Genomic DNA, 72089 nt, shown 5'->3' with positions numbered 1-72089 from the left:
ATCTTGAAGAAATAAGAAAAATAGGATATTCTATTACACACAAAGAGGGCATGGGAAGGGGAAGGGATGAATACTATTATAAGAAGGAGAGGAAGAGAGCATTAAGAGGTAATATTTAAACCTTACTCTCAGAGTAATTAACCCTGAGAGGGAAGAGTATCATATCCATTGGTATATAAAACTCTATCTAACCCTACTGAGAAAGTCAGAAGGGATAAACCAAGGGGAGCAGGGGAGTGGGGAGGTCAAAAAAGGGAGGGGAGAAGAAGGGGGAGGGAATTCATTAGGCCATAAAAATAAAAAGAGGGGAATAATAAGGGAGGGGGTAAAAAGGGAAGTAAATCAAGGGAGGGAACAAGGGTTACTGGCTTAAAGCAAACCACTGGTTTAAAAGGAAATAGTGTAAGAAGAAGGGATAGAACTAGGGGAGGATACCCTCTGAATGTGAATAGGATGAACTCACCCATTAAACAGAAGCAAATAGCAGAGTGGATTAGAAACCAAAATCCTACCATATGTTGTCTGCAAGAAACACATATGAGGCGGGTGGACATACACAAATTTAAGGTAAAGGGCTTGAGCAAAATCTTTTGGGCTTCAAATGCAAAAAAGAAGGCAGGAGTGGTGATCATAATTTCTGACAAAGCCAAAGTAAAAATAGGTATGATTAAAAGAGACAGGGAAGGTAATGACATCCTGAAAAAAGGCAGTATAGACAATGAGGAAATAACAGTACTCAATATGTATGCACCAAATGGTATAGCATCCAAATTCCTAAAGGAGAAACTGGCAGAGCTCAAGAAGGAAATAGATAGTAAAACATACTAGTGGGAGATCTAAATATTCCTCTTTCAGATCTAGATAAATCAAACTGAAAAATAAATAAGAAAGAGGTAAGAGAGGTGAATGAAGTCCTAGAAAAATTAGATTTAATAGATATGTGGAGGAAAATAAATAGGGACAAAAAGGAATACACCTTCTTTTCAGCTGCACATGGTATATTCAAAGATTGACCATGTAATAGGGCATAGAAACATTGCAAACAAATGCAAAAGAGCAGAAATAATAAATGTAACCTTCTCAGATCATAATGCAATATAAATAATAATTAGTAAGGGTACCTGGACAGGCAAATCAAAAACTAATTGGAAATTAAATAATATGATTTTCCAAAACCAGCTAGTCAAAGAAGAAATCATAGAAACAATCAACAATTTCATTGAAGAGAATGACAATGATGAGACATCCTACCAAACTCTGTGGGATGCAGCCAAGGCAGTACTCAGGGGGAAATTTATATCCTTGAGTGCATACATTAACAAATTAGGGAGGGCAGAGATTAATGAATTGGGCATGCAACTTAAAAAATTAGAAAGCAAGCAAATTAAAAATCCCCAGATGAAAACTAAATTAGAAATACTAAAAATCAAGGGAGAAATTAATAAAATCGAAAGTAAAAGAACTATTGAATTAATAAATAAGACTAGAAGCTGGTATTTTGAAAAAACAGATAAAATAGACAAAGTACTGGTCAATCTAATTAAAAAAAAAAGGAAGAAAATCAAATTAATAGTATCAAAGATGAAAAAGGAGACCTCACCTCTAATGAAGAGGAAGTTAAGGCAATCATTAAAAACTATTTTGCCCAATCATGTAGCAATAAATTTAACAATCTAGGTGATATGGATGAATATTTGCAAAAATATAAATTGCCTAGATTAACGGCAGAAGAAATAGAATACTTAAATAATCCCATATCAGAAAAAGAAATTGAACAGACCATTAAAGAACTCCCTAAGAAAAAATCGCCAGGGCCTGATGGATTCACAAGTGAATTCTATCAAACATTCAAAGAACAATTAATCCCAATACTATACAAATTATTTGATATAATAAGCAAATAAGGAATCTTACCAAACTCCTTTTATGACACAAATATGGTACTGATTCCAAAGCCAGGTAGATCAAAAACAGAGAAAGAAAATTACAGACCAATCTCCTTAATGAACATAGATGCAAAAATCTTAAATAGAATACTAGCAAAAAGACTCCAGCGAGTGATAAAAAGGGTTATTCATCATAATCAGGTGGGATTTATACCAGGAATGCAAGGATGGTTCAACATTAGGAAAACCATCCACATAATTGACCATATCAACAAGCCAACCAACAAAAACCACATGATAATCTCAATAGATGCTGAAAAAGCCTTTGACAAAATACAACACCCATTCCTACTGAAAACACTAGAAAGTATAGGAATAGAAGGTTCTTTCCTAAAAATAATAAACAGTATATATCTTAAACCATCAACAAGCATCATATGCAATGGGGATAAATTAGAAGCCTTTCCAATAAGATCAGGTGTGAAACAAGTATGCCCATTATCACCTCTTTTATTTAACATTGTACTAGAGACACTAGCAGTAGCAATTAGAGAAGAAAAAGAAATTGAAGGTATCAAAATAGGCAAGGAGGAGACTAAGCTATTACTCTTTGCAGACGATATGATGGCATACTTAAAAAATCCCAGAGAATCATCTAAAAAGCTAGTAGAAATAATCAACAACTTTAGCAAAGTTGCAGGATACAAAATAAATGCACATAAATCATCAGCATTTCTATATATTTCCAACACATCACAGCAGCAAGAGGTAGAAAGAGAAACACCATTCAAAATCACCCTAGACAATATAAAATACTTAGGAATCTATCTACCAAAACAAATACAGGAATTATATGAACATAACTACAAAACACTTTCCAAACAAATAAAACTAGATCTAAACAATTGGAAAAACATTGATTGCTCATGGGTAGGACAAACTAACATAATAAAAATGACTATTCTACCCAAATTAATTTACATATTTAGCGCCATACCTATCAAACTACCAAAAAACTTTTTCATTGAATTAGAAAAAACTATAACAAAGTTTATTTGGAAGAACAAAAGATCAAGAATATCAAGGGAAATAATGAAAAAAAAGAAACGTGAAGGAAGGTGGCTTAGCAGTACCAGATATTAAACTATACTATAAAGCAGCAGGCATCAAAAAAAAATAAGGTACTGGCTAAGAGACAGAAGGGAGGATCAGTGGAATAGACTTGGGGTAAGTGATGTCAGCAAGACCCAAAGAGTCCAACTTTTGGGACAAAAATCCACTATTTGACAAAAACTGTTGGGAAATTTGGAAAACAATATGGGAGAGATTAGGTTTAGATCAACATCTCACACCCTACACCAAGATAAATTCAGAATGGGTGAAAGACTTGAATATAAAGAAGGAAACTATAAGTAAATTAGGTGAACACAGAATAGTATACTTGTCAGATCTCTGGGAAAGGAAAGATTTTAAAACCAAGCAAGAGTTAGAGAAAATTACAAAATGTAAAATAAATAAGTTTGATTATATTAAATTAAAAAGTTTTTGTACAAGAGAAAACAATGCAACCAAAATCAGAAGGGAAACAACAAACTGGGAAAAAATCTTTATAACAAAAAATTCTGACAGAGGTCTAATTACTCAAATATACAAGGAGCTAAATCAATTGCATAAAAAATCAAGCCATTACCCAATTAATAAAAGGGCAAGGGACATGAATAGGCAATCTTCAGATAAAGAAATCAAAAGTATCAATAAGCACATGAGAAAGTATTCTAAATTTCTAATAATTAGAGAAATGCAAATCAAAACAACTCTGAGGTATCACCTCACGCCTAGCAGATTGGCTAAAATGATAGCAGGGGAAAGTAATGAATGTTAGAGGGGATGTGGCAAAATTGGGACGTTAATGCATTGCTGGTGGAGTTGTGAACTGATCCAACCATTCTGGAGGGCAATTTGGAACTATGCCCAAAGAGCAATAATAGAATGCCTGCCCTTTGATCCAGCCATACCATTGCTGAGATTGTACCCCAAAGAGATCATAGATAAACAGACTTGCAGAAAAATATTTATAGCAGAGCTCTTTGTGGTGGCAAAAAACTGGAAAGCAAGGGTATGCCCTTCAATTGGGGAATGGCTGAACAAATTGTGGTATATGTTGGTGATGGAATACTATTGTGCTCAAAGGAATAATAAACTGGAAGAATTCCATGTGAACTGGAAAGACCTCTAGGAATTGATGCAGAGTGAAAGGAGCAGAGCCAGAAGAACATTATACACAGATATATTATGGTAAAATCGAATGTAATGGACATCTGTACTAGCAGCAATGCAATGACCCAAGACAATTCGGAGGTATTTATGGAAAGGAACACTATCCACATTCAGAGGAAGAACTGCAGGAGTAGAAAGGCAGAAGAAAAACAACTGCGTGGACACTTGGGTTGATGGGAACATGATTGGGGATGTAGACCTGAAAAGACCACACCCATGTAACTATCAATAATGTGTAAATAAGTCTTGACTCACCACACCAGTGGAAATGCGAATTAGCTATGGCAGGGGGAGGGGGTTTGTAGGGGGATGGGGGTCATGAAAGGGGGTGAAGGGTAAAGTGAAAACATGACTTATGTAACCAGGGAAATTTTTTCTAAAAATAAAAAATTATTTAAAAAAAAAAAAGGAAATAAGAAAACCAAATTGACAGTATCAAAGATGAAAAGGGAGACCTCACCTCTAATGAAGGGGAAATTAAGGCAATCATTAAAAACTATTTCACCCTGGGGCAGCTGGGTAGCTCAGTGGAGTGAGAGCCAGGCCTAGAGACAGGAGGTCCTAGGTTCAAATCCAGCCTCAGATACTTCCCAGCTGTGTGACCCTCAGCAAGTCACTTGACCCCCATTGCCTACCCTTACCAATCTTCCATCAAGGAACTAATACACAGAAGTCAAGGGTTTAAAAAAAAAACTATTTCACCCAATTATATGGCAATAAATATAGCAATCTAAGAGATATGGATGAATATTTACAAAAATATAAATTGCTTAGATTAACAGCAGAAGAAATAGAATACCTAAATAATCCCATATCAGAAAAAGAAATTGAACAAGCCATCAAAGAACTCCCTAAGAAAAAATCGCCAGGGCCTGATGGATTCACAAGTGAATTCTATCAGACATTCAAAGAACAACTAATCCCAATACTACACAAATTATTTGATATAATAAGCAAAGAAGGAATCCTACCAAATTCCTTTTATGACACAAATATGGTACTGATTCCAAAGCCAGGGAGACCAAAAACAGAGAAAGAAAACTACAGACCAATCTCCCTAATGAACATAGATGCAAAAACCTTAAATAGAATACTTAGCAAAGAGACTCCAGCAAGGAATCAAGAGGATCATCCACCATGATCAGGTGGGATTTATACCAGGAATGCAAGGATGGTTCAACATTAGGAAAACCATCCACATTATTGAACATATCAACAGTCTAACAAACAAAAATCACATGATTATCTCAATAGATGCTGATAAAGCCTTTGACAAAATACAGCACCCATTCCTATTGAAAATACTGAAAAGTACAGGAATAGAAGGACATTTCCTAAAAACAATAAACAGTATATACCTAAAACCATCAACAAGCATCATATGCAATGGGGATAAATTAGAAGCCTTTCCAATAAGATCAGGAGTGAAACAAGGATGCCCATTATCTCCACTATTATTTAACATTGTACTAGAAACACTAGCAGTAGCAATTAGAGAAGAAAAAGAAATTGAGGGTATTAAAATAGGCAATGAGGAGACTAAGCTATCACTCTTTGCAGATATGATGGTCTACTTAAAAAATCCTATAGAATCAACTAAGAAGCTTGTAGAAATAATCAACAACTATAGCAAAGTTGCAGGATGCAAAATAAATGCACATAAATCATCAGCATTTCTATATATTTCCAACACATCACAGCAGCAAGAGGTAGAAAGAGAAACACCATTCAAAATCACCCTAGACAATATAAAATACTTGGGAATCTATCTACCAAAACAAACACAGGAATTATACAAAAACAACTACAAAACACTTTCCAAACAATTAAAACTAAATCTAAACAATTGGAAAAACATTGATTGCTCATGGGTAGGACAAACTAACATAATAAAAATGACCATTCTACCCAAATTAATTTACATATTTAGCGCCATACCTATCAAACTACCAAAAAACTTTTTCATTGAATTAGGAAAAACTATAACAAAGTTCATTTGGAATAACAAAAGATCAAGAATATCAAGGGAAATAATGAAAAAAATGTGAAGGAAGGGGGCCTAGCAGTACCAGATATTAAACTATACTATAAAGTAGTAGTCATCAAAACAATATGGTACTGGCTAAGAGACAGAAGGGAGGATCAGTGGAATAGACTTGGGGTAAGTGACGTCAGCAAGAAGTATATGATAAACCCAAAGAGCCCAATTTTTGGGACAAAAATCCACTATTTGACAAAAACTGTTGGGAAATTTGGAAAACAATATGGGAGAGATTAGGTTTAGATCAACATCTCACACCCTACACCAAGATAAATTCAGAATGGGTGAATGACTTGAATATAAAGAGGGAAACTATAAATAAGTTAAGTGAACACAGAATAGTAGTATACTTGTCAGATCTCTGGGAAAGGAAAGATTTTAAAACCAAGCAAGAGTTAGAGAAAATTACAAAATGTAAAATAAATTATTTTGATTATATAAAACTAAAAAGCTTTTGTACAAACCAAAACAATGTAGCCAAGATCAGAAGGGAAACAACAAATTGGGAAAAAATCTTTATAACAAAAAACTCTGACAAGGGTCTAATTACTCAAATATACAAGGAGTTAAATCAATTGTATAAAAAATCAAGCCATTCCCCAATTGATAAGTGGGCAAGAGAAATGAATAGGCAATTTTCAGATCAAGAAATCAAAACTATCAATAAGCACAAGAGAAAGTGTTCTAAATCTCTAATAATTAGAGAAATGCAAATCAAAACAACTCTGAGGCATCACCTCACACCTAACAGAATGGCTAAAATGAAAGAAGGGGAGAGTAATGAATGCTGGAGAGGATGTGGCCAAATTGGAATATTAATGCATTGCTGGTGGAGTTGTGAACTGATCCAACCATTCTGGAGGGCAATTTGGAACTATGCCCAAAGAGCAATAAAAGAATGCCTGCCCTTTGATCCAGCCATACCATTGTTGGGATTGTACCCCAAAGAGATCATAGATAAACAGACTTGTATAAAAATATTTATAGATGCACTCTTTGTGGTGGCAAAAAACTGGAAAATGAGGGTATGCCCTTCAATTGGGGAATGGCTGAACAAATTGTGGTATATGCTGGTGATGGAATACTATTGTGCTCAAAGGAATAATAAACTGGAGGAATTCCATGTGAACTGGAAAGACCTCCAGGAATTGATGCAGAGTGAAAGGAGCAGAGCCAGAAGAATATTGTACACAGAGACTGATATACTATGGTAAAATCGAATGTAATGGACTTCTGTACTAGCAGCAATGCAATGACCCAGGACAATTCTGAGGGACTTATGGTAAAGATGCTACCCACATTCAGAGGAAGAACTGCAGGAGAGGAAACACAGAAGAAAATCAACTGCTTGAATACATGGGTTGATGAGGACATGACTGGGGATCGAAAGTACCACACCAATGCAACTATCAACAATTTGGAAATAGGTCTTGATTAATGAATGACACATGTTAAAACCAGTGGAAATGCATATCAGCCAGGGGAGGGGGGGAGGTCGGGGGGTGAAGGGGAAAGTAAGAGCATAAATCATGTAACCATGTTAACTTTTCTAAAATATAAATATTAATAAATGTTTACAAAAAATAAGATAGAAGATTTCCAAGCATTCCTGAGGAATAAGCCAGACTTAAACAAAAAAATTGAAGTCCAAATACAAGACACAAGAGAAACCCAAAAAGGTAAATAAGAAAGAAAGTTCCAGGAAAAATCACAGTGCATCATATTTCCAGCTCAAGTCAGCACAGGGAGATAGCCTAAAACATATGGGCCCTGGGAAGACAATCCAACCAAAGAATCCCAGAATAAAGCCCTCCAGCATCCAGACTAGGCTTAGACCCTCAGCTATGGATCAGGTAAGGAAAAGATACAAAAAGTTGAACCTATTACTATATTGCTGACCCAAAAAGGGAGTATTGAGTTTTCTAGTACAAATTGGGGCCGGGCCCTACTACTTACAGCTCTTCACCAAAGAAGGGAGTGCAATGTGATGTTCTAATCCAGGAAGAGGACCAGAAATTCAATTTACAGACTAGGGGAGAACCCTGAAACTAAGTAGGGTAAGGAGCTTAGATCAAGGTGATTCTGCAGTTCTGTCATTCTGAAACTGCCAAGCCTTCCAGCTAGGTGACAGGAGTTGGGGTCAACAGTGTTTTCTGGAGCTCCAATAAGAGCCATGTCTATAGTTATGAGGACAGTTGGGTGGTAGAGTAGATAGAATGCTAAACCTAGAATTGGGAAAACTCACCTTCCTGAGTTCAAATCTGGCCTCAGACACTTCCTAGCTGTGTGACCCTGGGCAAGTTCCTTAACCTTATTTCCCTCATCTGTAAAATGAGCTGGAGAAGAAAATGGTAAACCACTCCAATATCTTCTCCAAAAAAAGCCCAAATGGGATCATGAAGAGTTGGACATGGCTGAGCAACAATATAGCTCTAGGATCCAGAGCCTACACAGCTCAAACTTTGAAAGGTTGGATCATATGGCTGAGAGAACACTGAGAGTTTGTAGTCCCTGTATTCAGCCATCCTCAAGATCCTTGAAGAACATAGCACTCAAAACCCAGAGAAAGCAGTGTCAGAACTCCAGATAATAGAGATCAGGACCAAACAAGACCTCAACATTACCCCTGAAAGTGCATAGAACCCGACCCTAACACAAAGTCCCAGTTTAGGAATTAAAGATGGAAGAATGAATAAGCAAAAAGGCACTATAAAGAAATATTATGAAGCTAGAAATGCCCTAGTCACAAACCAAGAAGAAAGGGATAACATAAAAATAACCACAAGCAAAACCTCAAACAAAAACATAGCTTGGCTAAAAAAGTCAACCAGGATTCCTGTAGAAAATGAAACATGAGATTAAATGAGAGCTATGAAGGAAATAATTGCAAAATAAATGAAAGCTTAAAATGAAGACTTAAGAAGAGTCATAATATAGACTCCCTGAACATTGGAATGAATAGAAATGAATGACTTCTCAAGGCAAGAAATATTAAAACAAACTGAAAGAAGGAGATGATGATGACAATGATATAAGGTGGCTCATATTATTATATTACAGCAACTAAAGTACAAAACAGAAGAGGAAAAAAAATTGGAATCATTGGAATATCTGAAAGGCATGACCAAAAAAAAGAGCCTAGATACCGTATTTGAAGAAACCACAAGACTGCCCAGACCTATAAGAGCCACAGGAAAAAGTAAGGATAGAAAGAATCCACCAGGGATCTCCTCAATTCTTGGAAGGGGAAAGTGAGAAATCTAGAACTTGTTATTAAAGGAATTAGTTGGAAGCATTTTAAAATGGAAGTGCTGAGCCCTAAGAACCACCAGGGTTCATCAAGAAAAGGTTATAATCAATTCATCTCATTATCTTCTTTGAAAAGATTAGTCCCCATCCCTAGTTCTGTGCTGTTTAACATTTTTATCATGACTTAGATAAAGATATAAATGCATATTTACCAAATTTTCTTATAAAATGAAAGATTTTTTTTAAAACCCTTACCTTCCGTCTTGGAGTCAATACAGTGTATTGGCTCCAAGGCAGAAGAGTGGTAAGGGTAGGCAATGGGGGTCAAGTGACTTGCCCAGGGTCACACAGCTGGGAAGTGGCTGAGGCCAGATTTGAACGTAGGACCTCCTGTCTCTAGGCCTGTTTCTCAATCCACTGAGCTACCCAGCTGCCCCCTAAAATGAAAGATTTTTAACACCTTAGATGACAGGATCCAAAAAGATCTTGACAGGCTAGAACTATGGGTAGAATCTATTAAGATGAAATTTAATAGAGAAAAGCATAAAGTCCTAAACTGGGGTTCAAAAAGTCAACTTAAAAATATAAGATGGGGGGCAGCTTGGTAGCTCAGTGGATTGAGAGCCAGGCCTAGAGACAAGGGGTCCTAGGTTCAAATCTGGCCTCAGATACTTCCTAGCTGTGTGACCCTGGGAAAGTCACTTAACCCCCATTGCCCACCCTTACTGCTCTTCTGCCTTGGAACCAATACATAGTATTGATTATATATATATATATATGATGGGGAGAGGAAGCACAGCTAGACTTGAATTCATATGGGGGGGAAAAATCTAGGTTTCAGTAAATGGTAAATACAATTGAAGTCTATGCGATAGGTCAAAAAAGCTAACACAATCTTAAGCTGAATTGTGTCCAGAACAAGGGAGGTGATCATCATACTATGGCTAATCAGAATAAATCTGGAATATTATATTCAGTTATGGGCACCACATTTTAGAAAAGGTGTTGACAAGCACATTGAGAAAAAAGCAACCAAGTCAATGAGAAGACTGAAAACCAAACCACTAGGTAAGGTTTGGTTGAAGACACTAGAGAATGTTTAGCTTGGAGAAGACTCAGGAGAAACTTGTCATCTTCAAGTATTTGAAGGCTAGTTAAATGAAAGATGGAGTAGATATGTTCTAGTTGGTCCCAAAGGGAAGAGCCAGGAATTACATTTAGGAGGGATATAAGAGAGAAGACTTTGAAGTGCCACAGGAAATAGACAGACCCTTGGGCCCTCCTGGATTCTTGGTATCTTGGCCTGCCCACAACTGTCTGTCCCTTGTCCTTGTCCTTGGGCCTTGAAGGCCCTGTACCCTGACCTTGTCTGTGTATCCCACAGTCTTACAGACCTGGCAGCAAATGTGAAGGTGGTCTTGATGGTGTCTCTGTCATGGTGTTGGAAGAAGAGCCAATCTGGACCCTATATCTCTGGCAGCAGAAATCCAAGCATCTTCAAGGATCCCCAGCTTTTACAACCCCAAATTTCTGAGATTCAGAGGAACCCATAGAGATGTGGACACAAACCTCTTCAAATCAGAAGACTAGTTCCCTAGTTTTCTCCCTGCAGGACCAGAATGAACAATGAATCCAGAAGAAGTTTCCATGATTTAATCTGTTTCATATCCCTCCACTCTCTGGCAGACAATTCTGCCTCAGAAATTCTGGAGTCATTTGACTACCACTAGTTTTATCAGCTAAGACCTATAAAAGATCCCCTGCCCTTTTCTCTGGCTTCTTTTTGGGACAAGAAGAAGGTGGAAAAGAAAGTCAAGGCCTCATGATTACTACTAGACCTAGAAGAAGCTTTCTTAACTCAATCTGGTTAAGATAAGTCCTTGTTTTCCTTTGAGAAATATCAAAAAAGGAAAATCATAGTTAATCAAGCATTAAAGTCCCTACCTCAATAATGAGAGATGTAAAAAAGACTATGGTCAAACTACTAATGAAGCTTTTTTTTAAAAAAGAGGTATATAGTCACTTGTAAGGAAGGAAAAATGATACCCCAACTAGCCTTGAAAATATAATCCTTTATACATCCCTATCCCAAGCAAAAATAAATCTAGTCCAATGGGGGAAAAAGAGATTAATACAAGAAAAATCTTCCTAACAATAAAAGCTGTCCAAAAATGGAATGGGACCTCAATTAGAGATCTTCAAGTGGAGACTATATTATTTAATTCTCACAGGAGCTGTAGCAGGGATTCTTTCAGCTACCTGGGGGATTAAAGGATCTTATATGTCCCTTCCAATTCTGAAATCCTTTGATTCTTTTTTTTAAGTTTATTTATTTATTAATTTAGACTATTTTTTCCATGGTTACATGAATCATGTTCTTTCCCTCCCCTCTTCTCATCCCCCCCTCCTGTAGCCAATGAGCCATTCCACTGGGTTTTACATGTGTCAAGACCTATTTCCATATTATTGATATTTGCACTAGGGTGTTCATTTAGAGTCTACATTTCCAATCATATCCCCATTGAACCATGTGATCAAGCAATTGTTTTTCTTCTGTGTTTCTACTGCCACAGTTCTTTCTCTGGACGTGGATAGTGTTCTTTCTCATAAGTCCCTCAGAAGTGTCTGGATCATTGCATTGCTGCTAGTAGAGAAGTCCATTACATTTGAATGTGCCACAGTGTATCAGTCTCTGTGTATAAGGTTCTCCTGGTTCTACTCCTTCACTCTGCATCAATTCCTGGAGGTCTTTCTAGTTCACATGGAATTCCTCCAGTTCATTACTTTTTTGAGCACAATAGTATTCCATCACCAAGAGATACCACAATTTGTTCAGCCATTCCCCAATCAAAGGGCATCCCCTCATTTTCCAATTTTTTGTCTCCACAAAGAGTGCATCTATAAATATTTTTATACAAGTCTTTTTCCTTATATATTTATATATTTAAGTCATTCACCCATTCTGAATTTATCTTAGTGTAGGGTGTGAGATGTTGATCTAAATCTAATCTCTCCCATAACGTTTTCCAATTTCCCCAGCAGTTTTTGTGAAATTTTGGGTTTTTTTCCCCAAAGCTGGGATCTTTGGGTTTATCCTATACTATCTAGCTAGGGTCATTTACCCCAAGTCTATTCCACTGATCTTCCCTTCTGTCTCTTCACTAGTACCATATTGTTTTGATGACCACTGCTTTATAGTTCAATTAAAGATCTGGTACTGCTAGGCCACCTTCCTTCACATTTTTTTTCATTATTTCCCTTGATATTCTTGATCTTTTGTTATTCCAAATGAACTTTGTTATGTTTTCTAATTCAGTAAAAAAGATTCTTGGTAGTTTGATAAGTATGGCACTGAATAATTAAATTAATTTGGGTAGAATTGTCATTTTTATTATGTTAGCTTGTCCTACCCATGAGCAATTAATGTTTTTCCAATTATTTAGATCTAGTTTTAATTGTGTGGAAAGAGTTTTGTACTCGTGTTCATATAATTCCTGGGTTTGTCTTGGCAAATAGATTCCTAAATATTTCATATTGTCTAGGGTGATTTTAAATGGAATCTCTCTTTCTAACTCTTGCTGCTGTGATGTGTTGGAAATATATAGAAATGCTGATGATTTATACGGATTTATTTTGTATCCTGCAACTTTGATAAAGTTGTTGATTATTTCCATTAGCTTTTTAGTTGATTCTCTAGGATTCTTTAAGTAGACTATTATATCATCTGCAAAGAGTAATAGTTTCGTCTCCTCATTGCCTATTTTAATACCTTCAATTTCTTTTTCTTCTCTAATTGCTACTACTAGTATTTCTAGTACAATGTTAAATAATAGAGGTGATAATGAGCACCCTTGTTTCACTCCTGATCTTATTGGGAAGGCTTCTTATTTGTCCCCATTGCAGATAATGCTTGCTGACGGTTTTAAATATATACTGTTTGTTATTTTTAGGAAAGGTTCTTCTATTCCTATATTTTCTAGTGTTTTCAATAGGAATGAGTGTTGTATTTTGTCAAAGGCTTTTTCTGCATCTATTGAGATAATCGTGTGATTTCTGTTGGTTTGGTTGTTGATATGGTCAATTATGTGGATGGTTTTCCTAATATTAAGCCATACTTGCATTCCTGGTATAAATCTCACCTGATCATAGTGAATAATCCTCATGATCACTTGCTGGAGGCTTTTTGCTATTATTCTATTTAAGATTTTTGCTTCTATGTTCAGTAAGGAGATTAGTCTATAGTTTTCTTTCTTTGTTTTTGGTCTGCCTGGCTTTGGAATCAGTACTATAGTTGTGTCATAAAAGGAATTTGATAGAACTCCTTTGCTTATTTTGTCAAATAGTTTGTACACTATTGGGATTAGCTGTTCTTTAAATGTTTGATAGAATTCACTTGTGAATCCATCTGGCCCTGGGAATTTTTTCTTAGGGAGCCCTATGGCTTGTTCAATTTCTATTTCTGATATGGGATTATTTAAGTATTCTATTTCTTCTTCTGTTAAGTGAGGCAATTGATATTTTCATAAATATTCATCCATATCACCTAGATTGACATATTGGTTGCCATATAACTGGGCAAAATAGCTCTTAATAATTACCTTAATTTCCTCTTCATTAGAGGTGAGGTTGTCCTTTTTCATCTTTGATACTGTTAATTTGATTTTCTTCTTTCTTTTTCTTATTAGATTAACCAGCACTTTATCTATTTTATTTGTTTTTTCAAAGTACCAGCTCCTAGTCTTATTTAGTAATTCAATATTTCTTTCACTTTTGATTTTATTAATTTCTCCTTTAATTTTTAGGATTTCCAATTTGGTTTTTATCTGGGGATTTTTAATTTCTTTTTCTAGTTTTTTAATTTGCATGCCCAATTCATTGACCTCTTCCCTTTCTGATTTGTTGATATATGCATTCAGGGATATAAATTTTCCTCTGAGAATTGCTTTGGCTGCATCCCATAGATTTTGATATGATATCTCCTCATTGTTATTCTCTTCAATGAAATTATTGTTTCTATGATTTGTTCTTTAACCAACCAATTTTGGAGAATCATATTTGATTTCCAAATAATTTTTATTTGCCTCTCTATGTACCCTCTTACTAATTATATTTTTATTGCATTATGATCTGAAAAAGTTGCATTTATTATTTCTGCTTTTTTGCATTTGTTTGCAAAGTTTTTATGCCCTAGTACATGGTCAGTCTTTGTGAATATACCATGTACTACTGAAAAGAAAGTGTATTCCTTTTTCTCCCTATTTATTTTAATCCTTTGATTCTTAGTCATCGTCCATTAGACATGTTTGAACTGGTCAAACTTAACCTGGTAGTATTGAAGAGAATGAGAATCCCTGACCACCTTACTCTCTTTAAATAAGACTCCAATTATCACAATCAATCAGTACATAGACAAAGAAAGTGATTAATCTGGGACGATGATTGGTTAGTGATTAATATAAATTATAGTAAGATTAATAGAATTCTAGTAATTATATTTTATAAGGGAAAAGTTTAAACTCATGCAGTTAATCTATCTACTCCCTCTTTTTATTGTAACTCTCCATAAGCTAGCATTTTGCAATAGGGTGTGATTCATCAAGTAAGTGGAAAGTTTATCAATCATATATATGGCAAGTCTAGATGATAAATGGTGGGGCCTTGGAGATGTGCTGACCTACTGAGCAAAGGTCAATGCCACATAGGGAACACCAGGAGAAGCATTGGTGTCTTATGACAAAAAATAACTCAAGAAGCTAGCACCCAATCATTGCTAGAAAAATGTAAATCCAACCCATTATCCATGAGCAGAAGGCTTGACCATATTTGGCATACAGAGATACCCTGGGCAGAAAGATGCCTTGTGGAGATATCTCTGGTGTTCGACTCTCTTATGATTGGTAATTGACCTTTGGGGTGGGATCCTGAGTGATGTTAAATAAAGGTATAAAAAAGGGAGAAAACTCTCATTCAACTGTCTTATGTGGGAGGAAACCTAAGGATACAGTTTTGCTGAGAGACATTGGTCTCAATAACAATAAACCTATTATTGACTTGGAGGTTTGGCTCTTTGTTTTCTTTCAGATTGGCTGAAAAAAATATTTGCCACAGAATAATAACATAAAATGTTACTTTCACTTCACTTGTTCTGAACACTTTTTCTGCTGATTTAACCTAAGATTGTTAATAATTTTTCAACTGCCATGTCACAGTGTTGACTCTTTACCAAGCAACAAGTTTACCAAGTCCTCCAGATCTTTTTCAAATTGTTCCCTCATCCAATTCTTGTGCAGTTGATTTTCGAAATTCAAACTTTATCCCAACTAAACTTCATTTTATTGTAACTGGCACATCATTTTAGTCTGTTGAGGTCTTTTCCAAATTTCTACTCTCCAATATATTTGCTATCCCTCTCAGTTTCCCCTAATTGTGAAAAATAAAATTTTATATGCCTGCCATCTACACTTTCATTATCATTAAAAGGCTGAATACAACAGGGTCATTAAGTCAGAGGAACACCTCAGAAGAATTCTTCCTCCTAATTAGCATTAATCACTATAATTTTTGACTAGTTATTCAACCAATTTTGAACCCACCTTACTATACTTACCCTCAACCCACATTTCCATTTTGTCTCTAGAGATATCTTTATAAGAGTTTCAGTTAAATGTTTTGTTGAAACATAGGTATTCTTTATGTGTGGCATTCCCCTGATCAACTGGTCTAACAACTCTATCAACAAAAAGGAAATGGGATTAATCTAGCATGATTTATTCTTGGCAAACTCATGCTAATTTTTGATGATCACCACCCATTTCCTTTTCTAAATGCTCACCAAAAAAATCCCTTTAATAATGTCTTCCCAGATTTTTGCTGTTCTTCCCCTCTTTGAAAGTCAGGACAACATATGCTGGTCTGTAGTCTCACAAAAATCTATTTTCTATGATTTTTCAAAGAACTACAACAGTATTCATATCCATAAGTTTTCAGTACCAGGGGTTCTAGTTTGTTTTTTGGCCTCTTGAACTAACTAAAGAAATTTGAGTATTCTTATCTAATTTAGCTTGAGTTTCAATTCCCTGTTGACTTTTTACTCCATATCTCCACTATCTGAAGATTATTCTCCTTGCTAGAGAAAATAAAATCGATGAGAGTTGAGTAATTCTGCCTTCTCTTTACTGTCATCTCCCTTGTCTTGCCTCAGCAAAGCCCCCAAAGCCCTTGATATCATTAAAATTCATTCCTGGCAAATCTCAGTCCATTCTGGTCAGTAATTGGACAGCAGAGAACCTTCTCAAATTCTTCATCTCTTGCTTTGAGTGAGCTAGGACCCTAACTCTAGAATTTTTGCTGATGCACCTGATGATCAATCCAAAGGGAAGAAAGTGTGAGTCAAACATCCTGAGATAACTGTGTTGTGTACTCCTGGACCTAATTATGGGAGTGTTTAAACAATATACTGTGTCCTAGAACTTCTGGGTCCAAATCAATCCTGGGAGACTTCTTGGTCTTGAGGAGCAGTGGGTTGATTTAACAGCTAGTTGGTAAATGTTCATTATTACATAGTTGCTGTGTTATTAAGTACTGTTCATGTACTTACTGATTTTATGCTAAGAAGCATATTTATAAAGCATTCTAATGTGTGAGTCTCCATTGGGGAGCCAGCCCCATTATGCCAAGGTCATCTGACTTAGTGTCCATTGAAATGCAGAACACTGAACAGGAGGCAAGGTCTCAGAACTCATTTTGAATGGGTAGATGGCCCTGCTTTGTAGGGAGCCACAGAGTTGAAGGATTGAAGGTCTTGGATTCTCTGGTAAATATAGTACTCAGTGTTTCTACAGGACATTTTTAAACTGCCAGTTTGAGCATGGGATCCCCCAAGTAAATAAGCTGTCAATACCATAAGAGTAGTTAAACAGGAGAAAATATATGAGGGCCATTAATAACACTGAAAGTAGGGGGCTGCTGGATTCCTATTTTAAAATTTTTGTTATTTTGAAATTGCCAAACACTAACAAACATGAACATTTCCACAAAATAAAAATAAAATAAATCTCTATTATGAGCAGCTTTTTAAAAAGTATATGATAGGGGCAGCTGGGTGACTGAGTAGATCCAGAGCTAGGCCCAGAGATGGGAAGGCCTGGGTTCAAACTCTGCTCAGACATTTCCTAACTGTGTGATCCTGGGCAAGTCACCAGTAATTTCAATTGCTTAGCCTTGCCCATTCTGTCTTGGAACCACTGCTTAATATCAGTTCTCAGTCAGAAGGTAAAAGTTTATATACATATAATGCATTCATTCCAAAGTTGTGCTACCTGTGGCTCCCTCTTCTTAACCACCTGTTTACTTCCTCAATCCTCCCCTAGTTCTTTTTTGAAGCCCCTATCTTCAGTTCCCAGCATTAATGAAAACACCATCTGTTCATGGAAGGCCTTAAGTTCTTTGTCTGGTACGCCATTAATCTCTAACAATGTTTTCCAAGTTTTCATATGAATTAATCATCCACACTGTGTAGTAATTCTCTGGTTTGACAACGTTCCAGGAGGCTTTTCAACATGTTCCAGATAGACACCAAAAGAAGCCAGCATACCTCCCAACTATTCATGTCACATTGACTTAAGCACAGAGCCACCTTAGCATCTCTTGGCAGGAAGTCAGTAATTGTCATTATTTGGGGCAGCTAGGTATACTGCTTAGTGGATAAAGAGCCAAGCCTGAAGACAGGCAGTCCTGGGTTCAAATCCAGCCTTAGATATTTGCTAGCTGTATGACCCTGGGCAAGTCACTTGACTCTAATTGCCAAGCTCTTCTGCCTTGGAACCAATACTCAGTATCATTTCCAAGACAGAAGGTAAGGGTTTTAAAAAATTAAAATAATTATCATGATTCTATTCTTCCTGGGAATTAGCCATGGAGATCTATTCTCCTGATGGCTCCAGTGATACCTCATTATTCAGAGAAGCTGGAGAAGCTGCTTCTCAAGAAGCTCAGACATAGTCTTGATTCCAAAGGTTCTATGATATTTCTTCCCTTTCTTCTCCATCACCTTCTATTCTCCAACCTCCAAACACAAGTTTAAATTCCCTTTGAAATGATTTTTATTTTCTTCTGGAGGGTCTTCTTTCCTTTTGAGGAACATTTCTTGCCTTTTTGCTGTTCTAACTACACTTCATCTCCCTCCCTCCAATAAAATGTAAACTCCTAAAGGGCAAGGATTCTTTTCTGATTTTGTATGCCTAGTACATAATGATTAACATTTCTTGAACAAAATATGTCTCAGTGAGGCCTTCTCTCCTCTACCCAGCTGGAAATGATCTTTCCCTCCCCTGCAAACCCTAATCATTTTGTATCTTTCCTCATGCCCTGCTCACATCTTACCCATAATTATGTCATTTCCTTGAACCAGCAAAGTGGCACAGTGGGTAGTGTTTAAGCAAGGCGTCAGAAAGATATGAGTTTGAATCCAACCTTAGACACTTACTAGCTATGTGACCCTAGGCAAAGACACTTAACTTCTATTTCCTTATCTGTAAAATGAGGATAGGACCCACCTGCCAGGATTGTTATGAGGGTCTAATAAGATAACATATGTATCCTCTACCAGACTGAGAGTTTCTCAAAACAGGGAATGTGTTCCATTCATCTGTCTCTCTTTCACAGTAGTTCATCACAGACACTGTCAGTAAAAATTCATGATATGAGTGATTGCATGTTCAACATGCCCATGTTTGTTTTGCAGTAATGATTTCATTTAAACCAGTAATCAAAGTCTGTTTCTGATGTTTCGGCTTTTAACAATTGTTTTCTTCACAAGGGAAGGCTTAGGTACCTTGTTATAATTTCCCAGTATAACATGGAAGCTGGAAAACATCTTGGGCATTCTTCAGCTCCAAAATGACTAAAGATTCCTAGGGCACTGACAGTAAGTGGGCATTTTGCATTCTGCTCAGAAGACTGGTCTATAAATACCTGCCAATAGTCCCTGCTAGCCTCACTAGAATTTCCATTTCCTGATACCATACCATAGATGGCAAATCAATCATTAGCACACATGATAAAGATGACAAAATGAAATTCTGGTCCAAATAGAATCCTAAAAGTGAACTGGTCAATGGAATGGCATAAGTATGAATAGGGTGGCATAATAGTTTGGCAGGATCCTGTCCACAGTACAGATGCTAAATCATTACTGGGCACTGGGTCTTCTCAGCAAGAGGCTGACTTGCAATTCCTTTCACCTCAAAGCCGTGCTCCTTAGAAAGGAAGGACTTATCAAGAAGATCCGAGATAACTTCAATTTAAGTTAATGAGGAAGAGACTCAGGTCCGGAAAAACCAGGATACCGAAGCCAAAGGAGGAGATGGTATTAAGAAGGAGAAGTCAACAACATTGAATATAGAAATCAAGGAAGATGAGGACTGAGAAAAATGCCGCTGGGTTTGCTAGAAGGTCACTGGCAATCCTATAGAGCAGTTTTAGTAAAGTGGCTCAGATTACAAAGGATTGAAGAGAAGTGAAGCAGGAGGGGAAAGTTAAAGTAGCCTACTCTTTCAGGAGTTGGGGGGGGAAAAGACAGATGGACATTTAGGGTTTGGGGGGAGGCCTGCTCAAGTCTGGAATTACAGAAAGAAGCCAGGGTTGGGGGAGGTTTGAAGACTAGAGAGAATGCTTTGGCAGTAAGGGAGAGGCGGAGCCAAGGGTAAAGGAGCGAGTTTGGTTAAGAGCTCAAGAGGACCATCATTCCCTTTATGAAGGGGGCGCTTCAGAGGTGCGGGAACTTGGCCCAGATCACCGCGTCAGGTCTGAGTTGACCCCAACTCCAGAGCGAATGGCCTAGAAAGGTTGCGTGGGTGCGGGGAGCTACGGACAGGAGAGTTAGGCAGGATCCGCGATCGGGTCTAAGGACGGTCTAAGAAGGGTCTAAGAAGGGTCTAAGGAGGGTCTAAGAGAGTCAGAATCCTGGTCTATTTCGTCCCAGACCCACTCCGGCGCTGCCCCGCCCCCACGCTAACGCTCCGCCCCGCCCCCTCGCTCCCTGCGCCCTCGGCTGCGGCTGTGCAGAGAGGCTGGAGCTCCTGGCCAGTCAACCGCCCCTATTCGAATTCGCGTCCTCACGCGACCAATCAGAGGGCCCGGCACCGCGGGGAGGCCCTCGCGAGCTGCTCCTGCCCAGTGCCAGCGCCTACCGCCGGCGCCCCGAGCCAGCCAATGAGGACGCCTGCTGTGTTTGAAAAAAAGGGCGCGAGGCAGGGGGCGTGGCCTGGGGGTTTGAGGGCGGCACGCGCGGATCTGCCCAGGACACTACGAGCTTGGGGCGCTCGGAGGAGGCGGTCGTTCGGCAGCAGCAGCAGCGATGAGGGTCCGCGGAGGGGGTGAGTGACCGAGCAAACCTTTGGGACTGGGGACTTGACGAGGATGCTGCGGACCTGGGGGACTCTCCCTGGGCTCGAGGTCCCCCGCCGTCCGCTCTGCGCTTCCCTGCGCGGGCTTCGCCCCAGACCCCCTGCTCTCCGTGGAGGCCGTGCGTTCTCCTTAACCCGACACCCAAGTAACGGGCGCAGGGAACCCCCTTGTGCGCCCTCCGACTGATTGCAAGACCCTCCTCTCCCCGCATAGCTGGAAAGGGACCTCCACGATAGTCCAACCCAGTCCTCTCACTCTCTTTCCCCTCGTTTTACACTGGGGGAAACGGAGACATGGGGGTGTGAAGTGACCAGCCCGCTTCACATAGGTAAATAGGGGCAAAATCGGTACTTGAACTCCACATACCTTGCTGCCTCTTCCAGAAGCGTTCTCGCTCTCATCCTGAGATCGGGGGCTGCCAGCGCCTGGATTCTTTAAAGGGCTGCCAACTTTCTCCAGGTGCCTACCTATTGTGGGCAGCTCTTTCGATGCCCTTTCAGAGAGGCCTTTTAAATGGACAAAATGGATAACGAATGCATAGCACCCTAATCTTCAAAGGCCTAATAAAAGGAAAAGATGTACCCCCACTGTTTCTTAACTGTTAGATTTTCGTTGAGTAACAGACCTAACTTTTAAAGCAGCCTGTCCCCAGGAAACACTGTTGCCTTTACTTCAACGTTATGTTGAAAGAAGAGGTTTGAATTAAAAAATGATTGAGAGGCTGTTTTCATAGGAGAAATAGACCTGGTTTAAAATTTAAACCCTTGGAACTCACAAACCTTGTTTCAAAAAAAAAAAAAAAAAAAAAAAAAGGTTATAGCAAGCAATTCATAGGATTATAGATTTAGAGCAAAAAGGATCTCAGGGCTCATTTTTGTCCAACTCCCTCTTTGCAGTTGAGAAAACTGGGGTAAGTTAAGTAATTTGCTTAAGGTCGCACAACAATATTCTCTCGTATGGCTAGCATCTTGCTGTTGGGGTTAAGGGCAGGCTTCTGACTGAGAGATGAGAAATGAAAAAGTGAGAGGAAGCAAAGAAAAAGGAAAGAAGTAAGCAAAAGAGCTAGGGACAAGGAGAAGAGGCTGTGGGAAAGAGCTGTTTTAACTATTTTTGATGCAAACCTTCCCAAAGTACATTGCATAACTTTCTGCCTTTTCTAGGCAAATCCTACATTGGCTAGAGACTTGGATCTGTATATTCATTGGTTGGTGCCACCTCTGCAATTTATCATCTTAGAGAGTTTCCTAGAACATTTGAGGGGAACATTTGCTAAGGCTCCTATATTTAAGATGCAGGATTTAAACTCAAGTCTTCTGGTCTTGGAGCCAGCTCTGGCTACTACTCCATACTCCCTCTAGCTAACATACTTTAATCTTTTCTTCAATCAGTAAGCATAAAAGTGCCTGCTATGTACCAAGAATTGTGCTAAACCCTGGATATACAGATAAAAGCAAAAAATGGCCTCTGCCCTCAAAAGAGTTCACAATCTAATTAGTGAGACAACTAATAACAAATAAGCCGAATAAGTAGGAAATAGTTAACAGTGGGAAGGCACTAGAATTCAGAGGTATTGGGAAAGGCTTCCTGTAGAGGGTGGGATTTTAGCTGGCACTTGAAGGAAGCCAGAAGGCAAAAATGAGAAAGGTGAGTGGGGAACAGCCAAGAAAATGCTTGATGTTCTACAACAAGCATTTTCTTGAGGCCAGTGTATCAATGTGAGAAGGTACAAAAGGAATGGAGAAGGGGTCAGTGACAGGAAGCTAGTTATAAAGGATTTTGAACAACAAACAAGATTTTTTTATTTGATCCTAGAGATGTGATACAAAGCTATTGGCGTCATTTGATGACAAGGGAGACATGGTCAGACTATTTATTTAGAAAAAATCCAACTGAATGGAAGTTGAACTGGAGTGTGGAGAGAGTAGTCAGACACACCCAATAGCAGGCTATTTCAGTAGTCCAAGTGTGAGTTGCTAAGGATCCTGCACTAAGGTAGTGGTGGTATCAGAAGAGAAGGGATTGTATGGCAGAGATGTTACAGAAGGAAACTAGCTTGGCCTTAGCAACAAGTTGGATATTGGGGGGAGTGGGAGAGACAACATGCAAGAGTGAGGAGTTGAGGGTGTGACATTTAGGCTTTCAGACTGGAGGGGATGGTGGTACCCTCAATAATAATGAAGAAGTTTAAAAGCAGGAAAAATTTATCAGGGCAAGGAAATGGGTTTAATTTACAGTGTGCCCAAGTTTAAGATAATCTACTTGAACATCCTGTTTCAGTTGTTGGAAAGGCAGTTGGAGATTTGAGACTAGAGGTCAGCAGAGAGGTTATGGCTAAATGGATAGATTTGAAAATCATCGCCTTCATGATGGTAATTAGGTCCTGAAGAGATGACCAAATGAAATAGCATAGCTTGAGTGTGACTTGAATGGGGATCCAGCAAAGGAGACTGAGGAAGAGTAGTCAAATAGGTAAGAGAAGAACCAAAAGAAAGAGTGTAGTGGTCAGGAAAACATATTGAGAAGAGAGTGACCAAAGGTGTCAAAGACTATAGATAGATAAAGAATGAGGTTTGGAAAATGACCATTGAATTTGGCAATTAGGAGATTTTGAATACCTGAAAAGAGCAGTTTCAGTGTAATGATGAGTTTAGAAACCAGATTGTAGGCAGTTTTAAAAAAATTTTAAGTGATAAAAGAGGAAGTGGAGGTACCAATTATAGCCACAAAGTGCAGAAGAGATATAAGACAATAGTGGGGACAGAAAGTCAAGTTTGAGGATGGAAGAGACTTGGCTGTGATTGTAGACAGTAGGGAATGAGCCAGTAGGCAGGAAGAGATTGAACCATAAGACAGAGTGGGGATAACAGAGGGCATGGTCTGCTGGAGAAGAGATAGAATGGGATCACTTGGGCAAGTAGAGGAGTTAGCCTTATCAAAGAGAAAGACTGCCTCTTCATATGAGGCCTAAGTCATTGTAGAAGACATCTAAGTGATAGGAGATGAAGAGAGAGCTCTCAGAAAATGGCCTCAATATTTTCAGTAAAATACGAGGCAAGAGCGCAAGGAGGCAAAGCCATACATAGGATGTTGGAAGAGTCACTGTGGAGAATAGGATAGTGAGTTGATAAAGTGAGATGTAGAAGGATTATTTAGCAGCAGTGAGTACCCTGTAGACATAGTTTAATATAAAATTTTAGCAGACCTAGTCAGAACAGTTGCGTGATTTTTCTCTACTTTCCTTCTATAGCACGTGAAGGGCAAAGGCAGTAGTAGCTTGGGGGGAGTAGGGGGACACAATTGGCAATGTGTTTGGGGTCAGGTCACTCTCCAGATCTCAAATAAGCAGACCTTTCCCTTCAGTCAGCTTTTTATGTGTATACTGCACAACTTTCCGGTTGAACTGGACTCTATCTATACCTTAGAGTCCAGATGCAAAGGAGACTGTGACAAGTACAGGGGAGATGGCCTGGAAGAGAGATGAGGGAACAGGAAGTCACAGCAGGGTTTACTGTAGGAAAACAGAGGGAGAAGTGGAAAGCTAGTAGATTGTGGATGGAATGTCTTGATTTCGGGGGGGGGGGGGGGGGAGTTGTTTGGTTTTTATGGATCGTTTCTTACTGTCATTGTGTGGATCAGTAACAACTCACATACCTTTCTCATTTCTAGTCTTGTTCATTAAACTTGTTAGAATTGTGTATAAAGAGTAGGCTCAGTAGGTCCCCAGAGATCTTTCTCATGAACAAGGTGCATAGACTTTTGGCTTCTATTTTGACCATTCAGGGGCCTTTTCAGTAACTTGTTCTTAACTGTCTTTTTAGAGAGGCAAAGTTCCTGATAAATGAGGTATAACTGTTCTTTGCTTAAGCACTTGTCCTTTATTGTAACATTTTGAGATTTAGATTTCAATCTTTCCTTAATATGTGTATTTCATTATGACTTGTTTTTCACTTCACCATTCACTGAATTTTGTTATGGTTGTTTTAAGTGATCCACTGTAGGTGCTCCAAGTGTTTTTGTCTTCCTTCAAAGCGAAGAATAAAAAAGAGGCCCCGTGTCTTAACTTTATTGAGTCTCCCCGAAGATGTCCTCTTCCATATACTGAAATGGCTTCCTGCGGAGGATATCCTTGCCATCAGAGCTGTAAGTTACAAGTATATATCATTTCTTGGCTTGCCATTCATTAATTGGGGCATCAATGTATCAATTTTTTTTTTAAGCCATCAACTATTACCAGGTACAGAAGAAAATTCTACACCTTGGTAAAATGGATACTATTGAAATTTCACATCAGTGTTTTCTTAATTTGTTATTACAGGGAAAGAGTTAATGTAGCAAATCTTAAGGATTCTTTTGTATTGAACATTTGCAAATGACAAAAAACTGAGAAGGATTCCTAACCTGTGGGTCAAGGGTTAGGTTCCAAAAGGATATTGACAGACTAGGACAGTGGGCCAAATCTAATGAGATGAAATTTAATAAAGGGTAAATGTAAAGTAGTGTGCTTGAAGACAAAAATTTAACTCATAAGCAGAGGATGGGAATAGAGTTTGAAAACAGTTCCAGCAGAAGAGCTAGAATTTTAGTGGAATGTAAGCCCAGTGAGCCAGATGTATAGGAGGCAGAGTAGTGCATTAGAAAAGAAGATAGATTTGAAGAAGTCCAAGATTCAAACCCCAGTTCTGCTGCTTTACCAAATGACTTTGGGTGAGTTCTCAGCTCAACTTCTCTGGTGTCAATTTCTTCATTTGTAAAATTGGAAGGTTGGGCCAAATGACATCTAAGATCTCGCCCATGTCAAAAACTGATCTAATGACAAAAATATGCCAAGTATGATTTGGGAGCCTAAAAAACTAACGTGATCTTGGCTGCAATGAAGAGCTATCTAGTGTCTAGAATAAGAGAGGGAATAATTGTATGCCATGGCCTCTGCCCTGTTGAGACCACATTGTAGTTACTGTGTTAAATTTTGGATGCTACATTTTAAGAATGGCATTGACAAGGAGACTACTGGGATGGTCAAGCTGACTGAACCATACAAAGATATACTAAAGAGACTGAGGCTGTTTAACCTACAGAAGAAAAAACTTAGGTAGGAATTAATATCCGCCTCTAGTATTTGAAGACCTTCAAAATTGGAAGAGGGTTTTGATTTATTTTGCTTGACCCTATAGGGCATCTCTAGAAGCAACAGGTAGATGTTTGAGAGGCAGATTTTGTTTATCTCAGCCAAGTTTGATAAGAGTTTTCTTGGCTGAGATACTAGAGTGACTGACCATTTCCTTCTCTAGCTTATTTGATAAGAAAACTGATGCAAACAAAGTTAAGACTTAATGTAAGAATAAGAATTACAAATTTAAAACTGAAAAAGGAAGTTAGTTAAGCCTCTTTATTTTACAAATTGGTAAACTAAGGACCATTGAAGTTATAAAGCCAGCTCCGGGTCACACTGGTGGTAAATGGCAAAGTCAGGATTCAAAACTGGTCTGCTGACTCTCCATTCAGTGTTCTTTTAACTTCATCCTACTGTTCCCCCTTTAAAAAGTTGCGTGGAATTTTTGTTGTTATTATTCTGTCATTTTTAGTGTCCAACTCTTTGTGACCCCATTTGGAGTTTTCTTGGCTGAGATACTAGAGTGACTGACCATTTCCTTCTCTAGCTTATTTGATAAGGAAACTGATGCAAACAAAGTTAAGTGACTTTCCCAAAGTCACACAACCAGTAAGTTTCTGAGTCCAGATTTGAACTCAACAAAGATGAGTCCTGACTCAAGGTCCGGTGCCACTTAGCTGCTCCTCCATAAAATTAGAACTGTCCAAAACTATCCTGGATTGTCTCTGAAGGTTGTGGTGTGTTCCCTATCACTAGAATTCTAAAGACTGAGGCTGGGCGATCATTTGTGAGGGATATTGTAGATGAGATTCCTGATCAGGTATGGGTTAAACCTGATAACCTTCTAATTAATTTTCTCTGATTACATGACCCTGTTCTAAGCTAGTATTTTGTATAATGTTATTGCCTTGGTGTTAAAGAAGTTTCTATTATGTCTGGTTGAGCTTAGTGTTTTTCAAACCCTCGTTTGTTTTGTTTCCCTTCGTAAATGGGAAAACTGTTAAAAGTTAAAAATACATTCTCAAGCACAAGTGCCACTTAATATTTGGAGCTGGGAGGAACTTTGGCAACATTCTTCTCTAACCCCTTCATTTAACAGATGAGGTGACTGAGTACCAGAGACAAGTGTGTTATCCATGGCAAAAGCAGCAAGTTAGTGGCAGAGCTGGGACCAGATAGAACCCAGGTTTTCTAACTCCCAGGGCAGTCTTTCTTTGGTTGGTTTTGGGATTTTTTGCTAGAACTCAAAATGCCTCTTATCCCATAACAAATATTTTTGGGCTTGGAAAACTTAAGTAAGTTTGGAGTGAGTTGGAATTGGTGTGTATGCTATCCATCAAGGCAAATCATGACTCCTCCAAGATTTAGTAGATTGACCATATGAGTTGCAGTAGTTGAAAAATTCATCAGGTGGTGTCCAACTTTCTGACAATATAAAGTTTCTGAATTTAGCTAGGCTTGTCCTTAGGTTGTCAATTTGTAATTCATCATTGATAAGAGCTTCGTTTCATATTTAATTTTATAATTGTTAGATTTGACTTATCTTTTTACCATTCTTTAAATTGTTGGCCAGAAGGGCTATAAACTTTCCTGGTTTTCTTCTACAGTTCAACTCAAAAATATATTCTCAAACCACATTTGACATGAAGAGCTGGAAGGGACCTTGGCAACTATCTGATCTAATTCCCAAATTTAATAGGGCCTGACATTAAATATAATTCCTATATTTTGTGCTACAAAACCTTTCATTGTTTCTAACCTACCTTCTTACCTGTCTTTTTTTTTTTTTTTTTTTTTTTTTGAGTCCAAAACATCCCTTTAATTACATCATCATATTTATTTTTTGCCTGTTCATCTTTTTTCTTTTCAAGTCCAACTATATCATTCAATAATTTAAGCAACACTATGCTGAGTGTGTAATTTTATCTCACTGTGGAAGTTATTTTAACATTGGAGCTTTAGAAGTCATCTAATCCAGTCCCCTTCATTTACAGATGAGGAAACTGAGGCCAAGAGAGTAAGCAACCCAAATAGTTTCGAAGTACAAGTGTGTGCTCTTAAGGATTTCCCTCCTTCCCGCTACCAATTCTGTCCACATTATTCCCTGTGCCCTGGACATCTATTCCCTTCTCCACTGCCCTCATCTCCACCTTTTGAAAATTTACCCACTCTTTAAAGCCCAATTTAAATGTTGCCTTCTCCAGGAAGCTCTTTCTGATAACTTTTTGCTTCCTAGTCACAAATGATCTTTCCTTGCTTTGATCTTACGTTGTATTTTGTACTTGTGCTCCTGTCATGTTCTCTATATGCTATGCTGTGAGAGAGAGAGAAAGAGATTGAGAGATTCTTCATATTAGTTCAGTTCCATGATGGCAGAGACTTTTTCATTTTTTAATCATTGTATCTCCAATGTTTTGCATCCAATTTGCATCCAATGCAAATATTAATTTAATTAAAAGGGGCTGAATTTTCATTGTATTTGTATACCCCCACGCAACACCCATTTTACTCTGCTTATGATAAATGCTTAATAAGTTACTTTTGAATTAATCCAGAGTATTTCAACTTTCTTTAAAAGAATCCTTAGGAAGACATTTTAATTGAGAACCTTTTGGTCTATAACCCTTTCTGATTTTTTTGTAGGTACATCCGCATCTTAAATATCTTGTAGATAATCATGCCAGTGTTTGGGCCTGTGCAAGCTTTCGGGAGATGTGGCCTTCTCCAGATAACCTAAAGCTTTTTGAAAGGTAATCTTTGATATGTCATTTTAGACCATTGATCTCCAGATTAAATTGCCAAATTCAGCAATGGCTAGTTGTTTCAATCAACTATAGAAACTTCTAACCTGTGGAATACTAAGATTAGAATTTTAGAGCAGCAAGGATCTAAAAAGATCTTCTAATCTACCTTATTTTACATCTGGGGAGATGCTTACTTGCTCTTTCTACCTACATATTCCATTAGTATCTCAAACCCTGTCCAGAATAGAACTCAGTTCTCCTACTCCCTAAACACAGCATTAAACACACAGCCATTTTTCTTTCCATTAATCTAGGTTTGGGACCTAGGAGTTTTCCTAAATTCTTTACTCAATCATCATCCATAGTCAAGTCAGTTGCTAGGTTTTGGATCCACCTCCGCTAGGCTCTCCTCATCTTTTCCTGCTCTCCAGCCTATGTTTATGATATATACATATATAATATATGTGATTGTATCTCACTCAAACTTATACATTCTTTACATCCATCAAACTGACTTACTTGTTGTACCCCATCCATAATATTCCTATCTCTACCTCCTTGCTTTTGCCCAGCTATTTCCCATACCTGTAGTGCTCTTTCTCACCTTCTTCTCTTAGAATCCTAGTATCTTTCAAGGCTCAGCTTAAATGTTACCAACCTTCAAAAGACTTTAAGTCTGGAAAGGTAATGCACAATCTAGATTGTAGAAGATTACAAAAACCTCAGTTAGAGTGAACCTAAGAAGCCATCTAAACCAGTAAATCTGAACAAGAATGGTTCTGCAACATAACTAATACTTAGTCAGGCTTTGCTTAAAGACCTTCCATAAGGGGAAGAAAGTCGTTTGTAAATCTTAAAGTTCAATAGAAATGTTTGTTGTTATCTAATTAAGCAGGTACCCAAAGATCTTTTAATGAAATAAAAAAATCCAGTAGAAACACTAGGCTTAAAAGTCATAAACATAGGTGTATTTGTTTTTAAAATAGTCTGTAAATAAAACATCCTTTATTCACATTCATCTCCATGAACCTAAATTGACATACTGTTACTAAATTAAACCTTTGGGAATTAATCTCCTACTTTCTTATTTCTTAGCTGTGTGTATCATCAGCATTTATAGGCTGTAGTATGTTACCATACGTTTGTGTCTATCTTTATAATTCTCCCCCAAAGCAGGAAGGGGCTAGCTATTCCCTTCTATTTTGTATCCCCTCTATGTAACATTTACTATAGCTCTGTCCTGAATCATCCTGATAGGCACTTACGGGGTAAATGAATAAAGAAATGTTCGTCCTTATCTTGAGGGCACACATGTTGCGTCAGATCCACTTCCACTCGTAATGAACCAATGGATTTGTCATCTCAAAGTTAATTATACAACAGTATCAGAATGAAGCCAATTTCATGGTTTCATATCTTCAGAAAAATAAAGAGTTTTAAGCATTCTAAACATATTATGTACAAGTGAATTGAGGCAATTTTATTAAGTCAGAAGAAGATGAGTGCCTGGTTTCAAATGCCTCTCTAACACCAGCCTTGGAAAGACTACAATCAGTCCTTTGTGCTTTTTTTTTTTTTTTTTTTTTTTTTTTTAGGGCTGCTGAAAGTGGTAATTTTGAAGCTGCTGTGAAGCTAGGGATTGCCTACCTCTACAATGAAGGCCGTAAGTGTACAATTGAGCAGGGACAGAGTCTCAGACAAGGCTGTGGGAGTCTTGATGTAAATCAGAAGCATTTAGCCCCCACCTTTGATCTTTAGTTGTGAAATGTTAAAAATAGATACTACCCATTTTGAACTTCTGGAAGTACTTCCAGTCTTTGAAGACCAATCATTTTGAATTAATGTTGTTATGCTTATGTCCAGGTACATATCCCTTATCGTTGATGTCTTTCGTTGGCTTTGGTTAGGTGACTTTATTAAGGAACTTATTTTAACATAGCTTATAGAGTAGATGGTTCAGTGGATTGAGAACCAGGCCTGGAGATGAGAAGTCCTAGGTCCAAATCTGGCCTCACATACTTCCTGGCTTTGTGACCCTGGGCAAGTCACTTAACTCCAACAGCCCAGCCTTTATTCTTCATCTGCCTTGGAACTGATATTTAGTATTGATTCTAAGACAGATGGTAAGAGGTTTGGTTTTTTAATACAGTATAGTTTTATAGATATTTCCAGAATTTTTTACCAAAATAGTGCTAAAAATTTTGACCCTGTGCTAAATGATATCTTTGCATATTTTTCTATCAAGCAAAGTCAACGCCTTATTAAGCATTTACCAAGTTTTTTTCTATCCATCTTTCTAGTGTCTATATCAGATGAGGGTCGTGCAGAAGTGAACGGATTAAAAGCATCACGTTTCTTCAGCTTAACGGAACGCCTAAATGTTAATGCTGCTCCATTTATCTGGCTATTTATTCGCCCTCCATGGTCTGTGTCTGGAAGCTGCTGTAAAGCTGTTGTCTTTGAAAGTCTCAAAGCAGAATGTCAGTTTCAAAAGGTAAATTATAAGGACCCACACACTTTTATAATGTAATTCCTTTCATTTGTAGATCACCTTAAAAAGTCTAAAGTAGCATTTTACTTGTAGTGAGTTGGATAAATGTTTATTTTTAGAGCTTCAGAGTGCAAAGTATCTCAGTTTTAAGCAGCAAAGTCAGGACCCTAAGGTATGGGAATAAAAGCTTAAAAATCTAATCAATAAATGTTGAGATAAACTGATATGTATTCAGCACCATGGAGATTACAAAATAAAGCATCTATTCCTTGACCTAGGAAAACAAAACACAAAAATTATAAAAAGCAAAGATGATCATTGTTTAAGATGATTCAAGAATATGATTAACCAGTCAGTGAAACAGGGAATAACTGCTTAGAGGAAAAAAGACATTATTTTACCTTTGGATTGTCAGGGAAGGTGGCTGTAGAGACAGGGACAGAGGATTTGAAGTGTGTCTTGAAGAGGTGGTAGGATTTGGACATATGAACAGAATGGAGGGGAATGGGGTAAGCAAAAGAAAAGAAATGGGAAAGCAAAAGTTGTGTTTTTTAGACACTGAAGAGACCTACCTAGCTGAGGAAAGGGACTCTTATAGGGAAGTAGTGAAAGTTAAGATGGTATCTTCCTTGCACACATGTAATCAGTCTTTGTTGAACTGATTGAAAAAGACAGATTGGTGTTAAATTGGGTATTCCTTGAATGCCGGATAAGAAGTTGGTACATGATCCTAAAGCCGATGGGGACCTTTTGAAAGTCTTGGAGCAGAGAAATGATAAAACCAAAGTTGTGTTTTATAAAGATTAATTGAACATAGATATAGATGTGCAACATGCTTCGGAGGAAAAGGCATTATTGTTGTGTTGTATTTGTAATCACATCAGATATGAATGAAATGATAATAAGCTAGACGGGAATCTTCAGGACAGTTCTTTGTGCCATAGTAGGTACTCGATGTTTATTGAATAAAAAAGAAAGAACAATGATAAGAAACCTTGTGTAGAGGAAGAATGGTTACAATTAAAATACTAATTGGATTTGAGAGGCCAGGGTGACATTGGGCTTTTCAATAGAGTGTGGTGGTAGAACAATAATAGAGAAGCCAGAAGGGAGGGGGCAGCAGAAAATGAGTTCTTTTCGGGATATGTTCAGTTAGAAGTTATAGCAGTATGTTCAATATAACTAGAGCTGGCAGTTGCATCTGGATGTGTGAAAGATTGGAAGTGGGCATTCCTGCCAAGAAGTGAGAAGAAAGCAGAGAAAAAAGAAAAAGTCCAGGGAGGACTGAGCCCTGGGAGACACAAGCACCAGTGCCTGGAGGGAGAAAGAGCCAGGAATGGAGATAGAAAAGAAGCAAGCAAAAGAGTAGAAAGAGGACCCACTGAGTCTGGGTTCAGATGCTCAGGAAAGCAACAGTGTCAGGGAGGTCTAAGTAATCTGCTCCAGAACAATAACAAATTAGCTAGAGGCAACAAGATAAATTGAAGATCTTTTTCTCCTTCCTTTAAATCTGGAAGAGAGTGCTCACTTGATGGCATTTAACCTAGTATTCACATATAGGAGGGCTCTGGGCCCTAACCCTTAGAGAGAGGGTTGTGAAGGAAGTTTTTCAAAGCTTGAGCAATGACCTTTTAAAGTAATTACCTTTCCTTTCCTTTTAAGGTTCATAAGGGATCTATACTCTATTGTTTGGGGAAAGTTTTAAGCCTTTTTGAGGTAAGGTAAACAGTTATGTATAGATTTGAAATTCTTTTTTTTTTTTTTTAAACCCTTAACTTCTGTGTATTGGCTCACAGGTGGAAGAGTGGTAAGGGTGGGCAATGGGGGTCAAGTGACTTGCCCAAGGCCACACAGGTGGGAAGTGTCTGAGGCCAGATTTGAACCTAGGACCTCCCGTCTCTAGGCCTGACTCTCAATCCACTGAGCTACCCAGCTGCCTGAAATTCTTTAAAAAAAAAAAAAATTAAAAGTCTTACTTTCTCCTGGTGATAATAGTCCAGGTTATGATGTAAGGTGACAGCACCTCTCTTATCCAGGGTGACCCCGCTTCTCTAGCAGAACAAGTCATCCAAAAGCAGGAAAAGAAAAGGGCTCACAACCACTCTGGGCCTCAGTTCATCAGGGTTGACTAACTGGTCTCTAACCCATGGCAGGTTAGAGGAGGCGGCAGGGGGTGATCACGAATACCCAAGTCAAGCACACTGGATGGCCGTGTGGAAAGGAAAGAAAAAGTCATAAACATGGCAGAGAGCAATTTGGGGGGGGTACTTTAGTGGAATGATAAACTTGTATTCCCTATTACAGCCTGAAGGTATCCTTTATTATATAGCCCCAGTCAGCTATCACAGTGTAAATCTCCAGAGTATCAATCATCAGCTTTGGAGGCAGTGAGATGGCTTGGTGGATATCCGGCTCAGACCTGGAGTCAGAAAGACCTGGATTCAAATGTGGCCTCAGACATCCCTAACTGTGTGACCCTGGGCAAGTCACTTAACTCCAACTGCTTTACCACTCTTCTGTCTTGGAACCAATACTAGTATTGATTCTAAGACAAAAGTTATAGGTTTTGTTTGTTTGTTTTTAAGATAATCAACTTGAGGGAGGGTCCACAACTCAGAGCTGGTTGAAGCAGTTGGAAGTCTTTCCATATAAGCCATTATCTATTCATCATTCCACATTAGGGGGCTTTTTAAAGATATCAGCCACCCTTAATGTAACCCATTCCAGGTTTTTAATCATCCTGCTGTCAGTTTTCACCTACTAATAAGTCGTATTGTTACTCTTCCCCCCAGCCTTGAACCTTCCTTTTCAAATTATACTTTTTGTCCACATAGAAAGTGATTTTGGTTCACCTGAAAGTGTTTTAAAATACTAGGTTGTGCTGATATTTGATCACACTAGGTATTAATGTCTTTTATTGTGTTTAACTTTTTAAAGCCAAACTTGAGGGGGGGGGGGATTATAAATAGTGACATTTCTATAATATTTTTAAGATCTACAAAGGGTTATACAAAGTTGTATCTACATGTAATCTGGGAAATATATGTAAATATCTAAAGTATATTTTATATATGAATATGTATTTATATATTGATATAAATGTTTTATAAGGGGAGGCATAGCTGATCCATAAGGATGGATATTGTAAGAGTAGAATCTGGGAGATGCCACCTAAAAGTATATATATTTTTTCTATGGACACGTGGGTATAACAGTGTACGATTAGAACAAATTATACAATATTCGACTACTTACTTAGGCTAGTGTATACCCAATGCGCAAACAGATATGAATGATTGACCACAGAAGTTTATATACAGCTGACTTTTAGTGAAAGAGAAATGATGTTTTGACTTATTCCTAGGATGAAGAGAAAAGAAAAGAAGCACTTGAAATGTTTGAGGAATCATCTAATCAGGGATGTTTAAATAGTTCTTACCTCCTTTGGGAGAGTAGTCAGAGGACTGCTGTAAGTAAATATGGATCTTCCTGCCTTGTACTTCCCCTCTTGGTTGTTAGTGCTCCCTACCCTCATTTATTTTATACATGTTTTCTACCTTTGTGTCAAGGGATTGTTTAATTTTTGTCTTTGGGCCATCAGCACCTAGTTTTATACCTGACATATAGGCTGATTGGTTAAAAATGAAAAATAGTGTTGTCTTGCTCAAAACAGATTTTTTTTAATATGATAAAGTCACATTAAGAGGGCAGCCAAACCTCCCTATCTCCTAGCCCAGTGATGGGCAAACTTTTTAAAGAGGGGGCCAAAGGAAAGGAAATGCTCATCTGTCAGTCTGTTTCTAAGGCAACTCTTTCGAAGTTTCATTGCATTGTATCCTACTCGTTGTATTCATCAGATTAGGAGTAATGTCACAGCTGGATAGAACATTTCAGGGCCCACCCCCCCCACGAAGGCTGGAATTTGACCATCACTGCCCTAGCCTATATATACCCTTCCAAAACTTGAGGACTCTGACTGGTTTTATATTGGTCGTACTTTCCAGAATTTGAGAGTTGTTAGTTGGTGATGAGGGTCAATGATGGGCCAAGCCATGACATTCCTGTAGAATAGAAATAGTGGAGTTGCAACTGAGTTCCAAAAAAGAATCTAAATTCACAGTGATATTCTTCCATTGACAGATGTCAGATCCAGGAAGATATCTCCAGAGCCTCCGGAAACTCAGGGACTATGCAACCAAGGGCTGTTGGGAAGCACAGGTAAAATCTTTTGAAACCTTAACATTACCATTTAGTTATACTGGTTCCCAATTTATATTACTTAAATGCATTTTATTTTTAATTATTTTTTCTCTCACTTCACAAAACCTTAAGAATTGGCTAGAGTAGAAATTTTTCTATATTTTACAAATGAAGAAAGAGGCTTCTCTCAGAAGGGTGACACTGATTTTTCAGTGGCTGTTCTTGAGTTAAAAACCAGGTTATCTTAACTTACTGACACAAAATTTGAGGAAAGGGAACATTCCTTTTCCCTTTGTCAGTCTAAATCCCAAATATCTTTCAAGGCTCAGTTAAATCCTATCATATTGAAATCTTTTCTGACTAACGCTCACCTCTAATAATAATCTCTAAACCACCTGGAATCATCTGTATTTGAACTCGGGTCTTCTTGATACCAGGCCTAGCACTCTATTCATTGCACCACCATACCAAAGTTAGTGAGTTGTCCAAGGGCATTCCTGAGATGAGAACTAGGTCCTCTGCCTACAAACCAACTCTTATCACACTGCAAGAAAGCCTTAGAGTGGTAGGGACAAAAAGGACCTTAGAAATCATCTCTTCCAAACCCCCACATTTGACAGATGTGAAAGCTCAGGCCTCTGGCTCCAGGTCCATTCCCTTTTTGCCACTAGGAATTGTCTCCAGGTGTGTACCTCAGGTTTATTTTTAGTTTTGTGTTTTCTTCTTAAGATATCTTTAGCCAAAGCTTGCGGAAATGGAAATCAGCTGGGATTAGAAGCAAAATCTTCAAATGAAGTTGTATTGCAGCTCTTTCAGGCTTCGCACCCTGTCAGTAAAGAGAGCATCTTCACTGTGCAGAAGGGAATGAATGACACAATGAGGTAAGCTCTCAGGTACGAATAGCTGGACCATTCTGTAAGGTCACAGGAAACATAGAATTGTGCTCTTTGGATTCTTTACTGGATGTTGTTTGTTTATCTAGCATTATTAGGGATGAAGAATTACACATAAATCATCTTTTCAACTTAAATGCCTTAAAGCATTGTTAGTTGTTGTTTTTACATTTATTTTAAAATTTTGCATTTTTAAACACATGTAAAAAATTTTAGTTATTTTTTGTTTCCTATTTCCTGCCCACTACAATTATATTAAAGATAACCTTTTTTTAAAAACCCTTACCTTCCACCTTGGAATCAATACCATGCATTGGTTCCAAGGCAGAAGAATGGTAAAGGCCAGACAATGGGGGTTAAGAGTGTTACCACCAGCATAATCAGGCCCAGGCAGGGTTCCTTTGACTGGGAAGGACTACTGACATGAAGGGGCAAGAATTGGAGAAAGAAATAGGAGCCAAAATAAAGGTTGGAAAGAGTGCTCTCACTGGTGCTCCAACTTGAAGCATTTATTAGGCAAACCAATACACATTGATTACATGATTGACTTCGGTGGCGGACAGGAGAAACAATACAAATCAAAGATACAAGATCTGGTTTTAACACAGGTTAGCCAGATTCTTGTTACTTGAAAGGCTCATTTTTTTTTTATAGCTATTTGACTTTTAATGAGGAAATTTGAGAAGAGGGCCTTGGAGACACTGGGTCTGGGAAATCCTAGGTCTATAGTAAATTATTCTACTGCTTGATGTGCTAAATCCAAGGATGCTAAGTAGCAAGGCTAGGATGAACTCCTTCAGAAGAGGCCAGATATCTGTTGAGTTAAGAGTTTGCCAAGGAATTTAGAACTGTCCCCCAAAACCCTTTCTTTTTGAGGATTAGGACCCTTAACTCATGAGTATTTCTGATATGGCCACAACAAGAAAAATGCCTTTGCAATAATATCTTGCTTTTTACAGAATCCTGGCTTTTGCCATTAGACCCAGTGTGGTAACATCATTTCTCTCATGCTACTTCAATCCTTGAAATCCCTACAAAAAGACTTACCCAGGGTCACACAGCTAGGAAGTGTCAGAGGCCAGATTTGACCTCCTGTCTCTAGGCCTGGCTCTCAATCTACTGAGTTATCCAGCTGCCCCCAAAGATAACTTTTTTTTTAATATATGATTTGGTGGTTACTATTATAACAACAATTATTAGACTCCATTATTATGTCATATCTTCAGGGTCTCTTTTAGGTACATGCTATAAGGCTGCACTTTCACTACAATCCCCCAACTGCTCTGCTTTTTTTAACGTTTCTCCTTCAAGATTAGACTGTGTTTGACTATCTATTATTATCCCTCCTTGCTCCTATCAATGTTCCTTTTTATCAAAGGCCCTTCATTCTCACCTCACTATAGCTATAGACTAAGAGATCAATTAGCTAGGCTTGGTGGCACCAATTAAATAAGCATTTATAGTCTTCTTGACAGACCAGAGTACATGAGTATTAGTTCATTCATTTCATGCCCAGAATTCTATGGTATTTTTTTCCTCCCATTCTGGGCCACGGTCTAATTAGTTGAGGTTCTTGGATAAGTGACTTCCAGACAAAGTGAAGTATTACTGCTTATTCCCTTAACCTCTTCCTAAAAGACTTCTTTCTCACCTTTGGATAAATTTCTCTTTTTCTTAGAATACTTTCTCATTTTGATGTAACCATCTTGAAATGAAGATTTTCAAATTGAATAGCCAGCTCTAGTGTCAATGCCACGTAAAAGCAAAAAATGGTCCTTTAACCCATGGCCCTGAGGCTGACATCCACTTTATAGAAATTCAGACAGTCTTGACTGAGCAGTCTCCTTGCCTGTATAATGGAGGATAAAAAGACAGTTCTAGGGGCAGCTAGATGGCTCAGTGAATAAAGTGCCAGGCCTAGAGGCAGAAAGACTTGGGATCAAATCTGGCTTCAGACACTTCTGCAGGACTCTGGGCAAGTCACTTAAGCCCAATTTCCCAAACCTTACCACTCTTCTGCCTTGGGATTATATTTATATCAATTCTAACACAGAAGGTAAGAGTTTGGGGGGTTGTGTTTTTTTAAGATAAGTCCAAGGGGCAATAGGCTCATGCCAAGGCTGATTCTTTGGAATCAATAATTTCACCTGAATTAATCACATGTCAACTTTATGCACCACCATGAAAGCAGTTGCCTAGGCCATAGCTTATTCACTTGCTTGTTGACTTATCCATGGTCAAGATTAGGTTTAGAATTAGCTTGTTTTATAAGGTTCCTTCCTATAGGAAGCCTTTTTTTTAAGTTGGAGATTTGTTAGTTTTCTTAAATAGAACTTCTTCATTGCTTTTCCTGGTGCAGACTTATGGATTTGAGTGCTTTTTTCATAGGTACATTTTGATTGACTGGCTAGTGGAAGTTGCCACCATGAAGGATTTTACAAGCCTCTGCCTTCATATGACAGTGGAATGTGTAGATCGTTACCTGAAGCTAAGAGTGGTGCCTCGAGCCAAGCTGCAGCTTCTGGGAATTGCTTGCATGGTCATCTGTACCCGGTGAGATACTTACCTAACTGTCCACAGATCTTGTGAGCAGGCTAAACACTCAAGTGAATTCCTGAGAAGATGCTAATGATCTGAGTGTTTTATTTAGTGACTGTTGGCTTTCTTTTCCTTTCTTTTTTTTTTTTAAACCCTTACCTTCTGTCTTAATATGAATTTTTAGACAGAACAGCAAGGGCTAGGCAATCAAGGTTAAGTGACTTACCAACATCACACAGCTAAGAAATATGAAGCCAAATTTGAACCCAGGTCCTCCTGGCTCCAGGCCTGGCAGCACTCTATCCACTGTACTACCTAGCTGCCTCTGTAACTATTAATTTTCTATGGCTTTATGGACCCTATGGTGTGCTCTACAATATGAAAAATCTCCAAAAACCCAAACCCAGTCTCTAGAATCCTTGGGTATCAGATTTAGGCAGGCATTTTCACCTATTAATTAAATGCAACTCACTTGAAGAATCTTTGTTCCTCTTGGTTTTATGGGGTAGGTATCTTGCTTAAGAGTCAGGGAAAATGCCAGCTTTCTGTGCCCTCATCCACTTTCTAAAATCTAAAATATACTTTTCAAAACCTAATCTTAAAATCTTAAATTTATTCCATTTTTACTTTTAGAACTTTAGAATATTTTTAACTCTTTTTAGAATCTTGAAAGCAACCTTAGATCTTTAGCCCAACTAAACTTAGTACAAGTTAAACTTCCCAATATTGGAAACCAACAGCCACTGCTTACACCTTGCTATGGGACGACCAGTACCCTGTGATCAGTGACCCCCTATGCACGTATGGGGGCATCTTCTTCCTGCTCTTCTCTGAATTCTGTTATCACTCCAGTATGAAGGGCAAGCAGCTACCCGGGGCTGCCCAAAGTCAAGGCGAACTGAGCCAGACTGACCTCACCCACCACCTTTGTGCCTCAGGGGTATTCTAAGGGCAGCCATTCCATTTGGGCAGGAGCTCTTGCGGATCCATGATTGGCATCTCAGTCCCTGTTGGTGTGTCACAGGACCTGGCTAGAGTAGGGGGACTGACCCAGACCCACGAGCTGGTACACAGGAACTACAACCACCACCACCCCCTCCCAGTACTTACCCCCAACCACAGGCCTGTGGCCTTTTAACTTCTCTCACACCAAAGAGGTCAGCAAGAATCTCCCCCTGGTCACCAGGGACTTCATTCTCACCTACACATTCCCTAATGGTGGAGGGGCTCCAGGCTCCTCACTCACATGTGATAGGAAACATCAAAAACAAAACCAAAAACCCTTATCTGTTAAATATATTTCATTCCAGGGGAGTTTTCTTTACATTAAAATGAAATCTGTCTCCCTCCAACTTTCGTCTCATAGGAGAAACACAAAACAAGCATATTCCCCCTGGTTTTAAAAAAAAAAAAGGTATTTTCATGTCCCTAAATCTACTTCAGGTTAAATGTGCCCAATTTCTTGAACCATTTCTCATATGACATGGTTTCCTAGCACATCACCATCTGAGATAATCCTTTCTGGATTTTCTCTCATTTTTTCAATGTCCTAAAATCAAACATTGTGCTACAAATATTCATCTGACCAGTAGAGACTAGAACATGGCTGTCACCCAGATGCATTTGGTTAATGCAGCCTGTGGTATTGAAAATCCCAGGGGCAGCTGGGTAGCTCAGTGGATTGAGAGCCAGGCCTAGAGACGGCAGGTCCTAGGTTCAAATCTGATCTCAGACACTTCCCAGCTGTGTGACCCTGGGCAAGTCACTTGACCCTCATTGCCTACCCTTACCACTCTTCTCCCTTGGAGCCAATACACAGTATTGACTCCAAGATGGAAGGTAAGGGTTTTAAAAAAAAAATCCCAGCAGCCATTTCACAATGTTGATTTATCATCAAACAAAGCCTTGCTGTGTCTTCTCCCCACCTCCCAAAAAAATTTTTTTAATTACAAATACAAACAAAATAAGGAATAAAGCCCCAAATTAACAAAACTTCCTGCATTTTGTAATTTCTCTCTTTAGAAATTTTTGCATTTACTAATTACTTATCAGTTCTCTTGATCTCGTTTTTTAAAAGTCACCTTTTGGTTTTATGATTTCAATTATTCTGTCTTTCTACCTTACTATTACTGTTGTGACCTTAATAATCTTCTGACTTCTCTCATTTGGTGTATTACTTTATTCCTTTTCTTTGAATACACATTCAAGTTTATTTTTTTCTCTTAATAACAACACTAAATTTACCTCTGAGTACCTCTTTGACTGCATCCCATTGATATGTAATATCAGTGTTATCTATGAGATGATCTATTATTGTTTTTATAATTTAGGCTTTAAGAATCATTAAATTTCCTGGTAAAGCTACACCTTTTAATCATACTATAATTATTTTTGGTTTAATTTCTTTATTGTCATGCCCCTCTGTGGGGAATGGCAAACATGTCCCAGTGATTAGCCAGAGGCTGGGCAAGAAGGGTCAAGGTCTGTATGAGAAGCCAAAGAAGCATGAACCAAAAGGCCAGGCTGAGCTGGTACCAGAGTTTCTTAGAACTGAAACTGAAGGGACTGAGACAAGCAGGAAATCAGTTGCCTGGAGGAGGTAGGTGAGAGGGGAGAGCAAGGAGGACAAATAGGACTCAAAGGTCTTTGGGCAGATGGTGATACCCAGGAACATAGCTAATGAAGTTGAAGCCCTTGAAGAATAATGCCTGGCAGAGTAGGCATCCCCCCAGCTCCTGGGCAGTCAGAAGTTGTTCTAATGTGGGTCATGATGATTATTCCACCCTTTCTTGAGATGTGCATCAAACGTGGCTTTGACTGTGTGCAGGGAGCCAAGAGATAGAGTTCTTTGGGAGAAGCTCATGCAGAGTCAGAGTACACAGAGGCAGCGTATCCTGTGAGAAGATAGCCCTTAAGCTATCCACAATGATGAGTAATATCTTCGGGTCTTTAAAATGTATGCTCCCCTTCTGGTGTCTAGTAGAAACTGTTTAGGAGGCTTTGTGAAATGAACTTTTAGGGCAGAAAACCTAAGGATTGAGCAGCAAGCAGGACCCAGAGAAACCAAAGCACAAACTTGTGAGGAAAATGCTTTATGTCTTCCATTGCGATAGAATTTAGAGTTACCACTAGTTTTTCGTGGAGGTCAACTTTTTCCACTGTAAAGTGGATTCCTTTCCTATTTGTTAGAGTAGCAACTCATATTTATAGAGCTTCTTATATATCTTTTTGATATAATTAAGTACTGAAGATATTATCCCATTTTGCAGATGAGGAGTCTTAATTTGGGAGAAGCTAACTGGCTTGTGGTCATCTAGTATATGTCAGAGTTAGGATTTGAACTTGGGTCTTTCCAAACTATTCTTTCCGCTTCCATTCTGTGTTCCAGGCCTCCCATCTTCCCTTCAAACTGGCATCTTGTGATGATGATGATGATGATGATAGCTTGAATTTATAGAGCACTTTAATGTTTGCAAAGTGCTTTACAGATAATTGCTCCATTTAGCAAATAGCCAATGGTGGTGTAGGAAGACAATCCTTGCTAATTCAGTACACAGATTAGGGTCCCACGAATAGATGAGAATACCATAAAAAGAACTACCTGCCCTTATGACCAATGCACAATATTGATTCTAAGTCAGAAGGTAAGGGTGAGAGAAGGTGGGAGACAGACAGAGAAACTATTTACCATCAACGGGTGTTAAAATCAGTCCTGAATCTGAGAAATTTTGAAAGTATAACATGGTGTTCATAGAGGCCGTGCCATTTCTGGAATGGCTTTACATATGATTTTACAATGATTTTGCATTTGTTCCTCCTCATTTGTACCAGGCTGTATATCCCTCAAAGGTCTAATTTGGGTGAATATAGCACTGTGCTTGTCAGTTAGTCTACCAGACTAGATATCAAGAATAAGGGAGTGCTAGTCTTAAATGGGGAAGAAATTCACTTCTAAGGTAGATAGTCATTCCCTGACTTTTTAAAATATGTTGTTGACCTCTTACTTTTAATGTCATAATCATTTCCAAATTTATCCCACTTGTGGTATGTGTTTTTATTATACTATAGAAGATCTTTTAAGATTTTGTCTCTGATTAACCATTTAGTATCAGGATTTAGGGTCAGCTAGGTCGCACAATGGATAAAGTGCTAGGCCGAGTCAAGAAGACTCACCTTTTCCTGAGTTCAAATTTGGCCTTAGACTTTTGCTAGCTGTGTGACCCTGGCCATGTCATTTAACCCCATTTGCCTCAGTTTCTTCATCTGCAAAATGAACTAGAGAAGGAAATGTCAAACCACTCCAGTATCTCTACCAAGAAAACCACAAATGAAGTCAGGAAGAGTTAGACACAACTGAATATCATCATGATTTAGAGTTATTGGACACCTTAGAGATCATTAATTGAAATCCAGCGAGACTAAGTTGAGTCAGTTCTTTAGGGTCTTTTAGGAGCCTAAATGACCATTTTTAACTTTGAAATGAAAAGGTTAGATTTACTAAAAACTGATTCTGAAACTGAAGCCCCATTTTTTTATTTATATAATTGTGTTCCAACTTCTTGAGTTATTTCTGCTTTTTCCAGAGAAGTCTAGCATGGTAATTAATTAGGAAGAAAGAGGGGAGGTATGGTATATAATTTCTGGTAGGATTCTTTTTTTTCTCACCAGTTTTGTCATCTAGTAATGATGTGTGAGAATTGAATTTGAAATTTATCCATGTTGGATTGATACTGGACATTTCTATCCATAGAGTCACAGCTTTTTGTGGGTAGCAGTTTAGGGAAATTTTCTTCAATAATCAATATTGGGATGAGATTTCTTTTTCCTTTTTTCAGCTTCTCAGGATGCTACCAGTTTCCCCTGTGCTACTTTCAGATCTTGATCCAGTTTTCTGGGCTCGTCTTTCCACTTCAGCTACTTTATGATTTATGCTTTTAGCTATATCTATTGAAACATTTAAATTATCTCTTCTGTTTTTAGTAATTTTGATCTTTTCTGGCATTCTTATTCCTGTTTTTAAGAGGAAATAGGAGCCTGGCTCCTTTTTTATAAACATCAGACTGCCTTCCCAGAAGTATACCATATACTGATTTTTAACACCAAAATAAAGAAATATGGGCCTCACATTTCTCCCTGTTAACTTGTTTGTCCCAACCTTTCCAAATCATTTGAATCCTGAATTATATTAACCTTTGTTTAGTAGCCACTAGTGCATGAGAATAATAGAGTCAGACTGTGTTTAGAGAAAATTGTTTTAGCCACTATGTAAAGGTTAAATTGGGGAAGAGGAAGAACTGGGTTCAGAGAGACAGTTTAGGAGGCTACTATAGTAGCCCAGGTGTAGATAATAAGGTTCTGAACCAGTATGGTGGCTTTGCGAGTGGAGAGAAAGGAATTAATGGTGAAGGATAATGTGGAGGTAGAATCAACCAGACTTGACAACTGGTTGAATGGGGATCAGGGTGGGGAGGGGGTGATATATAAAGAAGAATGACTGCAAGGTTACAAATCTTAAGTGAATAGAAGTGCTGGAATACAGGAATAGCAGGGTCAGATAGGAGGATTGAGGAAGAAAAATAATGAATTTTCTTTTGGACAAGATGAACCCAAAATGCCTGAAAGAAATCCAGTTGCACATTTCCAATAGGCAGTTGCTAATGCAAGAATGGAGCTCAAGAGAAAGCATCTTTTATTCAGAAGATACATGATGAATTTTTCATTTCAATGTCTTAGAGTCATTTCATATGAACATCAGTTATCCCTGTGAGACAGAATTTGTGGAAAATTTAATCAAATCTGATTCAAATCCAAAAGCCTATTTTGAGATAAAACTTTGAAATCTGTAGACTAAGGACAGAGCCAGGAGATCATGGTTTCAAAACTGGCCTCAGACACTTCCTAGCTGTGTGACCCTGGGAAAGTCACTTAACCTTCATTGCCTATCCATTACCACTCATATTTCTTGGAGCCAATACACAGTATTGATTCTAAGAAGGAAGGTGAGGATTCTTTTTAAAGGAAGAGAAGTCTACATGGCTGTTAGAATGCTAATCAGCCTACCTTAAATATCCAATATCTATAAAAATCTAACAGTTATGTGGAAAATTTCAAGCCCTTTTTTAAATCTCTAGTCTAGGCCTTGTCCCATTCTTTCTGTATAGATTTTAGGTTGCTCAGTGATAGGTTTTGTTGGTTTGGTCATTCATTTCCAGGCAGATAGCTTTCTTTTTAACCTGTCCTAACTTCCTTCCCTAATATATATGTCATTTTTTCCTCCTCTCCCCTCTTTTTTTTATCTGTGTCTCCACAGCACTCATGTATAGCTTAGCTGCCCAGTGACACTGAAGGCTAAAGAAGTTACTTCATCTCTTATTGTGTAATCTTTTTTCCCTGCAAAATGTCAAAATTTCCCAATGAAATCCTGGTCATTGCCAAACCCCACAAGCTTTCAACATTTAACTAAAATATGGTATATATCTCTTAATATTGCAGTTTCATTAGCAAAGAGATCTTGACAATTCGTGAAGCAGTTTGGCTAACAGATAACACTTATAAATATGAAGATCTAGTAAGAATGATGGGAGAGATTATTTCTGCCCTGGAAGGAAAGATTCGAGTAAGTTTTTTATTTTTAAATAAAAGTTGTATTTCTCTCTGCAATGAGTGGGGTGATTTTGTCATTGAGGAGGTAATGATCAGCTGCATCATAAGAAGGTCATTCCCAGAGTGGGAAGGCTTAGAGCAGAATCAATCATTGGGTTCCCCCAGCAATGGGTGGCTCAGTGGATTGAGAGCCAGGCCTAGAGATGGGAGGTCCTAAGTTCAGATCTGGCCTCAGACACTTCCTAGCTATGTGAAAAATCAGAATGGCATTATAGTTAGGGCACTGGATTTGGAATCAATAAGATCCATGTTCCTCACCTTTGAAGTGTAGGGGATAGACCTCAAAGGGTCCCTTCTAGCTGTAAATATATATATATATATATATAAATCTAGCTATAAAATGAATTTTCCTTGTTCATGCACATAAAAATTCTCATTTTAAAAGTCATCTTTCTGGTGCTTTACTGGGGCAAGCAAAGGATTCAAGGCTCTCAGAGAGTGCCAGTGAAGTACAAACTCTAGCAGAACATACTGGAAAGCCTTCAGGTCCAAAGCCAGTGACAGCCTGTATGTCCTTAAGACAGTGTGTCTCTAAGGATCAGCCTAGCTAAGTGCAGAAAGGCTCATCACCAGAGACCATAAGCTCAAGTATAAAAAAAAATTACACTTTGTATCAGCAGAGGGAGCACTGCCTCTGATGAAATTGTGTCTTTTCAATGCACATTGCTATTGAATCTCATTACCATCTCTGAATATGTAGCAATAAGTTTCTAAGGATCCACGTAGCAAAATCCGTGTTTACATTTCTAGAATAAAGTATTTTTGAAGATAGGTTTAATTTATCTCATTTATACACACACATATATAAATTTATCTAAGATAAATTAAACCTATCTTCAAATATACTTTATATTATTATATTTTATTGTTATATTCTATTATTACATATATTATGTATGGGGAATCAGTATCTAAGATAAATTTAAACCTATCCTCAAAAATATATTATTCAAGGTATATATCAAAATGTAAAAGTTATATTATTCAAAGGTGTATATATATATATAGTAGGGAATTGTAAAACACAGAACTGTATGTGCTCTGAAATCTAGCATTTAATCAATTGGAGTGTTCTCTCTTTTATTAGATTCCTACTCTCGTAGATTACAAAGAAGTGCTATTAAATGTAGTCCCAACAGAGAGAAGAACCCTTCACCTGTACAGCTTTATCTGTGAACTCTCCTTGTTGTATACAAGCCTGTCTGTGTACTCCCCTGCCCATCTGGCTGCTGCAGCCCTGCTGCTGGCCAAGTTGATGCATAGGCAAGGTAAGACACACTCTGTAATAATAACAGCCCACGTTTGTTTAGTTCACAAAGTTATTTATCTGCATTATCCAACTTGGTCCTCATAGGCATCCTGAGGATGAGGTAAGGAGTACGGCTGCTATCTTCCTCATTTTATAGGTGACAAACTCCATTCAATCTAGGAGGCTGTGACTCACATAGCTGGTCCTGCCATGACCAATGCTCTCATCCGATACCCCACCTAGTCATAGGACTGGTGCAGAATTATCCAGCAATAACCATTCATAATTCATAAGATACCTTTATTTCTTCAAATCTTACTTGTTTGTACTTCAAGGGGAAGGAGGAAAGTCAGCACTATAGGATAACCTACTGATTCTGCTGCCTCCAGGGTGGGATGGAAGCCCCTGGGCTATATGACATCTCCAAGGGGGTTACAGGAGATGGGAAGAAGTGAGATACAGCTAACAATTGTGTTTTACAGCAGATATCCAGAGTAACAATTGTCTGTATGTACATCTTCCTCTGAGCTCTCTGGGTACAAGTTTAGATGCTTTTAATTTTAACTGGTTAAGGAGATGAATTCATGTGCAGACAGCCCTTGTGTACATTTACTCTGCTGTCACCATAGGTAGGTAGGCAGGCAGGGGAACGACATGATTTCCTCTCTAGTGGATGATGAGACTTAAAGACCTTGAGAGTAGAATGACCTTGAAGGCTTCACAGATCTGGCAAGAAGAGGCATGGTTATGCCTATTTGGGTATTTCTTGAGTCTTTTTTCCTTAACCCTCGGGCAATTCCTGACTCCGTCCAAAGTTCTTCTCAGCCTTTCCAGGCTTATCTTCTTAGTCTTTGGGGAGAGTGGAATGTCTTTCTCCCACTTCTCATCCCTTCACCTACTTCTCCCACAAGAAACAACTCTTGCCCCAACCATTACCAAAAAAAATAACTCCTTCAGGCTAGCAGTGAACCTGCCTGCCTCTAGCTTTGCACCCCTGAGGCAGCAACAGCACAAAATGCATAGAGGATTCTGAGAAGAGTCTCGGGCTTCCTCCCACAAATGGCTTTTTGGTCTGGAGAGTAACAAGTCAAAATACAGATCACAGACCTAGATACCTGAATGCCTTGGCAATCATGTCCATTCCTAGTGGCAGTTAATGAAGAGGAAAGAGTCATCATCTCACCAAGACAGCAATCTACTGAATGCAATGCTAAGAACCAATCTGAAATGTCTAGTCCATATTGTCAGAATGCTATTATCACTTTAATTTCTCCTTTACCCAAATATGAAGTATTCTCTTGTTGACAGTTTAGTCTGGCTTTGGTATTTGTCAAATTCTTTGCATTTCTTTCTGTAGTAATTAACAGGTGAGCAGGTTTCAATGAGGAAATTGGAATGTGACCAATAAGGGTTCTCTGTCTGCTGTGATCTCTCTGTGGTTTCATTTAATGACAAGCCAGTTTTCACTGTGTGATAACCCATCTCTAAAAATACTGCATAACCCTAAGGAATTGGAGTCCTTTTCTGATTCCTTATATGCTTTGTAGGTCTCTTGCTTATATCATCAGAGCCAGGGAAGAGAAGCCTTCATAGGTCTATGTGCATTGACTAGACTCCTACTGATAGAATTTGATTGAAATAGGAACACCTGAGTCTTTGGGGACTATTTCTTAGCACTAAGAAAGAAAATGCCCTTGAGAAATGATTGTTATGATACTGTAGAAATACTCTTTTGTCTAATTCTGACTGTCTCTCTTTCCCAGCACATCCCTGGACAAGTCAATTGTGGGAATGCACTGGATTCTTCTATGAAGACCTGATACCCTGCGTTTTGAGCCTTCATAAAAAATGGTAATTTTGTTTTAAAATTCACAGTAATTTGAAGAGAAAGGAAGCATATGCAAGTCCTATTTACCCAACTTCTGAGCAGCATTAGGGCCTAAAACAATTTTTCCCAAATGATCTGAGGACATTTTTTCAGTAGCAAGACCCACTTTGAGAGCAGACAGCTGTTGTGCTACTACACAGAAGCCTTCTTTGTAGTGGGGCTAAGCTATAATATCCAGCATTCAAAGAAAGTTTTATTTTTCTCTATCCCGGTGGTTTTGGTGTCAGTGATAGTTACAGGGGTTAGTAAAGTTAATATCTCTACAAACACTAAATGAATAGGTAGAAAAATCATAATTTATCCTTTATCAAAGATGTCTTCTATGCTAATACAAAGCCTATTCTGTCAAGATAAGTGGATAGACCTTGGAGGTATGATTCTTTTAATTTCTTCTCTAAGACACTACATTCTTTGGCCAGATCGTAGCATAACAAACCATTTCAGTAATCAAATAAGAAACTCCCCTGAGAAAAACAATTGTTGCTCAGCAAAAAGTACTAATATTGGCCTTTCTTTGTCTCTGTGGCCCCCCACCCAATTTGACCCCTCAGAGTAACTATAATACGGTGATAAAGGCAGATTGGGTGAGCTCTTCGACTTCTCTCATAGCCAGGTACATACTCCACGGGGACCCTAAATGATTGTCAAGGGCTTATCACTGATCTAACAAATGTATTTCCCAAATGAGCAGCTAAATGGCTCTGTGGATAGAGTGTCAGGCCTGGAATCAAGAAGACTCATCTTCCTGAGTTCAAATCTGGGCTCAAATACATACTACCTGGACCAAGTCATTGTGTGCCTTAGTTTCCTCATTTGTAAAATGAGCTACAGAAGGAAAAAGAAAACCACTCTAGTAGTATTTTTGCCAAGAAAACCCCAAATGGGATCCTAAAGAGTTGGACATGACTGAAATAACTGAACAACAACAAAAAATTTCCCAACCACATTGGAACATCTGTATTTTCCATCTAGTTTAATGTTGACTTTTTAAGCCTTCATTGTCACCAAAATGGAAGTGGCTAAAAACGAGAACATCAAACATTCACTTTTCTGAATTTACTCCTATCACTTCTTTTTCTCTTTCTGTGCTTTGTCCTCTTAGCTTTCATGATGATGCCCCAAAGGATTATAGGCAAGTTTCCTTGACAGCTGTGAAACAACGTTTTGAGGATAAACGATACGAAGGAATTGGCCAAGAAAAGGTACTCTTATTTATCCTTTACCATTTATCTAAAAAGGACTAGCTTAAGAATGCCCCAATTTGGGAGAAGTGTGTATAACTAAGCTTACCTGCCCACCTGTTCAAAGACCAAATGATGCTTTGTGCTAACTTAGAAGTTGTTTGTATCATTTGTGTTTTGGTATTGGATCAGATAGAGAAAGAAGAGGCACTTATTGTTTGTCCTTTTTTTAAGGTAATGGGTTATGGCCAGTTGTGCAAGCTGTTAGGAGTGAAACAAGAGGACACAGAACCTTCTTCCTCTCCCAATGTGGAAGAAATTCAGACCTTCCTCAATTCACCCTCTGGGAAGAGAACCAAAAGGTAAGTGAAATTTTTGTCCACACTGATAGTCCTTCTTACAATGGCTCTGTTTTCTCATCAGATAGAATGTGCTGCTTTTTTACGTTTTGCCTCTAATATGATTTGTGATCAATATTGTCAATGTGTTGTTTATATCAGGAATGGATTTTTTACAACTTTTCTCAGAAAAGGAAATGGATCTAGCTGCAAAGAAATTACCGCAGGAAAAAATTCCTGGCCCTGATGGATTCATGGGAGAATTCTATCTCACTTCTAAAGAACAGTTAGCAAATAAATTGTTCCATTTGATTAAAATTTGCTGAGAAAACTGGAAAGCAGTCTGGCAGAAATTAGGCTTCGACCAAAACCTCACATCATATTCCACAATCCCTTCTAAGTTGTTACTCAACCTTAATATTAAAGATCATGCTGTAAAAACATAAGAATAATAGACCATATACTTCTCAAAGCTATGGGTAAGAGATATATTTTTAACTAAATAAGAGATAAAGGTATTTGCTAAAAATAAAATAGAGACTTTTGATTACTTTCGAATTAAAAACTTCTGCACAGGAAGTGATCAAATAGGAAAAAATCTTTGTGTCAAATTTCTCTGATAAGGATTTGGGATCCAAGATATATAAACAAAATAAAAGATTAATAGCCATTCCCCATAGATAACTGGTCAAAGAATACAAACCAACAGTTCTCAAAAGTATTCACAACATGAAAAAGTGTTCTAAATCACAAATAAAGAGAGAAGTGCAAATCAAAACAATCCTGAGGTTTTACCCCACACCCTGCAAATTGGTAAAAATGACCTGAAAATGGCAGTAGTTAATGGTGGAGGGGTGGCAAGACAATAGGTACATTAGTACATTGTTGGTGAAGATAGGAAATGGTACAACCACTTTGGAAATCAATTTGGAATTATGTAAATAAAATGATTAAAATGTCCATTCCCTGGGAACCATAATTGAGACTCCATTATTGGGCTTATACCCCAAGAAAGCCATCAATAAGAAAGTCCCTGTGTGCTCCAAAGTATTTCTAGCCGTACTTTTTATGATAGCTAAGAATTGGAAACAGAGTAGATGCCCATCATTTGAGGAATGGCTGACCAAATTGTGGTACATGGATGTAATAGAGTATCAGTGTGCTGTAAGAAATGATGTGGGTGATGAATACCCAGAGGCATGGACACATCTATATAAACTGAGGTTGAGCGAAGTAAGCAGAGCCAAGAAGACAACCTACACAGCAACTACCACAATGTAAATGGAAAGAACAACACCTAAAAAATCAAAAGTAAATTTAACAAAATTAGAAAAATTGAGCAAAGAGAGTGAGAAGACACCCCTACCTGTTTGTGGAGACAGGAAGTCCACAGGTGTTACACTGCACATATTTTCGGACTCGGTCTATGTATTGATCAGTCATGCTGATTCTCCCCCCCCCCCCCCCCCATCTAAAAAATAATATGTGGTATGGAGTGGCTTTTGGGGAGTGGGGAAGGATAGAGACTTGATGAAATAAGAAACAGAAGGTAGCAATAAAAACATTTTAAAAAACAAAAGTAAGAGAAGAGAATATGATAGCTTGAGATGGTGGGTAGTATTAAATAAAGATCTTATCAGGGAAGAATAAAAGGATTACCAAGCAACTGTAGAAAGGTCCATTTGAGATTACATAACATATTTGTCTTTACTGGCCTGGTAGGCATGGGTGTGTGACTTCTGCCAGTGGCTCCAGTAAGAGCAAGAAAAATAATGAGGAGGGGGCTGATGTTTGAACAAGCACTTAGTGATGCGATGCTTACCCTATAGCACCAGAGGGAGTAAAATGACTTGCCAAAGGTCACACAGCTAATTATTCAGTGGCACTCTCAGGACCAGAATCAGCCTTCTGTGTCTTGACTGCCAACCCAGGATTCCTGGTTTGTTTTGGGTTTTGTGGGGGCGTCTCCACTATGCCACATGTTCTATTCTGTATTTAATTTGGACTGTGTTCTCCTTCCTCAGAAGAAGGGAAAACAGCATTCAGGAAGATAGGGGCAGTTTTGTAACAACACCCACTGCTGAATTATCCAGCCAAGAAGAAACTCTGTTGGGCAACTTCCTGGACTGGAGTTTGGACTACTGCTCTGGGTATGAAGGAGATCAGGAAAGCGAAGGAGAGAAAGAAGGAGATGGTAAGTGCTGGGCTGTACATTGGGGTGAGGACACGCATCCCTCGTGGATCTGTGCTAGCCTTAATAAGCAGAACTGGCCTTTGTCTAAAGATCCTGAAGGCCACTTAAACATGCACCTGGTGATGGCAGTCTCCACTTTTTTCTCATGCCCAGAAGGACAGGCCTATTCTTGCTTAAGTTTCATTATTTCAGCAAGCCTAGAGAAAGGAATAAATGGTTATTTCTGCTGAGAATGGTGCCTCTGCCACCACCTCAGCTGGAGATCTATATATATCGTGTGTGTGTGTGTATACACACAATACCATCTTACCCGTGCTAGGAGAGGGACGCGTTTAATTCACAAATTTATAAAAGGTTAATATCCGTTCCCCAGCAGACAAATAGTCACATAACGTTAGCTGCACCTGGTCTCTGTGGTCGTCATTTCCAAGGCTACTGCTTCTAATAACCTGAAAGTCTATATTCCTAAAATAAAGGTTTTATTCACTGAACTGAAAACTAGTGAGGTTTTAATGGTCCGTGAGGGACACCTGGGTGCCACCTCCTGGCTCCTTGCCACGGCCGGGGCAGGGCAGCGGGTGAGGCCAGGCCGGGGTCTTCACCTGCGTGTTCTGTTGTGCTCCCACAGTCACGTCCCCCAGCGGCGTCCTCGACGTCACGGTGGTGTACCTGGATCCAGAGCAGCATTGCTGTCAGGAGTCCAGCGACGAGGACAGCCGGCTAGAGGAGCGCAGCGACGGGCAGGATGCGCCTGGCCTGCGGCCGGAGCCCAAGCTCCCCGACAAACACCGGCTCCTTTTCCAGGACAGGAGGGAGCCCAGAACCGAAGCGACCTCCGGCTACTCCTCGGTCAACAGCGCCAGCCCCACGTCCTCTGTGGAGAACAACTTTGGGGCGTTTCTCAAAACTACCTCAGCGCTGTCCCCGGGCAGTGACCGGAACACTCACCCGTGTACGCCCACCTCCTTGGAATCATGTTTACAGTCTCTTCACACCAGTCCGGTAGAGAGCGGCCTCCACCGGAGACCGGTGAAGAGGAAAAATGTGGCCGAGCACAGTGACAAGAAGAACTTGGGATTCTGGAGTCTGTGATTTGTGTATGTGATGTGTGTCGCTTTAAATGTTTACTAAAAAAGGGAGAATTTCTGTAATGCCTTCTAAGGGCTGTGGGGGGGAGGCCAAAAATGTAGACCTTGTAAACTCCAAAGGCAACAGACAAAGAATCTGCTGGGTCTGCCGAGCGGTGGCCTAGGCCTGCAGAAGACGGAGAGAAACCGCTGTTGGCCACGAGTGGAACTTCTTCCACTTAGTCCTATGCAAAACAAAAAGCAGACAGCGGAACTCTCCATCCAAAAGAACAGTACCAAATGCTTCTCTCTGGAAATGTGAGCCCAAAGCTATCATGCCTTATTGCTTCTCCACCTTTTCTTTTTGTGGGGACCCCGGAGGGTGAACACCCCTCTGCTAGCTCTTCAGAAGTGCTTTCACTGAAGGTCTTTTTTCAGGGGAACATTTTACTGCATAAAATCCGATGTCAGGGCCCAGTCTGGTGCCTGTATTCTGGGCTTCCAACAGCATTGAATTAATCAGCACATTCCCTGGAAAACACTTTATTGATGTTGCCCTTCAGAGTGACAGGATACCCCTAGCATTCGGCGTGGTTTCCTTGTGCAGTACAGTATTTGGGCCGGGCCTTAGAGACCAAAAGATCTCATTCCAAATGGATTCTATCCCCATAGAGCCCTGGAACTGGGTCCAATGGTGGCAGAGGTTATTTAGAGCTAAAAAGAATGGTATGTTTTAGCTTAGAACTCCCCATCACTAACCAGGTTGTCTGAAGCCTTCACTGCCAAGTGCCTTCCCCAACCACTTTTAGCTCTTTACAATAAAAGAGTCAAACGCCTTTTTTTTTTAAGTAACCTCATTGCTGTTTGCATCTTTACTATCTCTACATCCAGTGTTGGTGCCAAGAACTGCTCTTTTGTACAATGGGTTTAGGACCACTTTAGTATCTTACCATTGCACTGCCCTCAATTAAATTCATCCTATAAGATGAAAATAAACTCAATTTCAAGGGAAAAGGGAATTTTTTTTAATTACAATCCCTGTTTCCAAATGGCATCATGACAAACATATGCTGAAAGCATTTTCCTCAAGATGTGATTTCTTCAGTCTCCTTCCTGCCTGGGAATGTCCAAAAAAGATCGGGGAGGGGGTAAAAAAAACCCAAAGCAGTTTGTGTTTGAAGGGGTTTTTCATTGTAAATTGTCTGAAATGAAATAACACTGAAAATGTAAAAGTCATTGTTTTACTTTTATTAATTTCTGTTGAGTGAAATGCCCATTTTTAAGGGCCCCTTTAACAATGGAATGTTGAAGAAATAATGTGTGAGCCAATCGCTTCTCATTCTACATCTTCCCCAGGAATTAGTGCAGCAGACAGGATTTCTATGGAAACATGCCCAGGAATGTGATTGTTTGGAGGCTTTAAAACTTAGAAGCTCAAAACCAAGGAAAATTTCAACTGCTTTTAGGTCAAAATGAAAAAACACAGGGCATGAGGGTGTTGTTGGAAGGACATTCTAGATATTTGAGAAGTTTAAGGGCCAAGCTAGTGGTTTTATAGAAGTAGTAAAAAGTTCCATGATAACTGCAAATCTTAGGTTGCTGTTGGAAAACAACTCTTTCCATCCTTTTCATTCCCACTCTTAACCCCGCAACCTGCTTACATGGGTCTTGAATTAATCCCTGCCATTGGTCCTTTTAGAAAAATAACAGAGATAGCTTGGAAATCAGGTTTAACTGCAGTAAAAAAAAAAAAAAAAAATGCCTGAATCCCATGACATTGGTTGAAATACAAAGTTGGCTGGGCTTGAGAGCCTGGAGAAACTGGAAATGGATTCAAAATCCCTCCTCCAGCTTGTGCAAAAAAGGTAACTACTTTTTTTTTCTTCTTAAGTCAGACTTCTCTAAGGAGAGAAAGAGCCAGGATTGTTTCCCAGCTCCACTGGGACCCTATATATTTCAGCATTAATGTTGACCTAAGAAAGGAGGCAACTGGACCTTCTGTTCAATATCATTAACATATAGTGATAATAGCGGGATTCAACCTTTCACAAACATTTAGTCAACCTCTTACTAGAGGGAGTTATAACTGGGGCAATACCTCACCTAAAGCATATCAAAATTAATGTTCTATTGACTACATACTGGCCAAATTATGCTTCTGAGAATCCATTGTGTCATGGTGAATTTTTTTTTTAAAACCCATAACTTCTGTGTATTGGCTCATAGTTGGAAGAGTGGCAAGGGTGGGCAATGGGGGTCAAGTGACTTGCCCAGGGTCACACAGCTGGGAAGTGTCTGAGGCTGGATTTGAACCTAGGACCTCCTGTCTCTAGGCCTGACTCTCAATCCACTGAGCTACCCAGCTGCCCCCATGGTGAATTCTTGATGTTTTCTCCCATTTTTGCCAAACTGGCTATCTGATTCTGAGACTGATAGATCTAAAACACAGTTTTTAAATTGACTCTAGATGTGGTTCACTACAGAGCACCAAGAAACTAGCACTGCACCTCAAGACATGGAATGTTGGTTTGGGGTCACCTGGGACTTTAAAATGGCTCAGCCACATGGATTTGCTCAAACTGAACACTAAGCAAAACCTATGGAGAATCAGAATTTGGCTGAAGCTTTCGATAATTGTGGAATCAAAACAACCCTTGCCTCTCTTTATATCCCGTTCTACACACAACACTGCGTTGATGCACATTAATTACACAGTAAGCCAAGCTGAAAGGAGAGACAGTCAGGTGAGATACTATGTTTGGTCAGTTTGACTGGATTGATGTGTAAGTCAGTCTAAAAATGTAGCCTGGAACGAGGTTGTAAAGGTGTTTAAATGCCAGGGTTTGCATTTGATTCTAGATGTAGCTAGAAACCCCTGGGAGCTTCTCGAACAGGAGAGAGATCAGAACTGCTGTATTTGACCAAAGACCAGATGGGAAGAAAGATGGGGTGCCTGGAAAGCCAATAATCAATAGCTGACTTTTAAAGTTCATAGCTAGGAAAAGTGGAAGTATGACCCACATATGAGCTGTGTTCCTATTCTAACAATCACCGGAAATGTTCCTTGTTCTCCTCACTGCCATTCCTAGATCTTCTATGCCAACCTCTCCTCCCTTGAGATCTGTGTTTTTTAAATATCTTAAATATGCCTTATGGCTCCTAACCCTGTTCTTTGTCTTCCATGTGTTCAGTCCCTGCACTCCTACGTTCTTTTACAGGCCATCACACCAGCCACATTGCATTCCCTTCCCTAGCTTGACCCCTTGGTGAATCATTTAAGCTCAATACTATGCTCTAGTCTTGAATCCCTTATTGTCTTGTCCCATCACCAATCATGCCAACCCCTAACCTTGGTTTATTCCTGCCATCCTTCACTCCCATTCATATGAATGAAACTGGAAGAAATCACAAACTAGGCTGAATAGGTTCACTGAAATTTGTTACATGTTGACAGCATGAAAGCAACCCTTATCTATCTCCCTCATTAATTCACTTTCCCACTCCCCACAGAGTCTGTTCCAAACATTCTTGTCTCTCCTCAATCCCTCACAATATCCCCTTCCCCCATTTCCTCTTAGCTGAAGACTTTGCCCAATTTCATCAAAAAAAAAAAAAAAAATTGAAGCTATAGCCTCCCTCTTTCCCTCTCATCTCAAATCACTTGGCCATCTTTCCCTCCTATTACAAGTGTCTCTCATGCAGGTATATAGTGGATAAAGCTCTGGGTCTGGAGTTAGGAATATCTAAATTCAAATACAGCTTTAGACACTCTGCAAGACTCTAGGCAAGTCACTTCACCTGTGTCTGCCTCAGTTTCCTCAACTGTAAATGAGGGTAATAACAATCCCTACTTCTCAGGGTTGTGAGAATTAAATAAGATAACTCACTTAGCAATGTACCTGGCACATGGTAGGCATTTAATAAATGTTATTCCCTTTCCTTGTCAAACACCCCCACACTCATCCATTCCATTCCTTTGCATCTTTTCCAGCAAATTGTCCCCTTTAAACATCGCCACCCACTCTCTAATATTTAATCTCTTCCTATCCCTGCTATCTATAAAGACACCCACAGCTCCCCTATCCTCAAAAACAAAAACAAAGACAAAAAAAAAAAAACTCTTCATTTGATCTGATCATCCTATGTCCTTCCCTTCTTGGCTAAACCCCTTTAAAAAGCTATCTACATCAGTTGTCCCTACTTCCTCTCTCTATTCTAAATCCTTTGCAATCTGACTTCCAATTTGTTCATTCAATTGAAATTATTTTCTCTAAAGCTACCAATGATCTCTTATCAAATTTAATGGCCTTTTCTCAGTCCTCTTCCTTCTTGAACTATCTGCAGTATTTATTTACCCTGTTCTGTATACTCTTTCTCTAGGTTTTTGTGACATTGCTGTCTCTTGGTTCTTCTGTCAAACCAATCTTTCCCAGTTGCCTTTTCTGGATCTTCATCAAGATTGTACTCAATAATCATGGGTCCCCCTAAAGATCTGCCCAGGTTCCTTTTCTCCTTCTATACTACCTCAATGATCTCATCAACTCCTATGGGTTCAATTATCTCTCTGCAGGTGTCTCCCAAACCTATAGATCCTACCCAAATCTCTCCTAAACTCCAGTGTCACATCAATGAAATCTAGAATTGGATGACCTGATAGCATCTCAGCTCAACATAAAACATTTCTCCTTATCTTTCCCCAAAAAACCTCCTTTCTTGCCAACTTTCCTGACTGTTGAGAGCACCACCATTCTTCTAGACACCCAGGTTCTCAACCACAATGCCATCCTCAGCTGCTCACACTTACTCTACATATCCAATCTGTGGTCAAGTTTTTGTCATTTCTACCCACACAATAGCTCTCATATACATCCCTTTCTCTCCATTCACACAGCTACTACCCTGATATTGTCTGCCATCATCTTATGGCTGGACTATACTGCAATAGCCTTTTGGTTGTTCTCCCTGCCTCAGATCTCTCCCATTCCAATCCATCCTCCACTCAACTGCCCTTTAGAAAAATGCAGGTCCGACCATGTCACACAATCAACCTCAACTCAATAATAAATTTCAATCCTCACCCCCCATTACTGCCAAGATCATATAAAAATGTTCTATTGGAAATGTAAAGCCCTTCACAATATGGCCCCTTTCTGTCACCCACGCCCATCAGGCTCTCTGTCCTCGCCTCTGACTCCCAGCTTGAAGATGCTCTCAAATCTTGCCTTCTGCAAAAGGCTTCCTTCTCTCCAAGATTACCTTCCACTTGGGCTGTTATCTGCATGCTGTCTCTCCCTTTAGAATGTGATCTCCAGGAAGGCACAGCCCATGTTTTTTTGCCTTTCTTTGTCTTTCCAGATCATAGCACAGTGCCAGGCGCATAGTAAATATTTAATAAATGGGGGGGGGGGGGGAGGGTTTGACAAAGCTAATCACACATATTTACAACTATTTATATCTTATAAGTTTCTCCATGCAATTTACCATAACATCTTACTGGTTACTTAAGCTGAAGCTCCTCCTATTTTCTTTTTACTCATCTTTATATTTGTGTAAAGATATATGTTTTTCCATATTTGTGTGTATATATACACACACATTCTTGATTACCTTATGCTATTTATGAGCCTTCTGGAAGTGGCTCATGTAACAAAAGATCAATGTTCACTTTGGGGGATTTCTCACTTTTCTGGCTCATTCCTCTCCCCCAGATAATCTGGAATTTCACTTTCTGATACCACTCAACATATCACAAACTCCTCTTTGCTGGCAAATTCACAAAATCCAAAGAAAAGTCAATGAAAACAGAACCTAGGGAAGGAAGCCAACATATTATCTGGTAGCTTCCTGTGTTTTCTAATTATTCTTGTTTATCAAATGAGGCAGTAGGGGACACAGTGGTTAGAGTACTAGCCTGGAATAAGGATGTCCTGAGTTCAAATCAGTCCTCAGACACACACTAGCTGTGTGACCCTGGGCAATTCACTTGCCCCTGTTTGCCTCAGTTTCCTCATCTGTCAAAATGAGCTGGAGGAGGAAATGGCAAACCACTCCTGTATCTTTTGCCCAGAAAACCCCAAAAGAGGTCACAAAGAGTCATGACTAAAAATGACTAAACAACAACAACCAAGTACAAAGTGAACTAAAACAATCACAGAATTCAAGCTCAGAAAGGCCTCCCTCTGCAACTATCCAATATACCCATACATGAAGAAATCCCCACTATGACATCCCTAACAGGTAGACATCTGGCCTCTCCTCAAAGACTTCTTTTTCTTTTTTAATTTTTATAACCCTTACCTTCTGCCTTAGAATCATTAACTAAGTATCATTTCTTCCAAGTAGTAAGGGCTAGGCAACTGAGGTTAAGTGACTTGCTCCCGCAGTTAGGAAGGGTCTAAGATCAGATTTGAACCAAAGATCTCCTGTTCTTGACCTGGCTCTCTCTCCCCTAAACCACCTATCTGCTCCTCCTTAAAGACTTCTAAGGAGGAATCTATCACTTCTCAAGATCTAATTGTTAGATCAATGGCACATGAAAAAACCAGTAGAATTACTCATTGGCTATGGGACGGGGGTGGGAAGAGGGGAAGAAAAGAGCATGAATCATGTAGCCATGGAAAAATATTCTAAATTAATTAAATAAAAATTTTCAAGTAAAAAAAAAAAAAAAAAAGAAGGGGGCAGCTGGATGGCTCAGTGGATTGAGAACCAGGCCTAAAAACAGGAGGTCCTAGGTTCAAATCTGGCCTCAGACACTTCCTAGCTGTGTGACCCTGGGCAAGTCACTTAACCCCCATTGCCTAGCCCTGTAACAAATAAAATTAATATAGAATGATATATATATATATATAAAAGATATTAGGGTTTAAAAAAAAAGAAGAAGAAGAAAATAAAGATCTAATTGTTAGGAAATCCTTCCTGGGACCAACTCTAACAGCCTATTTGGAACTTCCACCCATTACTCCTGGGTCCAAATAAAACAAGCCCAATCCCTCCTCCACCTGATAGCCCTTCACATATGTGTACACCGCTGTCATGTACATCTTGACTCTTCTTTTTTACAGACTAAACATGCCCAAATCCTTTACCTAGTTCTCAGATGCTATGAGCCCAAAGCCCCTCACCATTCTGATTGCCCTCCTCTGGTTCCTCCCCAACTTACCAATGTCCTTCTTAAGACATGGGACCCAGAAATGAGCACAATACTCCAGATTAGGTCTGACAAGGACAGAGTATAGTACAAATATAAGTTCCCTGTTCCTAGAAGCTACTACATATAGCCTCAGGATGCATTAGCTTTTTCAGTGGCCATAAGAATGCTGATTCATTGCAATCCCCTGACTAGGTTCTTGGCTTTAAGAGGAGTCACAGAGTTATAGTATTTCAGGCCTGGATGGAAGGGAGCTCAGCAGCCATCCATAATTTAAGTCAGACCCAAAAAAGAATCCCTACTACAACATATCAAACAAGTGGTCAGCCAGCTTTTGTCTGAAGACCTCCAATTTGGTGAAATGCACTACTACTTCTCTACTCTATTCCATTTTTAATAGCTTTATTCATTGGGAAATTTTTCCAATATGAATATGTAAGAAGTTAGGAGGATCATAGATGTTATATCCCTATAATTCCAGTGCCCAGAAATTCACTAAGAGCATATTGCGAGACTTCATCCATGTTCTGTTTTTTTGTTTTGTTTTAATCAAATCTGGACAATCGTTTATTGTGATATAAGCCTTTACAATTTGTTGGAAGTGCGTATGGTCCATGGGATAAGGTTGCCTAATGACCTACAATTGGAATGATTCGCTCCCTGTGATTATTAATCACTTTTGAGTGGAGCCCCATACCTTTCTGGGGAACTTTCTGACATCATTTCATTTATTTAACTAGCTTACTCGTTCTGGTGAAGGGTGAGTTTGGACCACCATCCAGATTTATTGTTGTTTAATCAATTAGTCATGTCGGACTTTTTGTGACCCCATTTGGGGTTTTCTTGGCAAAGATCCTGGAATGGGTTGTCATTTCCTTCTCCAGTTCATTTGATAGATGAAGAAACTGAGGCAAAAAGGGTTATGACTTACCTGAGGTCACACAACTAATGTGTCTAAGGCTGGATTTGAACTCAAATCTTCCTGACTCCCGGGCCAGCATTCTATTGACTGTTCCTCCTAGCTACCCCATTCAGATTACCCTGTGTGTTAAAGGTCCCTTTGGAAATTTTTGTTTGGATTCTAATTGAAATTCAATGTGGGGATCCTTAAAGAAATTTAGAGTGCCTGATATATTCAGGAACATTGAGGAATTTTCATTTGGGACAGCATAGTTCCTAACCTGAAGGCAAGGGAGAGATTTTCAGTCATTTCTCTTCTATAACTCATCTCTCTTCTTCCAGGACTTGTTCTCTTTTGAATGCACAAATGGCTCTTTTCTCTGCTTCGAGGAGGCCATGGTCCTGGAAGCTGCTTCCTGCCTTGAACCTTAAGTGCCTCTGTCTGAGAACTTCTGAAAAATATATGTCTCTGCTCCGGGCCTCAAATGACTCCCTAAATTGCTCTCTGCTGGATGTAGTATCTCTTACTGAGTGATAGCAAGATAGGATAGCCGATAATACAGTGATTTAAGACAATTCCAAAGGACTCAAGATGAAAATTGTGAGCCACCTTCAGAGAAAGAACCAAAGGCTGAATGCAGATTGAAGTGTACTATCTTTTTTTTAAAACCTTTACCTTCCATCTTAGAATAAATTCTAAGCATATTTGTGTGTACACACACACACACACACACACACACACACACACACACACACACACAAATAAAAAGATGGGATAATTGATGTCGAGGAAGGGAAAGAGAAAATTATTCTCCTACCTGCTGTTCTCTATTATAGATTTCTTAAGACAGTGGTATCTCTTTTGGCTCCAAAACTATGGAATAGCCTTGGCTGTTACTTTATTGGGACAAGAATACTTACATGATTGCCCCCTTCGTAAGAAGATAAGGAAATAACCTGACCTTCTGGAAGAAAGAAACCTTCTAAAAGGGAAAACTTTGGTTTTCACTTCTGAAGAAACAATCAACTGACTACCCCCCCACCCCCCCACCCGCTTTCTGTGGGGTTGGGGAGCACGTTTGTGTATTCTGAGTCTTTTTGCATAAAGATATATGCAAGTAGGCAAATAGGGGTAGAGTTTTAGCCTGGCACTGGGACTGGCACTGGTCTTGGACCATGATGTGATTAATTAAACAATAAAGGTTGGTTTTTAGCTCAGAAGATTGTTTTCCTAGTATTTTATTTTTTTAACACTATGTTCCTACTATGCCATCTTAGTAAATGCCTCTTCTTTGAGTTACTGGAGTCCATTGGCTATCAATGATGAGTGCATCAGAGATGATCTTTGAGCTAAAATTTAGGGATTTAAAATTTACCTGCATTCCTTCAAGTTAGATTTGGGAATGTATTTCCCCTAAGGTTATAAGGTTAGAACTTTATATAGAAAACATATAAAACCTCTATTTTCTCCTTTGGTCCCAAAGGGAAGAACTAGGAACAATGAGTAGAAATTATCAGTAGAACAAGCCTAATCCTTCTTCTACATGATAGCCTTTCCAGTACTTGAAGATGGCTATCATGTTTCCCCCTAAGATTTCTCTTCTCAACTGTGGTGTCAATGGATGGTCAAATATATTAGATTCAATGAGCAACTGTTCCTCAGAGACCTGTACAGACTCAGCCACTTACAATCTATACACTGGACAGAGCTCCTAACTATAACTCTAGTATGGCACCTCAAAAACATCTGTCTTGAGATTTTTTTTTACTTATTCTTACCTCTACTCAGAGGCAGAACCAAGAGGAAAAGGTAGATGGTGCAAAGGGTTAAATTTAGGCTCAATTTTACATTTCCAAGAGTAGAATGAATTGCCTTAAGAAGTGGTGGGTTCTTCCTCCTTCAAGCAAAGACTGAATGACCATTTGTCAGGTACATTGTAGCAGATGATTCCTTTCTAGTATGGGTTGATTTAGATAGCTACTGAGGTCTTTAATGAAACTGAGATTCTGTTATTTGTGATTATTTCTCACTGGCATTCTTCACCATGGTTCTATGACATACTCAACGTTTATCACTCTCCTTGCAATTCTCAGTAATTCCCAGCAGATGGTGGCATTGTCACACCCAGTGATTTTTGACGCGTCATTAGAGAAGAAAGATCATAAAACATGCAGTGGAATGATGGAATTGAGTTTTTCATTCATACAGAAAAGAAAGCTACCTTGAAAAAGTGAAAAGGGAACAAGATCCATCTGTTTCACAACTTTACCTAAGACCAGCTCTATTCCTGCCCCTTCTCTCAGACACTAGAAAATGAGATCCAAATGGGATGGGAACTTCCTACCAACTCTGATATTGTCCAGGTAGAGGAGGCATCTTGAAATCCAAGGAAGCTGCATGATTGAGGGAACTCAAATATCTGCATATACTAACTTCTCTCCTATATCCATTAAATGATTCAACCCTTGTGGTGAATGTGCTGGATTTCCCCAGATGTAGAATCCAGTTACCTCGTATAGACTCTAAAAATGGATATGCAAATAACAAGAACCCTTTTTGTTGTAGATGTTGTTTTAATTTAAACTTGTATGTTCTCTTTTCCTTTGTAAATAAAACTGTGGTCTAGAATGTATAGAGACTAGGATATAAAAAGAAGAAAGAAACAGATATCAGACCAAGGTACCTACTCACAGTAGCAATAGCAAGGGCATATGTTAGTAAGAATCCAATACAACAGATCTCTGAAACTAGGGAGCCAAAGGGATCGTAGAGACTCTGAAGTTCCAATAGTAATAGTAACTCACATCTATACACTGCTTTAAGACTTACAAAGGGCGTTATTTTTAAGGTGACCCAAAATTCCAAGGTTATAAAAATGAAATCATTCTTGTCTCTTCTCAAGGAGCTTCCATAACTATTATGTCCAAAGCATGTGCTCATGGGGGGAAATATGAGGATATGTTTGTTCCCCTAAATGAATTTCATTGGATCATAACTTCAGCTATGGACAACTGCTGGCCACCATTGGCATTTTCTGACTAAGCTATACTGCTCTTTCTGAGCAATAACAGACAGGTGGTTTTTTTTGGAATGCATTGAGTAAGAGAGATTTTTCTTAAGGTAACCAAAGCTAATCTTAAGAAAAAAGAGAATAAGAAAATGATGAAAAGATTATATGTTAGAATGAGACTTCCTAAGATGAAATAAAGTGATGTATGAATGGTGAAAGATAGAGGAAAAGAAAGGAGAGACAAAGCTTAGTGACTCAATTTCTTTTGAAGAGCCATTGAATCATGCAGTTCTCAATCTTGGCCATTAAAGGATAGTATTGGCCTAGAATAACTTCCAGCCATCCTTCATTAGGAAGTTAAGGTGAGTCGGTGAACAATTTTTTTTTTTTAATCCTTATTCTGCCTTAGAATCAATACTAAGTATCAGTTCCAAGGCAGAAGAGTAGTAAGGGCTAAACAATTGGGGTTAAGTGATTTGCCCATGGCCACACACAAACAGATTTGAACCCAAGACCTCCCATCTCTGGGTCTGGCTCTCTATTCATGGAACCACATAGCTACCCCAAACAAGCAACGTATTAAGTACCTACCTGTGCCAGTCACGATGACAAAGTCACTGAGTGAACAAAGAAAGACAAAAGCACATAATGGCATTGTCACACCCAGTGATTCTTGACCTGGCCCCCATGAGCAGAGAAAGAGAAAGACAATAAAACATGCAATAGGGTCATGGACTGAAATTTTTCACTCATAAAGAAAACCACCTTGAGAGAGCAGAATCAAAGTGAGATGCCTCAAGGAAGAGACAACATACCAAAAAATTTGTATATACAAGCTATAACATCTTGTCGGTGTCTAAATGGAAGGTAATTCTAGAGAGAAGCCACCAGCAGGGGAGGGTACTGCTAGTCTCACCAGCACTGGGGAGGGGAGGGCAGAAGATGTGAAAAACATTGTGCTCAGCTCTGGAAAAGACACAAGATTTAGATGAGACTCTTCCTGTCTTCATGATGCTTACATCCTAGAAGCAATACAGGGCACAAAGGGCTTTATATATAAAGTGATCCAAAAGTCTAAAGATTTAAAGATGAAATAGTCCTTGCCTTTTATTAAGGAGCTTCCATAACTACTTACACAACATTACATGATACGTGCATTAGAGATGAATGAAGCATTGTGCTATGTGATATCTGAGAGAGATCATTACAACGAGGCTCAAGGAAGGGACGTTTACGTTGGACATTAAAAGATTACTTGAACCCAAAAGAGAAGCCAAATCCTAAAAACACATGGGTCAGTCATCCCAATGAGGAAGAAAAAGCTGAAAGGGATGGAAACGCGCCATTAACTCATCCACCAACTTTGATCTTCAAAAGATATGTGCAGAAACAAGAAGAAGTAATGAATACGAGAGTGTCACGACCCTGGAAGAATCATGGAGTCCAAAGCTCAGCATGAGCTGTGACTGGAAATGAGTGCTAACAACAGCAAAACGTGGTTCAAGTTCAAGTTGTTGGATTCCATCCAAGAAGCATTTATGAAGCCCCTATTATGTGCAAGGCATACTACTAGGTACTGGTGAGACAAAGGAAAAAGATGAAAACATTCTCTGTCCTCAAAGCGCTTCTATGCTCCTGGGATGTAGATGGGGGCACTTGTACACAGATAAGTAAACATGAAATGCATACAAAGTAAAATCAAAATAAAAAATGGAGGTTATGGGCAGTGGGGAAGTGGAAATGACTATCAACTGTGAGGATCAGGAAAGATCTTAGAGAAGACAGTGCTTAGCTTGCTTAATAAGTGAAGAGAGAAAGAGAAGGACGATTGTTATTTGGGTGGGATTAACTACACTGTGGGGAAAATAAGGCAAAAAAAATAATAATAAATAGGCTTGATAACGAAAGTAGCTAGCATTTATGTAGTACTTTAAGGTTGGAAAAGTGCTTTACAAAAACAACAATCCCAGGAAGAAGATGCTATTATTATCCCATTTCACAGGTGAGAAAACTGAAATCTTCTAAGATTTAGGAGTGTGTCTACTCATCCTTAGTATTTGTTGTTCTTAGATTATAGATACTAGGAGGGCAGTCCTTTAAGTCTGGATATACCTCCCACAAACCACCTACCTATAGGCACTGAATTGCCCAGGGTCACAGCTGTCATTAGATATCTGCAGCAGGACATGAACTCAGGGGTTCCGGGTTGATACCAGCTCTTTCCACTACATCATCTAGCTCTGTTCTGGACCTTTTTTCTCTCTACATTCTCTCACTTGGCGACCTCATTAAGATTTCATGGGTTCAATCATCATCTTCTTTGCAGATGACACCCAGACCTCCCTGTATCTTATCCTAATTTCTTCTAAGCATTAGTCCCACACCACCAACTGCCAAGTTGACAGTTTGAACTCTACATCCTATAAGCATCTCAAACTCAACATGTCCAAAATATGAACTTAGAATTCCTGTGCCATTCAAGGTCCCCTACTTCTGGCAGAGACCACACAATCCCCCCAGATAACAAGTATGCCATCTCAGTGTTAACCTAACCCTAACTTCCTTACACTCTCCTCTCACGCCACATATCTGATCAGCTGCCAAGTCTTGTCATTTCTGTCTTCCAATGTTTTTCTTATCCATCTCTCTCTTTCCAACCTAGTTCAATCTCTATTACCTCTTAATATTGCAATAAGCTATTGGTCTTGTCACCTTCATCCTCTTCCCATTGGAGAGCCCCAAATCCCCACCAAAATAATATTCCTAAATTACAGGTCTGACAATGTCATTTGCTCACTGAATGAACTCCAGCGACTCCATATTACCTCTAGCATCAAATATACTCCTCTCGGGGGCAGCTGGGTAGCTCAGTGGAGTGAGAGCCAGGCCTAGAGACAGGAGGTCCTAGGTTCAAACCTGGCCTCAGCCACTTCCCAGCTGTGTGACCCTGGGCAAGTCACTTGACCCCCATTGCCTACCCTTACCACTCTTCCACCTATGAGACAATACACCGAAGTACAAGGGTTTAAAAAATATATATATATATACTCCTCTCTTTGGCATTTAAACCCCCAGACTCCAACCTTTGTTTTTAGGCTTATTATATATCACTCCCTTTCACACATTCTTAGGTCTAGCCAGACTAACCTCCTTGCTATTCTTAACACAAGTTACTTCATCTACCACATACATGCCCAAACTTGGGTTCCTATGCCTAAAATATATTTCCCTTCTGCTGGAATAGATCCCCTTTTAGAATAGCTTGTCTCAGGGGCAGCTGGGTAGCTCAGTGGATTGAGAGCCAGGCCTAGAGACAGGAGGTCCTGAGTTCAAATCTGGCCTCTGACACTTCCTAGCTGTATGACCCTGGACAAGTCACTTAACCCCCATTGCCTAGCCCTTACCACTCTTCTGCCTTGGAACCAATACAAAGAATCGATTCTAAAGCAGAAGGTAAGGGTTTATAAAATAAAATAAAATAAAATAAAATAAGACTATGCTTTCAGGGAGCTCGTGCACTTTACTAGGAGGAGATGATAAATAAAAGAATTCAAACATAATATGGGTGGCAAGGCCCAGAGGCCCTTAAAAGTGCTTCAGCAGGTGAGATGGAAGGAATTGGAGGTCTCGAGAGCATAGATGTTAATGCCATGAAGATGAGAGATTAGATTTTTGTGAAAAATAGCTGGTAGGCCAGGATGGCTGGATCACAGAATGTGGCTGACAAAAAGTAGGGTTGGTGGGTTGAATGACTGGTAACCAACATTAAATTTATAAACAGGTATTTTAAAAAAATAAATACAGGAATAGGAATTGCCTAGGTAGAAACCTGGAAAACCTTCTAAGCAAAAGAAATGGAATGAGCAGAAATTTAGTCAGGAATGATTGCAGTCTCTAGAGAAGACAATGAGAAAACCAGTTAGCCAGAATACAGAATACTCCGAAGAAAGGAGAGGAGAGAAATGGTTATAAAAAGGTAGATGAAAGCAAATTATGGAAGACCTTGAATGTCCAGCTGAGAAGTTTGTACTTTTTCCTGTAGGAAAAAAAGGAGTCTCTTACAAGATTCTCCTGGGAATGGATAGAAAGAAGGGGTGGACATTGAGAAATGACATCCATTAATTAATTCTTTTTTTAAGTATCAACAGCATTCTTAATGTGGGGCAGCTAAGTGGCACAGTGGATAGAGCACTGGGCCTAAAGTCAGGAAGATCCGAGTTCAAATTCATCCTTATTTATACTAGCTATGTGACCCTGGAAAAGTCACTTAACGAGGTTTGCTTTAATTTCCTCCTCTGCAAATGAATTGGAAAAGAAAATGACAAACCATGCCAGTATCTTTGTCAAGCAAACCCCAAAAGGAGTCACAGTCAAATGCACTCCAAAAACAACAGAACAACATTTTTTAAAAAGAAAAGGGGAGTTAGTGAAGGTGTATGTGCAGAAGCCAACAAGCTCAGAGTTATGTACCAATAAGAGTAATCCATATCCAGTGAACTACAGGTGAGGAGAGACTGAAGACAGAGATACCAATTACGAAGCTATTACAATAGTCGAGAAGAAATGTTAAAAAAAAAAAAGAAGAAGAAGAAGAAGAAGAAGAAGAAGAAATGTGATGAGGGTCAGAAGAAGGGACAATGATGAAAGAGGTCTCAGGAAGGAAGAACCAACCAGATTTCAAAGCAGGCCTAATCATCTCTGCATTCTGTTTTTATGTTCTCAGGAATGATGGCCTGAACACCCCTCCTTACTGATATTCTCCCTCTGCTCTTCAAGATCATCTACCCAGTGGCCCAGCTGTCATCCTTCTAAACTTATATATAAATTTATCTCATTATATCTTGCTTCTCTTCCTTTCAAACCACATACATTCTTTCTTCCTTCATGTCCCTCCTAGAATCCCACTTCCTTTACAAAGCCTTCTTGGTCTAACCCTGACTAAACAAGAAAAGGCCATGCCTCCACCCTTCACCCTTTTACCCTTTAGTTTTATTACGCTCTGCATATATTGTCAATATTGACTTTTCCCTACTAATTTTATAAGTGTGTCCACCCATCTTTAGTATTTATTATTTCTAGATTATAGACTCCGGAAGGGCAGGATCCTTTAAGTCTGGATACACCTTCCACAAACCCCTAGTCGTGGACACTAAAGGGACTTTAGAAGCCGTCTCGTCCAACATGTTACAGAAAAGGGATCTGAAGCCAAAAGAGATTTAAGTCTATCTGGCTGACCTTAACTTACTGCTTTCTCCTGGTTCTCTTCTCCCTGTCTGACCATTCTTTTTCCATCCCAATTGGTCAGTCCATCTTATTTCCTGCTTCCTAACACCAAAGCAGGATGATCCTCCAAGGCTGTCCTAAATCATCTTCTTTTCTCTCTACTCTCTGTGTGTAGTGAGTGTGGCGATCTCCTCAGTATCATCTCTATGCAAGTATCTCCCAGATCTACACAACTAACCCTAAACTCTCTCCTGAGTTCCAGTCCCCCTCTATTACAAGTTTCCTGCGGTATATTTCTACATAGATATCTTCTAGGCACAGAAGCATTTACAAATTCTACTAAATATTTAAAGAACAAATAATTACAGTGCTACATAAACTGCTTGAAAAAATAGGTAAAGAAGTTCTATCAAATTTCTTCTTGGGTGGGGGGGACAGCGGGGTGGCTCAATGGATTGAGAACCAGACCTAGAAACAGGAGGTCCTACGTTCAAATCTGGCCCCAGACACTTCCTAGCTGTGTGACCCTGGGCAAGTCACTTAACCCCCATTGCCTAGCCCTTAACACTCTTCTGCCTTGGAGCCAATACACAGAATTGACTCCAAGATGGAAGGCAAGGGTTTAAAAAAATTTTTTTTTCTTCTTGACACAAATAGTCTCAATACCTAAACCAGGGAGGCCCAAAACAGAAAAAGAAAACTCTTGACAAACTTCCTTAATGAACAATCATGAAAAAATAATTTTAATAAAATACAAGCAAGAGGGGGCAACTAGATGGCTCTGTGGGTTGAAAACCAGGTCTAGAGATGGGAAGTCCTAGGTTCAAATCTGCCCTCAGACACTTTGTAGCTGTGTGACCCTGGGCAAATCACTTAACCTCCATTGCCTAACCCTTACTGCTCTTCTGCCCTGGAACCAATATTCAGTATTGATTCCAAGACAGCAGGTAAGATTTTAAAAATAAAATAAAATACAAGCAAAGAGATTACAGCGATATATCATAAAGATCATACACTATGGCCAGGCTGAATTCATACCAGCATAGAGAGCTGATTCAATATTAATAAAACTGAACGTATAACTGGCCATACAAATAACAAAAACAAAAAAAAATCATACACTTACTTCAACAGATGCAGAAAAGGCTTTTGACAAAATACAACACTTATGTCTGTTGCAAACACTAACAAGTAAAGGAAAAAATGGAAACTTTCTCATCTGATCCAAAATAGAACTCATTATCTTCTCCCCTACAAATGCCTTTCTCCTAACTTCCATATTTCTGTTAAGGAAACCCAGATTCTCAGTCTCTGAATCATCCCTGACTCTTCCCTCTCCTTCAACCTCTCATGATCAAGCTATTGCCAAATCTTAGTGATTATAGCTTTACGACATTTCACACATCTGTTTCTGCCTCTCTATTTATACAGGCACCACCCTAGTTTTGACCCCTAAGGCCTTTTGCCTTCGCTGTTATAATATCCTTCTAGTTGGCTTCCCTGCCTCCAAATTCTCCTCTCCAAAGAATCCTCCACACAATTGCCAAAATAATCTTCTTAAAATCTGACCATATCTTGTGGACCTAAATGCAAGGAAGGTCTCCAGCATGTTGGGGAGTCTCCAAGTGGTAAGCTTCAGGGAGAATTCTGATGAGTCATATAGGATGAGTATTTGAGTTATTTGGGAAAGCTCTGATCACTGTACTCTTTTCCTCAGAAATCTTTCTGTTCCTTCTGGGATAAAATGCATACTCCTTAATCTGTCCATAATCTGACTTTGACCAGTCCAGAATACCCCACTCCAGCTTTATTTTTCATTACTTAGTTTTAAATCTGTGACCTTTAAATCTCAGACCTGTGACCCTGGGCAAGCCTCTTAACTGCTGCTCACCTCAGTTTCCTCATCTGTAAAGTGGGTATAATAATAGCACCTACCTCCCTAGGTTGTTATGAGAATCAAACGAGATAATTTATTTGTAAAGCATTTAGCACCGGACCTGGCACAAAAATAGGTATTTCTTAAACGCTTGCTCCCTTTCCCTTTCCCCTTCAAGCCTTCAGACTCCCAGCTGACGTGGACTACTAGCTGTTCCCGGACCTCAGCGTGCCATTTCTCCCCTCCATGTATTTACACGGGCCATCATCTATTTACTTCCTCTTCAACTCTGACTCTGAATTCTTGGCTACCTTCAAGACTCAAATTAGACCCTACCTACTCCATGAAGACTTCTCTGATCTCCTCAGCCGTTACACTGATCTCTTCCCTCTTCAAATTAGCTACTATGTGTAAGTGTGCCTGCTGATGCCTCTTAGGGACAGATTATTTCATTTTTGCCTTCTTACAATAATGCCTTGAGCGCAGGCAAATGTTTATTGGATTGAATAATATA

The 72089-nt window shown here is 39.1% G+C and overlaps 1 protein-coding gene across 1 annotated transcript; it reads left to right on the top strand.

Annotated features, from left to right (window-relative positions):
• Positions 1-20809: 20809 nt before the first annotated feature.
• CCNF (cyclin F) lies at positions 20810-53440 on the top strand. The gene is made up of 17 exons (XM_044657078.1): positions 20810-20828; positions 24845-24999; positions 28613-28719; positions 30309-30376; positions 31014-31207; positions 32867-32920; positions 34569-34673; positions 35345-35422; positions 36134-36285; positions 38686-38850; positions 45328-45451; positions 46586-46766; positions 48511-48598; positions 49738-49837; positions 50051-50178; positions 52179-52348; positions 52977-53440. The coding sequence occupies exons 1-17, from the start codon at positions 20810-20812 to the stop codon at positions 53438-53440; spliced, it is 2352 nt and encodes a 783-aa protein (XP_044513013.1).
• Positions 53441-72089: the final 18649 nt, after the last annotated feature.

This window comes from Gracilinanus agilis, chromosome 1 (genome assembly GCF_016433145.1).
Source record: "Gracilinanus agilis isolate LMUSP501 chromosome 1, AgileGrace, whole genome shotgun sequence".
NCBI lineage: Eukaryota > Metazoa > Chordata > Mammalia > Didelphimorphia > Didelphidae > Gracilinanus > Gracilinanus agilis.
This window is presented reverse-complemented; position numbering and strand designations above follow the sequence as displayed.

Excerpts from the sequence above, each read along its gene's own strand:
- CCNF (XM_044657078.1), top strand. Across the intron at positions 25,000-28,612 it reads ATATCCTTGCCATCAGAGCT|GTACATCCGCATCTTAAATA; the intron begins GTAAGTTACAAG and ends ATTTTTTTGTAG. Across the intron at positions 32,921-34,568 it reads AAGTTTTAAGCCTTTTTGAG|GATGAAGAGAAAAGAAAAGA; the intron begins GTAAGGTAAACA and ends ACTTATTCCTAG.